Source organism: Zea mays, chromosome 8 (assembly GCF_902167145.1).
Source record: "Zea mays cultivar B73 chromosome 8, Zm-B73-REFERENCE-NAM-5.0, whole genome shotgun sequence".
NCBI lineage: Eukaryota > Viridiplantae > Streptophyta > Magnoliopsida > Poales > Poaceae > Zea > Zea mays.
The window spans coordinates 101,087,329-101,157,915 of record NC_050103.1 but is presented as its reverse complement, the minus strand read 5'-3'; the positions used below and the strand labels follow the sequence as shown (position 1 = coordinate 101,157,915).

Here is a 70,587-nt window from a genome sequence, read left to right as displayed (position 1 = left end):
AACGGACTTACCTCCTTTGTTGAGGTCGGTGTGTCCATCTGTCCCCATCGGAGTCTTTGCGGGCTTGGCGTCCTTCATCCCAAACCGCTTTAGCAGATCTTGCGTGTACTTCGTTTGGGAGATGAAGGTGCCGTCCTTGAGTTGCTTCACTTGGAACCCAAGGAAGTAGTTCAACTCGCCCATCATCGACATCTCGAATTTCTGCGTCATCACCCTGCTAAACTCTTCACAAGACTTTTGATTAGTAGAACCAAATATTATGTCATCGACATAAATTTGGCACACAAACAAATCACCATCACATGTCTTAGTGAAAAGAGTTGGATCGGCTTTCCCAACCTTGAACGCATTAGCAATTAAGAAATCTCTAAGGCATTCATACCATGCTCTTGGGGCTTGCTTAAGTCCATAGAGCGCCTTAGAGAGCTTACACACGTGGTCGGGGTACCGTTCATCCTCGAAGCCAGGGGGTTGCTCTACGTACACCTCCTCCTTTATAGGCCCGTTGAGGAAAGCGCTCTTCACATCCATTTGGTACAACCTGAAAGAATGGTGAGCGGCATATGCTAGCAAGATTCGAATTGACTCTAGCCTAGCCACAGGAGCAAAAGTCTCCTCAAAGTCCAAACCTGCGACTTGGGCATAACCTTTTGCCACAAGTCGAGCCTTGTTCCTCGTCACCACCCCGTGCTCGTCCTGTTTGTTGCGGAACACCCACTTGGTTCCCACAACATTTTGCTTCGGACGAGGCACCAGTGTCCAAACTTCATTGCGCTTGAAGTTGTTGAGCTCCTCCTGCATGGCCAACACCCAGTCCGGATCTAGCAAGGCCTCCTCTACCCTGAAAGGCTCAATAGAAGAGACAAAGGAGTGATGCTCACAAAAATTGACTAATCGAGATCGAGTGGTTACTCCCTTGCTAATATCTCCCAGAATTTGGTCGACGGGATGATCCCTTTGAATCATCGCTCGAACTTGGGTTGGAGGTGCCGGTTGCGCTTCTTCCTCCATCACTTGATCATCTTGTGCTCCCCCTTGATCACACGCCTCTTGTTGATGAACCTGTTCATCGTCTTGAGTTGGGGGTTGCACCATGGTTGAGGAAGAAGGTTGATCTTGCACTAAGTGTTCCTGTGGTCGCACATCACCAATCGCCATTGTTCGCATAGCGGCCGTTGGAACATCTTCTTCATCTACATCATCAAGATCAACAACTTGCTCTCTTGGAGAGCCGTTAGTCTCATCAAATACAACGTCGCTAGAGACTTCAACCAAACCCGATGATTTGTTGAAGACTCTATACGCCTTTGTATTTGAGTCATAACCTAACAAAAACCCTTCTACAGCTTTGGGAGCAAACTTAGAATTTCTACCCTTCTTTACTAGAATGTAGCACTTGCTCCCAAATACACGAAAGTAAGATACGTTGGGTTTGTTACCGGTTAGTAGCTCATACGAAGTCTTCTTGAGGAGGCGATGAAGGTAGACCCTGTTGATGGCGTGGCAAGCTGTGTTCACGGCTTCCGACCAGAAACACTCGGGGGTCTTGAATTCTCCAAGCATCGTCCTCGCCATATCGATTAGCGTCCTGTTCTTCCTCTCTACCACGCCGTTTTGCTGTGGTGTGTAGGGAGTGGAGAACTCATGCTTGATCCCTTCCTCCTCAAGGAACTCCTCCACTTGAAGGTTCTTGAACTCGGACCCGTTGTCGCTCCTTATCTTCTTCACTTTGAGCTCAAACTCATTTTGAGCTCTCCTGAGGAAGCACTTGAGGGTCCTTTGGGTTTCAGACTTATCCTGCAAAAAGAAAACCCAAGTGAAGCGGGAAAAGTCATCAACAATAACTAGACCATACTTACTCCCTCCTATGCTCAGATAGGCGACGGGTCCGAAGAGGTCCATATGCAGCAGCTCCAGGGGTCTTGAAGTGGTCATCACATTCTTGCTGTGATGTGCTCCTCCCACTTGTTTACCTGCTTGACAAGCTGCACAAGGTCTATCTTTTTCGAAATGCACGTTAGTCAAACCTATCACGTGTTCTCCCTTTAGAAGCTTGTGAAGGTTCTTCATCCCCACATGTGCCAAGCGGCGATGCCACAGCCAGCCCATGCTAGTCTTAGCTATTAAGCATGCATCTAGACCGGCCTCTTCTTTTGCAAAGTCAACTAAATAAAGTTTGCCGTCTAATACACCCTTAAAAGCTAGTGAACCATCACTTTTTCTAAAGACAGACACATCTACATTTGTAAATAGACAGTTATACCCCATGTTGCATAATTGACTAACAGATAGCAAATTATATCCCAAGGACTCAACTAAAAACACATTAGAAATTGAGTGCTCATTAGAAATTGCAATTTTACCTAACCCTTTTACCTTGCCTTGATTCCCATCACCGAATATGATTGAATCTTGGGAATCCTTATTCTTGACGTAGGAGGTGAACATCTTCTTCTCCCCCGTCATATGGTTTGTGCATCCGCTGTCGATAATCCAGCTTGAACCCCCGGATGCATAAACCTGCAAGGCAAATTTAGGCTTGGGACTTAGGTACCCAACTCTTGTTGGGTCCTACAAGGTTAGTCACAATTTCCTTAGGGACCCAAATGCAAGTTTTGTCTCCCTTGCATTTTGCCCCTAACTTCCTAGCAACTATCTTCCTATCCTTTCTACAAATAGCAAAGGAAGCATTTAAAGCACAATAAATTGTAGAAGGTTCATTTACTACTTTCCTAGGAGCATGAATAGTATTCTTTCTAGGCACATGATGAACAACATTTCTCCTAGTCATATCTCTACCATGCATATAGGAAGAACTAGAAGCAGTCATGGCATAAGAATCATAAGCATGTGAATCAAGAGCATCATAATTTCTAAACGCATTTCTAGAATTTTTCCTATCATGATACAAAAAGGCATGGTTCTTTTTAGCACTAGTAGCCATAGGGGCCTTCCCTTTCTCCTTAGCGGAAATGGGAGCCTTATGGCTTGTTAAGTTCTTGGCTTCCCTCTTGTAGCCAAGTCCATCCTTAATTGAGGGATGTCTTCCTATTGTGTAAGCATCCCTTGCAAATTTTAACTTATCAAATTCACTTTTGCTAGTCTTAAGTTGGGCATTAAGACTAGCCACTTCATTATTTAACTTTGCAATAGAAGCTATGTGTTCACTACAAGCATCAATATCAAAGTCTTTACATCTATTGCAAATAACAACATTTTCTACACAAGTTGTTGATTTACTAGCTATTTCTATCTTAGCATTCAACTCATCGTTAATGCTCTTTAATTTTGAAATTGTCTCATGGCATGAAGATAATTCACAAGTAAGCATTTCATTTCTTTTAACTTCTAGAGCATGAGATTTTTGAGCTTCTAAAAATTTATCATGCTCTTCATACAATAAATCCTCTTGTTTCTCTAAGAGTTTATCCTTCTCATTCAATGCATCAATTAATTCATTAATTTTGCCAATCGTAATTCTATCTAGACCTTTAAATAAACTAGAATAGTCTATTTCATCATCGTCACTAGAATCATCATCACTAGAAGAAGCATAAGTAGAGTTTCGAGTACTTACTTTCTTCTCCTTAGCCATGAGACACGTGTGACGCTCGTTGGGGAAGAGGGCCGATTTGTTGAAGGCGGTGACGGCGAGTCCCTCATTGTCGGAGTCGAAGGAGGAGCAATCCGAATCCCACTCCTTGCCTATATGCGCCTCGCCCTTGGCTTTCTTGTAGTGCTTCTTCTTCTCCCTTTTGTTCCCCTTTTCCTGGTCACTTTCATTATCAGGACAGTTAGCAATAAAATGACCAAGCTTACCGCATTAGAAGCATGATCGCTTCCCCTTGGTCTTAGTCTTGCTCGGCTGTCCATTGCGACCCTTTAGCACCGTCTTGAATCTCTTGATAATGAGGGCCATTTCTTCATCATTAAGACCGGCCGCCTCAATTTGCACCACCTTGCTGGGTAGCGCCTCCTTGTTCCTTGTGGCTTTGAGAGCAAAAGGTTGCGGCTCGTTGATCGGTCCATTCAAGGCGTCGTCCACATACCTTGCCTCCTTGATCATCATTCGCCCGCTGACGAATTTTCCTAGGACTTCTTCGGGCGACATTTTGGTGTACCTGGGATTCTCACGAATATTATTCACCAAATGAGGATCAAGAACGGTAAAGGACCTGAGCATTAGTCGGACGACGTCGTGGTCCGTCCATCGCGTGCTTCCGTAGCTCCTTATTTTGTTGATAAGGGTCTTGAGCCGGTTGTATGTCTGAGTTGGCTCCTCGCCCCTTATCATCGCGAACCGTCCAAGCTCGCCTTCCACCAACTCCGTTTTGGTGAGCAAGGTAACGTCATTCCCTTCATGAGAGATCTTGAGGGTGTCCCAGATCTGCTTGGCGTTATCCAAGCCGCTCACTTTGTTATATTCATCCCTGCACAATGAAGCTAGAAGAACAGTGGTAGCTTGTGCATTCTTATGGATTTGCTCATTAATGAATGAAGGGCTATCCGAGCTATCAAATTTCATTCCACTTTCCACAATCTCCCAAATGCTTGGATGGAGAGAAAATAGGTGAGTACGCATTTTGTGACTCCAAAATCCGTAGTCCTCTCCATCAAAGTGAGGAGGCTTGCCAAGTGGAATGGGGAGCAAATGAGCATTTGAGCTATATGGAATGCGCGAATAATCAAAAGAAAAGTTTGAGTTGACCGTCTTTTGTTTGTCGTGGTCGTCGTCCTTTTGGGAAGAAGAGGACTCATCGCTGTCGTAGTAGACGATCTCCTTGATGCGTCTTGTCTTCTTCTTCTTCCCATCTTTTCGCTTGTGGCCCGAGCCCGAGTCATTGGACTTGTCATCCCTTGGCTCGTTGACGAAGGACTCCTTCTCCTTGTCGTTGATCACAATTCCCTTCCCCTTAGGATCCATCTCTTCGGGCGGTTAGTCCCTTTCTTGAAGAGAACGGCTCCGATACCAATTGAGAGCACCTAGAGGGGGGGGGTGAATAGGTGATCCTGTAAAACTTAACTTATAGCCACAAAAACTTGTTAAGGGTTAGCACAATAATTGCCAAGTGGCTAAAGAGGAGATCTTGCACAATACGACAATCACAGAGAATTCAACGCAGAGAAGACACGGTGATTTATCCCGTGGTTCGGCCAAGTACACAACTTGCCTACTCCACGTTGTGGCGTCCCAACGGACGAGGGTTGCAATCAACCCCTCTCAAGCGGTCCAAAGACTCACTTGAATACCACGGTGTTTTGCCTTGCTTATCTTTATCCCACTCGCGAGGAATCTCCACAAATTGGAGTCTCTCGCCCTTACACTTAAGATTCACAAAGAAGCACGGAGTAAGGGAGGGAAGCAACACACACAAATCCACAGCGAAATGCGCACACACACGGCCAAGAATCGAGCTCAAAGACTATCTCAAAGTTCTCACAAGAACGGAGCTCGAATCACTTAGAATAACAAACGGATGCGCAAAGACTGAGTGTGGATGATCAAGAGTGCTCAAGAGTTGCTTGGTGTACTCCTCCATGCGCCAAGGGGTCCCTTTTATAGCCCCAAGGCAGCTAGGAGCCGTTGGGAACAAATCTGGAAGGCCATCTTTGCCTTCTGTCTCGTGGCGCACCGGACAGTCCGGTGCACACCGGACACTGTCCGGTGCCCGATTTGTTTCCATAAAAAGCTCATCCGACCGTTGCTTTCTGATGCAGATCTGCGCACAGTTGGCGCACCGGACAGTCCAGTGCACACCGGACAGTCCGGTGTACCTTTCCGACCGTTGGCTCGGCCACGTGTCGCGCGCCGATCGCGCGGCCGACCGTTGGCCCGGCCGACCGTTGGCTCACCGGACAGTCCGGTGCACACCGGACAGTCCGGTGAATTTTAGCCGAAGTCGCCGGAGAAAAACCCGAGAGCGGCTGGTTTGCTCCGCGCTGGTCTGGCGCACCGGACACTGTCCGGTGCACACCGGACAGTCCGGTGCCCCAGCCCGAAACAGCCTTTGGCTGTACACAGCCACTCTCCACTTCTTTTCTTTTCTTCTTCTTCCTGTTTCTAACACTTAGACAAGATATTAGTACACAAAACCAATGTACTAAGGCTTAGAAACATACCTTTACTTGTGATTTGCACTTTGTTCAACCATGGGCACATTTTCACATTTAAGCACTTGTGTTTGCACTCAATCACCAAAATACTTAGAAATGGCCCAAAGGCACATTTCCCTTTCAGGTTCGCCCCGCTGCCGGTTTCGGCGCCGTTCCCACTTTGGGCGCCCGGGGCGCCGAAGGGACGGCTTGCCCATGCGCCATCACGACGACCCGAGGATCAACCTCCTGTACAGCTGGCACGAGCGACCGCTCTTGGGAGACAGGCAGGTCGGCCCGACTCCCCGGAGTCACCTCAACTACCTCGGCCAAGGGGTCAAGTACCCCCTCAGCCTGCCCCTGCTCTTCGGACTGGGACCCTGATGTCCCGGCCCAGATACCGACGGCGCCAGCCCACTCGGGGGCTGGCTCGACAACCTCTGGCCCCGCCCCAGATCCGGGCTAAGGCCAAGGCGGGCCGCCATTTCGTCGTCCTCGTCATCATCGTCGTCGTTAGGCGTCTCCGGCGACGGCTCCCTTGGGAGCCTGTCCCTCTCCTGCCTCCAACGGCGCCTCTCCAAGGCGTCCCGAGCCCGCATCCGCTCGCGAGCCCGAGCCTTTTCCGCGTCCTTCTTCTCCTTCTTCTTCTCCGCAGCGACCCTCCACGCGGCTCGGTCCACCGCGTCCTCCGGGACCGGTGGCAGGGAAGGCTTGTAACACCCCAACTCCTGGAGGCAAACGGAAATCCCGACTGTGAGAATCGAAGGCAACCTGACACAAGATAGGAGAAGGAGCGGACACTCACCAGGGACACACACCCACGCTCGGGACGCATCAAGGGCTGGGTAAGGGCGCCGGCGTCCAGCCTCCCCACCGTGCTCGCTACCCGCCTGCGAAGGTCATCGACAGAGATGGGGACCGAGGACATCTACGAACCCTCCAAGTCGACCCCAGCATCATCTCCGAAAGCGGCAACCGCCGCTTTGCCAAGGGAAGCACCCTCCGGCGATGGATGGCGGCAACCACCCCCGCAGCGGTGAGCCCCCCCATCTCGTAACTCCTGCAAGGCCTCCAGAAGGGGCTGGAGTTTCTCCTGTTTCTCGCGCGTGGCCCCATAGCGCCAATTGCTGCCGGCAGCAGTCACCACTCGTTGAGAAAATGACTGGAGCCTTCCATCGTCATTCCGGAGGTAAAACCACCAGCGCTGCCACCCCTTGTTCGAAGACACAAGGATGGCGGGGATGTACTGCTGCGCGCGCGCCTGCCTCAACTAGAGAGTGCAGCCACCGGCCCGCACCGCCATGCAGACCTTCTTTTCCCCCGTCGTCAAGGCAAAAAGCTCCGCGGAGAAGAGATGGGTCCACAGATCCTAGTGGGGGTCAATCCCCAAAAAGCCTTCGCAAACCGCTGCGAAGATGGCCGCTTGCGCAATGGAGTTGGGGTTGAAGTTGTGCAGCTCCACCCTATAGTAATGCAGGAGCGCCCGCATGAAACGGCTTGCTGGCACTCCGAACCCCCACTCATGGAAGGAGACAAAACTCAGCACATATCCCGGCGGCGGGGTCGGGTCAGCCCCGCTCGAAGGGACAATCCACTCCGGCTGCGGGTCATCGGAGAGGGGACGAAGCAAACCATCAGCGACAAGGGCCTCCAGATCGTCCACCGTGACGATGGAGAAAGGCCACGGGTCGCGCGGCGGAACGACGATCACCCGGTCGGCCATTGCCAAACGAAGGGGGTGGTGGCGGAGCGGACAAGGTGCGCGGTTTTCTTTCTCTGGCTATTCTCTTAGGTGGCGAAAACCAAAGCAGGAGGCGAGCAGCAGAGTAAAGAACCGCCACCGGTCCCTCTTCCGGGTATATAAAGGCCCGGGCAAGACCCGTTCAACACTTCGCCCGAACCCGCCGCGAAATTCAAACTCAAAGACGAAACGGCCGTTCCTCGAACGACTCGTGCACGCACAACGGCTGCCTCGCGAACCACCCGTCCCGTCGCATTAACTTCGCGGCAGGGCAAGCGACACCTTTGGCAGGCGAAGCGGGCGACGTTTCACCTCCGCCATGATGACCGCGTCACAAAAGGTGCGCCACATCGTTTAAATTCGTATCCTTTTCTTCTTCCCCTTTCTCTCTCTTACTACAGGGACCAGGAAAGGCGATATTTTGAAAGGGATCCTTCTCCGCGAAGGAAGCGGGCCCCGGGCCCTCCTACTGATCAGGGGTTCGAAGGCTAGCCCCTCGGAAGGGTTCGATAGCCGCCCCAGAGCACTCGGGCCTCAGGCTCATTACTGATCAGAGGTTCGAAGGCTGGCCTCTCGGAAGGGTTCGACAGCCGCCTCAGAGCACTCGGGCTCCGCGCCCACTACTGATCAGGGGTTCGAAGGCTGGCCCCTTGAAGGGTTCGACAGCCGCCCCAGAGCACGCAGAGCGAGGGATGACTCTGGGTACGTCCGATACATGGCCGAGGCTCGGGCTATGCTCCCGAGGTACCCTAGGACATTTCCGAGACCAACAGGAGCGATTTTGTAACGGAATCCCATCAGAGGGAGGCATTGAGCCCTCGGACCCTATCGAACGGGACCGGGTCCGGTAAATCACCTGCAGGTACTTTTGGAGCGCGCCTCTGGGCCACTAGCCAACTCTTATCAAACGGGGCACGGGCGTCCACTCGGATCACCCGTTAGCAACTCACTAGAAACGCCATGTTCGGCGCCCTCCGAGGGCAACATGGCGCTTTCCCCCCCCCCTCCTCCTTGCGAAAAGGCGACGAAGGGGCGTATGATAAAAGCCGAGTCAGTCCTTGATCGTCCTCTCGCTCTGTGCAGAGGCTCGGGGGCTGCTCTCGCTAACCCGGCTCTGGCCAAACCGTTGACAGTGTCAATCGACCAGCCTGAAAACTCGGAACCTGACCACGCACCCGGACTACAATCAGATCGCATGAGGGAACAACCAGACCGGCCAAGGCATCACGAAAGACATTAAGACCTCAGAGGAGTCAAACCACTCCTCCGAGGCCTCGGGAGCTACACCCGGTGGGTGCGCTCGCGCGCACCCCCCAGAACAAAATGTAACCGAGAAAGGTCGGTCCCCTTGCAAAAAAAAAGTGCGACAAAGCCTCCAAGCGAGTACCAACACTCCCTTTGAGGCTCGGGGGCTACTGTCGGGTACCATAATTAGGGGTACCCCCAACACTCCTAAACTCGGCTGGTAATCGCCATCAGTGCAAGCCGCAGAGACTGATGGGCATGATCCAGGTCAAAGCTTCATCCACTCAAGGGATGCGATCTCACCTCGCCCGAGCCCAGCCTCGGGCAGGAACAATACTCCTAGACGAATCCACGCCTCGCCTGAGAACCTCCTCAAGCAAAGGGCGCACCCTCGACTCGCCCGAGGCCCAGCTCGGGCAGGCTTCGCAGTGAAGCAACCTTGGCCAGATCGCCTCGCCAACCGACCGTATTGCAGGAGCATTCAATGCGAGGATCGCTTGACACCTTATCCTGACGCGTGGTCCTCAGTCGATAGGGCCGAAGTGACCGCAGTCACTTCGCCCTTCCACGGACCGACCTGACAAGAAAGCAGCGTCGCCTGCCCCGCTCTGACTACTGTGCCACCCACCAGAGTGAGGCTGACAATAGCTAAGTCCAGCCTCAGGCGCCACAGGAAGCTCTGCCTCGCCCGACCTTGGGCCTCAGCCTCAGGAGAAGTCTCTGCCTCGCCCGACCCCAGGGCTCGGCCCCCGCCTCGGCCTCGGAAGGTGGACTCCGCCTCGCCCGACCCCAGGGCTCGGCCTCAACCTCGACCTCAGAAGGTGGTCTCCGCCTCGCCCGACCCCAGGGCCCGGCCTCAACCTCGACCTCGGAAGGTGGTCTCCGCCTCGCCCGACCCCAGGGCCCGGCCTCAACCTCGACCTCGGAAGGAATCGTGTCCACGCCCGACCCCGACCTCGGCCTCAGGAGGAGTCTCCGCCTTGCCCGACCTTGGGCTCGGACCGACCACGCCGCAGGGGGTACATCATTACCCTACCCCTAGCTAGCTCAGGCTACGGGGGAACAAGACCGGTGTCCCATCCAGGCTCGCCCCGGTAACAAGTAATGATGGCTCCCCGCGTGCGTCCATGACGATGGTGGCTCTCAGCCCCTTACGGAAGCAAGGAGATGTCAGCAAGGTCCTAACAGCCCCGACAGCAGTGCTTCTACAGGGCTCAAACGCTCCTCTGACGGCCACGACACCACGTACACAGGGCTCTAGCACCTCTCCGACAGCCACGTTGGCATGTACATAGGGTTCTGGCTCCTATCTGCCGGACACGTTAGCATATTGCTACACCCCCATTGTACACCTAGACCCTCTCCTTGCATCTATAAAAGGAAGGGCCAGGGCCCTCATACGGGAGGGTGGTCGTGCGGGACTCCCTCTCTCCCTCGCGAACGCTTGTAACCCCTACTGCAAGCGCACCCACTCTGGCGCAGGATAACACGGAGCCGAGGTTTTCTCCCCCCTTCGTGTCCCATCTCGTGCCAACCCGCCTGGGTTGGGGCACGCAGCGACAATTTACTCGTTGGTCCAGGGACCCCCCGGGGTCGATACGCCGACAGGAGGGTATGCGCGAGAGAGGTTGCGAGTTCGAATCTTATCATTCACAAAACATATAGTAGTGAAAGATGATAGGACAATGAGGTAAGGTAATAGCACAAAACATATAGTGAAAAATTATAAGTCAATTGGGTAAGGTAATAGTAGGTAGGGGTTGGAGAGTTATTCCTATAATTTAAAAAATGTTTTGCTGTTTTTTTTTTATTTTTTTGATTCTTAATTTACCGAGTGTCCGGAAAAGTATTCGGCAAATAACCCTTTGCCGATAAAATATTTGCCCGAGTGTAAATTAGTCTTTGCCTAGTGTCTTAGACACTCGGCAAAGAACGCGATTCCGGTAGTGATTATTGACAGGTTGACGTACCGGTGCCGTCAATGGTGTATACAGTTATACATTCTCGAGCGAAAGCTCTCCGATCCAGAGCAAGATTTTAGCAGCTATACGTACGTGTGCTCCTGTTCTCTTTAACACTGTTAACACACAAGAAGTGTTGCCGCTACCACGGCTGTGCCATGCATAGTGATAACAAATTAACACGTACTCCGTATATATACCACAGCGAGCAGCTAGCAGTTTAACAAACATGTTCAAAAATCATACTCAGATATCACACACATGCGTCTCAAATTAACGCGCGGTCTATCCTTCGTCCGTCTTAGACAGTCCTACAAACGCCTCATCACTGTCGGACACAGCTGCTTTATCGAGTGCCTCAAGCACTCGGCAAAGCCCTAGAAAACACTCGACGGATTTCTTTTGTCGAGTGTGACTCTCAGTAAAGAAGCTTTGGCAAACTTGTCGGTGTTTCGAGACCGGGGGGTCCCTAAGCCGACGAGTGAATGTCGCCTCGTGCCCCAGCCCAGATGGGTCGGCGTGAGGCCGAGCGCGAAAGGGGGAAGTGAGGCGGCCGGAGACCGGCGTGAGAGAGGTGGGAATCCCGCGGCCTTCGTGTTCGTCCCGCGCCCAGGTCGGGTGCGCTTGCAGTAGGGGGTTACAAGCGTCCACGCGGGAGAGGGAGCGAGCGGCCTCACGCGAGCGCCTGTCTCGTCCTCGTCCCCGCGCGGCCAACCTTCTCTAAGAGGGCCCTGGTCCTTCCTTTTATAGGCGTAAGGAGAGGATCCAGGTGTACAATGGGGGGTATAGCAGAGTGCTACGTGTCTAGCGGAGGAGAGCTAGCGCCCTAAGTACATGCCGTCGTGGCAGCCGGAGAGATTTTGGCACCCAGCTGGTGTGATGTCGTGGCCGTCAGAGGAGCGCTGGAGCCTGGCGGAGGGACAGCTGTCGGAGCTGTTGAGTCCTTGCTGACGTCCTCTTGCTTTCGTAAGGGGGCTGAGAGCCACCGTCGTAACAGAGTATGCGGGGCGCCATCATTGCCTATCTGGCGGAGCGAGCCAGATGGGACGCCGGTCTTGTTCCCCGTGGCCCGAGTCAGCTCGGGGTAGGGTGATGATGGCGCCTCCTATTGACGTGACTGGTCTGCATCCTAGGTTGGGCGATGTGGAAGCTCCTCCAAAGCCGAGGTCGAATCTGTCTTCCGTGGCCGAGGTCGAGTTCGAGCCCCTGGTTCGGGCGAGGCGGAGACCGTCGGCTGAGGCCAGGGCGGAGTCCGAGCCCTGGGGTCGGGCGAAGCGGAGTTCGTCGTCTTCTGGGGCTGTGCCCGAGTCCGAGCCCTAGGGTCGGGTGAAGCGGAGTTCGTCGTCTTCTGGGGCTGAGCCCGAGTCCGAGCCCTGGGTCGGGCGGAGCGGAGTTCGCCGTCTTCCGAGGCTTAGCCCGAGTCCGAGCCCTGGGTCGGGCAGAGCGGAGTTCGTCGTCTTCCTGGGCTTAGCCCGAGTCCGAGCCCTGGGTCGGCCGGAGCGGAGTTCGCCGTCTTCTGGGGCTTAGCCTGAGTCCGAGCCCTGGGTCGGGCGAAGCGGAGCTTCCTATGGTGCCTGCGGCCGGGCTTGACTGCCTGTCAGCCTCACTCTGTCAAGTGGCACCGCAGTTGGAGCGGCGCAGGTGGCGCTGTCTTTCTGTCAGGCCGGTCAGTGGAGCGGCGAAGTGACGGTGGTCACTTCGGCTCTGTCAGCTAGGGGGCGCAAGTCAGGATAAAGGTGTCAGGCCACCTTTGCATTAAATGCTCCTGCGATTTGGTCGGTCGGTGCGGCGATTTGGTCAGGGTTGCTTCTTGGCGAAGACAGGGCCTCGGGCGAGCCGGAAATATGTTCGCCGCTGGAGGGGGGCCTCGGGCGAGACGGAGATCCTCCGGGGTCGGCTGCCCTTGTCCGAGGCTAGGCTCGGGCGAGGTGTGATCGAGTCCCTCGAATGGACTGATCCCTGACTTAATCGCACCCATCAGGCCTTTGCAGCTTTATGCTGATGGGGGTTACCAGCTGAGAATTAGGAGCCTTGAGGGTACCCCTAATTATGGTCCCCGACAGTAGCCCCCGAGCCTCGAAGGGAGTGTTAGCACTCGCTTGGAGGCTTTCATCGCACTTTTTTGCAAGGGGACCAGCCTTTCTCGGTTGCGTTTTGTTCCGGTGGGTGCGCGCGAGCGCACCCGCCGGGTGTAGCCCCCGAGGCCTTGGAGGAGTGGTTTCACTCCTCCGAGGTCTTATTGCCTCGCGTAATGCTTCGGCTGGTCTGGTCGTTCCCTCATGCGAGCTGGCCGTAGCCCGGGTGTACGGTCGGGTCCCAAGTTCTCGGGCTGGTATGTTGACGCTGTCAACGGTTCGGCCGGAGCCGGGTTTGCGAGAGCAGCCCCCGAGCCTCTGCACAGGGCGAGATGGCGATCAGGGACATACTCGACTTTTTATATACGCCCCTGCGTCGCCTTTCCGCAAGGAGGAGGGGGGGAAAGCGCCATGTTGCCCTCGATGGGCGCCGAACATGGTGTCTCCGGTGAGCTGCAGGCGGGTAATCCGAGTGGACGTTCGTGCCCCGTTCGTTAGGGGTCGGCTAGGGGCCCAGAGGCACGCCCAAAAGTACCTGCGGGTGATCTGCCGTACCCGGTCCCCTGGCGACGGGGTCCGAGGGCTCGATGCCTCCCTCTGATGGGATTCCGTTACAAGATCGTTCCCGCTGGTCTCGGAAATGTCCTAGGGGACCTCGGGAGCGCAGCCCGAGCCTTTGTTATGTATCGAACGTACCCATGGTCATCCCTCGCTCTGTGTCTGAGGCGACTGTGAACCCTTTGGGGGCCAGCCTTCGAACCCCTGATCAGTAGTGGGCGCGGAGCCCGAGTAGCCTGAGGCGGTCGTTGAACCCTTCCGAGGGGCCGGCCTTCGAACCCCTGACCAGTAGTGGGTGTAGGGCCCACGTGATCTGAGGCGGCTGTCGAACCCTTCCGAGGGGCCAGCCTTCGAACCTCTGATCAGTAGGGAGGCTCGGAGCCTGGTTCCTTCACGGGGAAGGATCCTTTTCGGGGTATCCCCCTTTCCCGATCCCTGTTGCAAGAGAGAGAAAGAGGAAAAAAGGGAAAGGATACGAAGTCGAACGACGCGGCGTACCTTTTTTGACGCGGTCATCATGGCGAAGGCGAAGCGTCGCCCGCTTCTCCTGCTAGAGGCGCCGCCTGTCCCGCCGCGAAGTTAATGCGGCGGGGCTAGTGGTTGGCGGGGCGGCCGTTGCGCGTGCGCGAGCCGTTCGAGGAACGGAACACGGGTGCGTTGTCTTCACGCCGTGAGAGAGGGTTCTCTCGCTGCCCCCGGATGGGACGTAGGCTTGGCTGGCGACGTGACCGCTGCTCCTGTCCCCCTGCCACCGCCATTACTGCCAGCCCATTTTTGGCCGCATTGACCGTCGCGCCAGGCTGGCGCCGCTGGGTCGTGCTCTGGGTCGCCTCGAGTCACGGTATCGGTTCCGCAGTCGAGGAGGCGCGGTGGTGGTGCAAGTGGCGGTGCAGTTGCATGCACGAAGCACTCGGCGCGCCGGTTGCATGACGCGTGGGCCTGGGCCTCCATGCCAGGCGTGTTGGGAGTCGAAGAAGTGCGCCCACTTGTCGCGGTTGCATGCCGCATGCATGGCTGCCCGCCCTTTCGCCCGCTGGTCTAGGCAAAAGTGGAGAGTCGCTTGTAACCGCTGGGCGGTTGTACGCACCGCGCACGGCGATTTGGCTTCTTCTGCTCTGAGCCGGCTTGCATGACGTGTGGGACCCAGCCCCCACGCCGTAGGGGAAGACCTTGGAGCGTGTTGGAGAAGACTCAGCCCACGACGGTTGGGGACGCAAGTAGGGAGAGCCGCCTTTAAAAGGAGGGTGACCCCCTTGAAAGGCGACCATGTCTTTGTGCTCCCTTATGCATCGTGTCTTTCCACCTTCCAAGCCCCGGGATGGGGGATACCCGCTGTCTTTCCGCCTCGTCGTTGGAGGAACGCAGCTCCGTGGGAGTTGGTACCTTTCAGCCATCGTTCGGCTTCAAGGATTTTCATCACACAGCCCGGTTGCACCCCTCCGCTGGTGATCACCCAAAACGGTGACCTCCAGCCCCTGGATGGGGAGAGGCAAGTCGGGCTGTGATCTTGGTCCTGCCCTCAGCCTCGAGGGTGTTCGTCATCCTCGCTGGGGCGAGGAGCGAGGCGAGCCAGGGCTCTACCTCCCGCGCGGGCCAGCGGGCCACCTCTTCTTCCAGCTTCTGGTGGTGGCAACCATCCTCCAGCTCTGCGGAGGAGACGTCCTCCAGCCATGCCGGGGAAGGCGAACTGTTGCTGCCCAGCTAGGATGCAACATTCTGCCCTCTTCCTCGTTTTCGTGGCGAGGACGGGAGCGAGGACCTGCCGGTGCGCTTTGGAGCGGCCCGCTCTTTGGCTTTAATAGCTGGTTCGCGTCCCTTGAGCGGGAACGTGAACGAGAGCCCTCCGGCGACCGCGTCCGTCCTGGGACCATGGCTGCTGCTGCAGAGGTCGCTGGCGGGTCCCCCGGTGCTCGTCGCCCTGCAGGCTCCCCGGTGTGGAGGTTGTACATACCCACGGGGACGGAACCAGAGTTCCGTCTGTAATGGCACTTTGAATGCCAGTGTTTTTGTTCATTGTGGCTGTCGAGGCCTGAACATGTATGTAATTTTGGCACGGAGCCGTGTTTTTTCCTCATTTTCGAGCACTAAGACTCGCCTGTTGGTTGTCTGAACCGCTTCACCAAGCGTGAGTCGCCCCGTGCAAAGGTGACGAGTGAGGTATCCGTATCCCGGAGGCATAGGAGTCCCTCGGCTCGGTCGGCCTTGTTGCCCGAGGCTTCTCTTGCTCAGTTAAAGGAACCCCTCGGCCGCCCTTCGATGAGCCGAGGCCGGGGGTAGCGGTGTTAGCGCGAACAGAGGCAGAGTTGGCCCGAAAAGATGACCTGGTCGGTCGGAGCCTGGCCGGGTTGCCCGTTAGCGGGACCGACGACGGAATTGACCTGCCGAGGCCTCGGGTTGGGCTGATGTCCGCGGTGGATAGCCGGCCGAGGCCTCGGGGTGACCAGCCGAGCCGCCTGCCTGAGCCGGATTCTCGGAGAAGACCCTGGCGGCGATGGCCCGGGCGTGGCGATGACGTCGTCCTTCAGAGTGGAGATCTTCGGACCGCGTCGCCGTCCGAGGCTAGGTCGGACCTCGCCGAAGGTGTTGTCGACGCCGAGGGTGCTGCTGCTCCCTTCAAGCGTCAGGATCCGAGCCTGCAGGATCGGATTGTCTTGTAGCGTGTGTTTCCTGCGGCCACCGAGGCCAAAACACACCCTCGCCGTGTTGTAAAGCTGCGTCTCTTTTCCTCTTGTTTCGAGTATCTGGACTTTTTTGTCGGTAACAGAAACGTCTGTGCGAGCGAGAGTTGCTTCTCGCGGAAGGTGATGAGTGAGGTATCCGTATCCCGGAGGCGTAGGAGTCCCTCGGCTCGGTCGGCCTGGCCGCTTACGCGCACTCTTACCCGTCCATGGGGCTCTGTCACCGACGCAGTCGAGAAGGCTCGAAGAATCGCTTCGGCAGAAGAGCTTCCGAACGTGAAGACTTGTTCGGTCCGCGGAATCACTTATCTGAATGTGAGTTACTTATCGCAGAAGGTGATGAGTGAGGTATCCGTATCCCGGAGGCGTAGGAGTCCCTCGGCTCGGTCAGCCTTGGCTGCTTACGTGTACTCCGTCGTTTTCAGGATCCACTTTCGAAGTAGTCAAAAAGCACGAAAGACATTCTGGCAGAAAAGATCTTTTTTCGAGGAAAATTTCGACGTAGAGGGGGTTCCCCCCTTTTAGCCCCCGAGGGAGGGTCGGGCTTTGCCGAGGCGAGGCCGACCCTTGCTTGATGACTAAACTTTGCGTGGGAGCGAGGTATATGAACAACTTGAAAACATCTTAAGGGTAGAAACAACGTAGCTGTTGGATGTTCCAAGCGTTGCTGTAGACCTCGCCTTGACTGTTGGCCAGCTTGTACGTTCCGGGCTTCAGAACTTTGGCGATGATGAACGGCCCCTCCCAGGGGGGCATGAGCTTGTGCCGCCCTCGGGCGTCTTGTCACAGCCGGAGCACCAGGTCGCCCACCTGGAGGTCTCGGGACCGGACCCCTCGGGCGTGGTAGCGTCGCAGGGACTGCTGGTACCGCGCCGAGTGTAGTAAGGCCTTGTCCCGAGCCTCCTCCAGCTGGTCCAACGAGTCCTCTCGACTAGCTTGGTTGCTTTGGTCGGTGTAGGCCCTTGTCCTCGGGGAGCCGTATTCTAGGTCTGTGGGCAAGACGGCCTCGGCCCCGTAGACTAGGAAGAACGGCGTGAAGCCCGTGGCTCGGCTCGACGTTGTCCTCAGACTCCAGACCACCGAGGGGAGTTCCTTCATCCATCGCTTGCCGAACTTGTTGAGGTCGTTGTAGATCCGAGGCTTGAGCCCTTGTAGAATCATGCCGTTGGCACGCTCTACTTGCCCATTTGACATGGGGTGAGCTACGGCGGCCCAGTCCACCTGGATGTGGTGATCCTCGCAGAAGTCCAGGAACTTTCTGCCGGTGAACTGGGTGCCGTTGTCGGTGATGATGGAGTTCGGGACCCCGAAACGATGGATGATGTTGGTGAAGAACGCCACCTCCTGTTCGGACCTGATGCTGTTTAGGGGTCGGACCTCGATCCACTTGGAGAATTTGTCGATGGCGACCAACAGGTGCGTGTAGCCCCTGGGTGCCTTCTGCAAGGGGCCGACGAGGTCCAGACCCCACACAGCGAAAGGCCAGGTGATGGGTATCGTCTGCAGAGCCTGAGCGGGCAGGTGGGTCTGCCTTGCGTAGAACTGACACCCTTCGCAGGTGCGGACAATTCTAGTGGCGTCAGCCACCGCCGTCGGCCAGTAGAAGCCTTGTCGGAAAGCATTCCCGACGAGGGCTCGAGGTGCTGCGTGATGGCCGCAAGCCCCCGAGTGTATCTCTCGAAGGAGTTCCTGACCTTCGGTGATGGAGATGCATCGTTGGAGGATGCCTGAGGGGCTGCGGTGGTAGAGCTCCTTCCCACCTCCCAGCAAGACGAACGACTTGGCGCGCCGCGCCAACCGCCGAGCTTCGGCTCGGTCGAGGGGTAGCTCTCCTCGGTGGAGATATTGCAGGTACGGGGTCTGCCAGTTTTGATCAGGCGTGACCCCGCTTTGCTCCCCCTCGACGCGCAGCGTCTCGCCCTCGGGGGCCGAGGGTACCTCGGGCCGAACCGAGGGTGCCTCCGGCTGTGCCGAGGGTGCCTCGGGCTGTGCCGAGGGTGCCTCAGGCTCGGGCGTGTCGTCGATCTTGACGGAGGGTTGATGCAGATCCCGGGAGAAGACGTCCGGGGGAACCGTTGTTCGCCCCGAGGCTATTTTAGCCAGCTCATCCGCAGTCTCGTTGTAGAGCGGGGCGATGTGGTTGAGCTCGAGCCCGTAGAACTTGTCTTCCAGGCGCCGAACCTCATCGCAGTAGGCCTCCATCTTCGGGTCACGGTAGTGGGAGTTCTTCATGACTTGGTCGATGACGAGCTGCGAGTCACCGCGAGCATCGAGGCGTCGGACCACTAGCTCGATGGCGATCTGCAATCCGTTGACCAGAGCCTCATACTCGTCCACATTGTTGGACGCCGGGAAATGGAGGCGTAGCACGTAGCGTAGGTGCTTCCCGAGGGGCGAGATGAAGAGTAGGCCTGCGCCGGCTCCTGTCTTCATCAGCGACCCGTCGAAGAACATGATCCAGAGCTCCGGTTGGATCGGAGCTGTCGGTAGCTGAGTGTCGACCCATTCAGCCACGAAGTCCGCCAAGACCTGGGACTTGATGGCCTTCCGAGGAGCGAACGAGATCGTCTCGCCCATGATTTCCACCGCCCACTTTGCAATCCTACCCGAGGCCTCCCAGCACTGGATGATCTCCCCCAGGGGGAAGGATGACACCACAGTTACCGGATGAGACTCGAAGTAGTGTCGCAACTTCCGCCGTGTCAGGATCATCGCATACAGCAGCTTCTGAACTTGTGGGTAGCGGATCTTGGTTTCGGACAGTACCTCGCTGACGAAGTAGACTGGCCTCTGAACGGGCAATGCATGCCCCTCTTCTTGCCTTTCGACCACAATCGCGGCGCTAACCACCTGAGTGGTCGCGGTGACGTAGACCAAGAGGGCTTCTCCGGCAGCTGGGGGCACCAAGATAGGCACCTTCGTGAGGAGCGCCTTCAGGTTCCCGAGGGCTTCCTCGGCCTCAGGGGTCCAAGCGAAGCACTCGGCCTTCCTTAAGAGGCGGTACAGAGGTAGACCTCTTTCGCCGAGGCGTGAGATGAAGCGGCTCAGAGCCGCGAGACATCCCATGACCCTCTGTACGCCTTTCAAGTCCTTGATGGGCCCCATGTTGGTGATGGCTGCGATCTTCTCCGGGTTGGCTTCGATACCCCGCTCGGAGACGATGAACCCCAAGAGCATGCCTCGGGGCACCCCGAAGACACACTTCTCGGGATTGAGCTTGACGCCTTTCGCCTTGAGACATCGGAATGTCACTTCAAGGTCGGAAAGGAGGTCGGAGGCTTTCCTCGTCTTGACTACGATGTCATCGACGTAGGCCTCGACCGTGCGGCCAATGTGTTCGCCGAACACATGGTTCATGCACCGCTGGTATGTCACGCCCGCATTCCTTAAGCCGAACGACATGGTGACATAGCAGTACATGCCGAAGGGTGTGATGAAAGAAGTCGCGAGCTGGTCGGACTCTTTCATCCTGATTTGATGATACCCTGAGTAGGCATCGAGGAAAGATAGGGTTTCGCACCCAGCAGTGGAATCCACGATTTGATCGATGCGAGGCAGAGGGTAGGGAACCTTCGGACATGCTTTGTTCAGACCAGTGTAGTCTACACACATCCGCCATTTCTCCCTTTCTTTCTCACAAGCACAAGGTTGGCAAGCCATTCGGGATGGAATACCTCTTTGATGAACCCTGCCGCCATTAGCTTGTGGATCTCCTCGCCTATGGCTCTGCGCTTCTCCTCATCGAATCGGCGCAGAGGCTGCTTGACGGGTCGGGCACCGGCTCGGATGTCCAGCGAGTGCTCGGCGATATCCCTCGGTATGCCGGGCATGTCCGAGGGACTCCACACGAAGACGTCGGCGTTCGCGCGGAGAAAGTCGACGAGCACTGCTTCCTATTTGGGATCGAGCCCGGAGCCGATCCGGATCTGCTTGGAGGCGTCGCCGCCAGGGTCGAGGGGGACGACCTTAACCGTCTCCGCTGGCTCAAAGTTGTCGGCATGACGTTTCACGTCTGGCACCTCCTTAGAGAGGCTCTCCAGGTCGGCGATGAGGGCCTCGGACTCGGCGAGGGCCTCGGCGTACTCCACGCACTCCACGTCGCATTCGAACGCGTGTTTGTACGTGGGGCCGACGGTGATGACCCCGTTGGGGCCCGGCATCTTGAGCTTCAGGTAGGTGTAGTTGGGGACGGCCATGAACTTCGCGTAGCATGGTCTTCCCAGCATCGCGTGGTAGGTTCCTCGGAACCCGACCACCTCGAACGTCAGGGTCTCCCTTCAGAAGTTGGAGGGTGTTCCGAAGCAGACGGGAAGGTCGAGTTGTCCGAGGGGCTGGACGCGCTTCCTGGGAATGATCCCATGGAAGGGCGTAGCGCCTGCCCGGACGGAGGACAGATCGACACGCAGGAGCCCGAGGGTCTCGGCGTAGATGATGTTGAGGCTGCTGCCTCCGTCCATGAGGACCTTGGTGAGCCTGACGTCGCCGATGACGGGGTCGACGACGAGCGGGTATTTCCCCGAGCTCGGCACATGGTCGGGGTGGTCGGCTTGGTCGATGGTGATGGGCTCGTCAGACCAGTCTAGGTAGACTGGCGCCGCCACCTTCACCGAACAGACCTCCCGGCGCTCTTGCTTGCGGTGCCGAGCCGAGGCATTCGCCGCTTGCCCACCGTAGATCATGAAGCAGTCGTGGACCTCGGGGAACTCTTCTGCCTGGTGACCTTCCTTCTTGTCATCGTCGCGGGCCCTGCCACCCTCCGCGGGTGGCCCGGCCCTGTGGAAGTGGCGCCAAAGCATGACGCACTCCTCAAGGGTGTACTTGACGGGCCCCTGGTGATAGGGGCACGGCTCCTTGAGCATCTTGTCGAAGAGGTTGGCACCTCCGGGGGGTTTCCGAGGGTTTTTGTACTCGGCGGCGGCGACTAGGTCCGCGTCGGCGGTGTCGCGTTTCGCTTGCGACTTCTTCTTGCCCTTCTTCTTGGCGCCGCGCTGAGTTGACGCCTCGGGGGCATCTTCCGATGGGCGGCCCTGGGGCTGCTTATCCTTTCGGAAGATAGCCTCGACCGCCTCCTGGCCGGAGGCGAACTTGGTGGCGATGTCCATCAGCTCGCTCGCCCTGGCGGGGGTCTTGTGACCCAGCTTGCTCACCAGGTCGCGGCAGGTGGTGCCAGCAAGGAACGCGCCGATGACATCCGAGTCGGTGATGTTGGGCAGCTCGGTGCGCTGCTTCGAGAATCGCCGGATGTAGTCCCGGAGAGACTCTCCCGGCTGCTGTCGGCAGCTTCGGAGGTCCCAGGAATTCTCGGGGCGCACGTACGTGCCCTGGAAATTGCCGGCAAAAGCTTGGACTAGGTCGTCCCAGTTGGAGATCTGCCCCGGAGGCAGGTGCTCCAACCAGGCGCGGGCGGTGTCGGAGAGAAACAGGGGGAGGTTGCGGATGATGAGGTTGTCATCGTCCGTTCCACCCAGCTGGCAGGCCAGACGGTAGTCCGCGAGCCACAGTTCCGGTCTCGTCTCCCCCGAGTACTTTGTGATAGTAGTCGGGGGTCGGAACCGGGTCGGGAACGGCGCACGTCGTATGGCCCGGCTGAAGGCCTGTGGACCGGGTGGCTCGGGCGAGGGACTTCGATCCTCCCCGCTGTCGTAGCGTCCCCCACGCCTGGGGTGGTAGCCTCGGCGCACCCTCTCGTCGAGGTGGGCTCGACGGTCGCGGTGATGGTGCTCGTTGCCGAGGCGACCCGGGGCCATAGGCGCTGTGTTGCGCGTGCGCCCGGTGTAGACCGAGGCTTCCCGCATGAATCGGGAAGTCGCGGCATGAGGTTCCGAGGGGTACCCCTGCCTTCGGGAGGCGGAGCTCTCGGCCCGTCGGACCGCGGCGCCTTCCAGGAGATTCTTGAGCTCTCCCTGGATTCGCCGCCCCTCGGTGGTTGATGGCTCTGGCATCGCGCGGAGGAGCATTGCTGCTGCAGCCAGGTTCTGGCCAACCCCACTGGATGCGGGTGGTGGCCTGACCCTGACATCGTCGGTGATGCGGTGCTGGAAGCCCTGGGGTAGATGACGTATTTCTTCGGCCGGAGGTTGGGCCGCCCATGCCTGCCCGACGTCCCGGCGGATCGGCTCAAGCGCCCCTGCTCCCTCGTCGAGCCTGGCCTGCACCCACGGATTTGCTCGAGCTGTGGGTCATGGCCCCCCGCCTGAACGGGGACCACAGCTAGCTCCCATGGGATGTCAACGCGAGGCACCGACCTAGGGAGATCACCATCCTCCGGCATGCCGAGATGGTTGCCTTCGGAGGGACCCGCTAGATCGACGTGGAAACATTCGCGGCTTGGGCCGCAGTCCTCGTCGCCGAGGCTACGGCTACCATCGGAACAGTCAGAAAGGCAGTAGTCGCATGCGGTCATGAAGTCCCGCATGGCACTGGGGTTGCCAAGTCCAGAGAAATCCCAATAGAAGCTGGGCTCGTCGCCTTCCTCGGACCCAGAGGGCCCGTAGGTCGAGACGTCCGTCAGCCGGTCCCAAGGTGGCCGCATACGAAACCCCAGAGGGTTTGGACTCGCTTCTACGAGAGCGCCCGCCAAAGCGAAGCCGCTAGGCGGGTCGAGGCTGAATCCGAAAGACGTGGGATGGGAATCGGTCAGTACCTCTTGGTCGACGGGCGGTGATGAAGTCACGTCGGGGACTGACCGCACCGTTGTCTCAGGTACGAGGGTAACACCCAGCAAGCCTTCCGCGAGCGTGCTGGCGTCGTCCGTTTGCTCGGGATTGGCGTGTTGCGGGGAGACGGCGCTCGCCTTCGTCTCAAGCGTGAGGTCGATGCCCGGTGCGCCCCCCGTTGGGGTGCCGGCGCTGTCGACTCGCTCGACAGCCGACGAGGCGCTGCCTCCCGCTTGGCCTTGGTTGCCCCGCCTTCCCCTCCGTCGACGGGGAAGAAGGCGGGATGAGCTCGAAGGTTGTTCTTCCACCACGCGGGGAAGACGTCGTCGATTCCGCCGCCGGCGGGCGGGTTGTCGGCCGCCGTTGCCGCTGCCGCCCGGCGGTGGAATGAGTATCATGTCGTAGCTGCCGTCGAGGGACATGAACTCAAGACTCCCGAAACGGAGCCATGTCCCGGGTTGTAGAGGTTGCTGGAGACTGCCCATCTGGAGCTTGGCGGGAAGCTGTTCGTCAACACGCAGCAGGCCCCTACCTGGCGCGACAACTGTCGGCGTTTCGAGACCGGGGGGTCCCTAAGCCGACGAGTGAATGTCGTCGCGTGCCCCAGCCCAGATGGGTCGGCGCGAGGCCGAGCGCGAAGGGGGGAAGTGAGGCGGCCGGAGACCGGCGTGAGAGAGGTGGGAATCCCGCGACCTTCGTGTTCGTCCCGCGCCCAGGTCGGGTGCGCTTGCAGTAGGGAGTTACAAGCGTCCACGCGGGAGAGGGAGCGAGCGGCCTCACGCGAGCGCCTGTCTCGTCCTCGTCCCCGCGCGGCCAACCTTCTCTAAGAGGGCCCTGGTCCTTCCTTTTATAGGCGTAAGGAGAGGATCCAGGTGTACAATGGGGGGTATAGCAGAGTGCTACGTGTCTAGCGGAGGAGAGCTAGCGCCCTAAGTACATGCCGTCGTGGCAGCCGGAGAGATTTTGGCACCCAGCTGGTGTGATGTCGTGGCCGTCGGAGGAGCGCTGGAGCCTGGCAGAGGGACAGCTGTCGGGGCTGTTGAGTCCTTGCTGACGTCCTCTTGCTTCCGTAAGGGGGCTAAGAGCCGCCGTCGTCACAGAGTATGCGGGGCGCCATCATTGCCTATCTGGCGGAGCGAGCCAGATGGGACGCCGGTCTTGTTCCCCGTGGCCCGAGTCAGCTCGGGGTAGGGTGATGATGGCGCCTCCTGTTGAAGTGACTGGTCTGCGCCCTAGGTTGGGCGATGTGGAAGCTCCTCCGAAGCCGAGGTCGAATCTGTCTTCCGTGGCCGAGGTCGAGTCCGAGCCCCTGGTTCGGGCGAGGCGGAGACCGTCGGCTGAGGCCAGGGCGGAGTCCGAGCCCTGGGGTCGGGCGAAGCGGAGTTCGTCGTCTTCTGGGGGCTGAGCCCGAGTCTGAGCCCTGGGGTCGGGCGAAGCGGAGTTCGTCGTCTTCTGGGGCTGTGCCCGAGTCCGAGCCCTGGGGTCGGGCGAAGCGGAGTTCGTCGTCTTCTGGGGCTGAGCCCGAGTCCGAGCCCTAGGTCGGGCGGAGCGGAGTTCGCCATCTTCCGGGGCTTAGCCCGAGTCCGAGCCCTGGGTCGGGCGGAGTGGAGTTCGCTGTCTTCCGGGGCTTAGCCCGAGTCCGAGCCCTGGGTCGGGCGGAGCGGAGCTTCCTATGGTGCCCGTGGCCGGGCCTGACTGCCTGTCAGCCTCACTCTGTCAAGTGGCACCGCAGTCGGAGCGGCGCAGGCGGCGCTGTCTTTCTGTCAGGCCGGTCAGTGGAGCGGCGAAGTGACGGTGGTCACTTCGGCTATGTCGGCTGGGTGGCGCGCGTCAGGATAAAGGTGTCAGGCCACCTTTGCATTAAATGCTCCTGCGATTTGGTCGGTCGGTGCGGCTATTTGGTCAGGGTTGCTTCTTGGCGAAGACAGGGCCTCGGGCGAGCCGGAAATCTGTTCGCCGCTGGAGGGGGGCCTCGGGCGAGACGGAGATCCTCCGGGGTCGGCTGCCCTTGTCCGAGGCTAGGCTCGGGCGAGGCGTGATCGAGTCCCTCGAATGGACTGATCCCTGACTTAATCGCACCCATCAGGCCTTTGCAGCTTTATGCTGATGGGGGTTACCAGCTGAGAATTAGGAGCCTTGAGGGTACCCCTAATTATGGTCCCCGACAAAACTGTACATCGACAATGGCTTCTTTGCGAATGTACTTTTTGTCGGACACTCAGCAAATCCCTTTGCCGAGTGCAACCTGTCACTCGGCAAAGAAAATTCGTCGTCACGGCGCCAAGTGACGGTGTCGAAGACTTTGCCCGAGTGTCCTTCCTGACACTCGACAAAAGGCTCCCTCTTTGCCGAGTGCCTGCTAAACTAGAGCTCGACAAATGAGGCTCATGTGGGCCAATTTGCCAGTCCATGTGCCGAGTGTCCTCCCTGACATTCGGCAAATGCTCCCTCTTTGCCGAGTACCTGCTGGACTAGCGCTAGGTAAATAAGGCTCATGTGGGCCACTTTGCCGGTCCGTGTGCCGAGTGTCCTCCCTGACATTCGGCAAAAGGCTCCCTCTTTGCCGAGTGCCTGCTGGACTAGAGCTCGGCAAATAAGGCTCATGTGGGCCACTTTGCCAGTCCATGTGCCGAGTGTCCTCTCTGACATTCGGCAAACGCTCCCTCTTTACCAAGTACCTACTAGACTAGCGATCGGCAAAGAAGGCTCATGTGGGCCACTTTGCCAGTCCATTTGCCGACTGTCCTCCCTAGCACTCGGCAAAGGCTCTTTCTTTGTCGAGTGCCTGCTATACTAGCTCTCAGCAAAGAAGGCTCATGTGAGCCACTTTGCCAGTCCATTTGCCGAGTGCTCCAAGAGACACTCGACAAAGGCTCTCTCTTTGCGGAGTGTCTGCTGGACTAGCACACGGCAAAGAAGGCTCATGTGGGCCACTTTGACAGTCCCTTGCCGAGTGTCCTCCCTGACACTCGGCAAAGGCTCCATCTTTGCCGAGTGCATGTTGGACTAGCGCTCGACAAAGAAGGATTATGTGGGCCACTTTGCCAGTCCCTTTACCGAGTGCCCTCCCTGACACTCGACAAAGACTCCCTCTTTGCTAAGTGCCTGCTGGATTAGCTCTCGTCAAAGAAGGCTCATGTGAGCCACTTTGCCAGTCCCTTTGCCGAGTGCTCCAAGAGACACTCGACAAAGGCTCCCTTTAAATGCTAATGAAACATCAGTCCTTCTAAAGACATTTGTAAATAAACAATTTTATCCCATGTGACATAACTGGCTGACATAAAGCAAATTATAATCAAGCGATTCTATCAAAAATACATTAGAAATTGAGTGCTCAGTAGTAACTGCTATTTTACCTATCACCTTTACCTTGCCTTGGTTCCCATATGCAAAGATGATCGTGTCATGAGAATCATTATTTTAAAATGAGGCAGACATTGCAATAAACAACTCAGTATTAGCTTTTTCATTGTTTTAACTGTGTTATGTGAATGTCTGAATATGTGTGCGATGTGTTTGTGGTTTAGTGCTCGGGCCGGCTCTCGCACTACGGGCTCCCGGGCCTACCGTGCCTGGGCATGGGGTTAGGCACTAGTGCCGTGCCGGAACGACACGGCTATTAAACGGGCTAAACGGGTCGTGCCCTTATCGTTTCGTGCAGGTCCCGGACTGAGCCACTCGTTTGGCCATCTATAGGTCTAATCAAACTTATTACCACTATTACTCAAATGTGAATCTGTCGGCGTTTCGAGACCGGGGGGTCCCTGGGCTGACGAGTGAAATGTCGCTGCGTGCCCCAGCCCAGATGGGTCGGCGCGAGGCCGAGCGCGAAGGGTGGAAAAAGGCAGCCGGAGACGGGCGTGAGAGAGGTGGAAATCCCGCAGCCTTCGTGTTCGTCCCGCGCACAGGTCGGGTGCGCTTGCAGTAGGGGGTTACAAGCGTCCACGCGGGAGAGGGAGCGAGCGGCCTCACGCGAGCGCCTGTCCCGTCCTCGTCCCCGCGCGGCCAACCCTCTGTAAGAGGGCCCTGGTCCTTCCTTTTATAGGCGTAAGGAGAGGATCCAGGTGTACAATGGGGGTGTAGCAGAGTGCTAACGTGTCTAGCGGAGGAGAGCTAGCGCCCTAAGTACATGCCATCGTGGCATCCGGAGAGGTTTTGGCACCCGGTTCGTGTGGTGTCGTGGCCGTCGGAGGAGCGCTGAAGCCTGGCGGAAGGACAGCTGTCGGGGCTGTCGAGTCTTTGCTGACGTCCTCGTGCTTCCGTAAGGGGGCTGAGAGCCGCCATCGTCATAGAACGTGCGGGCGCCATCATTACTTGTCTGGCGGAGCGAGCCAGATGGGACGCCGGTCTTGTTCCCCGTAGCCTGAGTCAGCTTGGGGTAGGGAAATGATGGCGCCTCCCGTTGACGTGGTCGGTCCGCGCCCTAGGTTGGGCGATGTGGAGGCTCCTCCGAGGTCGAGGTCGAGTCTGTCTTCCGTGGCCGAGGTCGAGTCCGAGCCCCTGGGTCGGGCGAGGCGGAAACCGTCGGCTGAGGCCAGGGCTGAGTCCGAGCCCTGGGGTCGGGCGAAGCGGAGTTCGTCGTCTTCCGGGGCTGAGCCCGAGTCCGAGCCCTGGGTCGGGCGGAGCGGAGTTTGCCGTCTTCCGGGGCTGAGCCCAAGTCCGAGCCCTGGTTCGGGCGGAGCGGAGTTCGCCGTCTTCCGGGACTGAGCCCAAGTCAGAGCCCTGGGTCGGGTGGAGCGGAGTTCGCCGTCTTCCGAGGCTGAGCCCGAGTCCGAGCCCTGGGTCGGGCGAAGCGGAGCTTCCTATGGTGCCTAAGGCCGGGCCTGACTGCCTGTCGGCCTCACTCTGTCGAGTGGCACAGCAGTCGGAGCGGCGCAGGCGGCGCTGTCCTTCTGTCAGGTCGGTTAGTGGAGCGGCGAAGTGACTGCGGTCACTTCGGCTCTGTCGACTGAAGGGCGCGCGTCAAGATAAAGGTGTCAGGCCACCTTTGCATTAAATGCTCCTGCGATTTGGTCGGTTGGCGCGGCGATTTGGTTAGGGTTGCTTCTTGGCGAAGACAGGGCCTCGGGCGAGCCGGAAGTATGTTCGTCGCTGGAGGGGGGCCTCGGGCGAGACGGATATCCTCCGGGGTCGGCTGCCCTTGCCCGAGGCTGGGCTCGGGCGAGGCGTGATCGAGTCCCTCGAATGGACCGATCCCTGACTTAGTCGCACCCATCAGGCCTTTGCAGCTTTGTGCTGATGGGGGTTACCAGCTGAGAATTAGGAGCCTTGAGGGTACCCCTAATTATGGTCCCCGACAGTAGCCCCCGAGCCTCGAAGGGAATGTCAATACTCGCTTGGAGGCTTTTGTCGCACTATTTTGCAAAGGGACCAGCCTTTCTCGGTTGCGTTTTGTTCCGGTGGGTGCGCGTGAGCGCACCCACCGGGTGTAGCCCCCGAGGCCTCGGAGGAGTGGTTTGACTCCTCCGAGGTCTTAATGCCTCGCGCAATGCTTCGGCTGGTCTGGTCGTTCCCTCATGCGAGCTGGCCGTAGCCCGGGTGCACGGTCGGGTTCCAAGTTCTCGGGCTGGTATGTTGACGCTGGCAACGGTTTGGCCGGAGCCAGGTTTGTGAGAGCAGCCCCCGAGCCTCTGCACAGGGCGAGAGGACGGTCAGGGACAGACTCGACTTTTTTACATACGCCCCTGCATCGCCTTTTCGCAAGGAGGAGGGGGGGAAAGCGCCATGTTGCCCTCGGAGGGCGCCGAACATGGTGTCTCCGGTGAGCTGCTGGCGGGTAATCCGAGCGGACGTCCGTGCCCCATTTGTTAGGGGTCGGCTAGAGGCCCAGAGGCGCGCCCAAAAGTACCTGCGGGTGATCTGCCGGACCCGGTCCCCTGTCGACGGGGTCCGAGGGCTCGATGCCTCCCTCTGATGGGATTCCGTTACAAAATCGTTCCCGCTGGTCTCAGAAATGTCCTAGGGTACCTCGGGAGCGTAGCCCGAGCCTCGGTTATGTATCGAACGTACCCAGGGTCATCTCTCGCTCTATGTCTGAGGCGGCTGTGAACCCTTCGAGGGCCAACCTTCGAACCCCTGATTAGTAGTGGGCGCGGAGCCCGAGTGGCCTGAGGCGGCCGTTGAACCCTTTCGAGGGGCCGGCCTTCGAACCTCTGACCAGTAGTGGGTGTGGAGCCCACGCGCTCTGATGCGGCTGCTAAACCACTCCGAGGGGCCAGCCTTCGAACCTCTAATCAGTAGGGGGGCTTGGAGCCTGTTTCCTTCACAGAGAAGGGTCCTTTTCGGGGTATCCCCATTTCCCGGTCCCTGTTGTAAGAGAGAGAAAGAGGAAAAGGAAAAGGACACGAAATCAAATGACGTGGCGTACCTTTTTTGACGCGGTCATTATGGCGAAGGCGAAGCGTCGCTCGCTTCCCCTGCTAGAGGCGCCGCCTGTCCTGCCGCGGAGTTAATGCGACGGGGCGAGTGGTTCGCGGGGCGGCCGTTGTGCGTGCGCGAGCCGTTCGAGGAACGGAACACGGGCGTGCTGTCTTCACGCCGTGAGAGAGGGTTCTCTCACTGCCCCAGGATGGGACGTAAGCTTGGCTGACGATGTGGCCGCTGCTCCCACCCGCTTGCCACCGCCATTACTGCCGGCCCATTTTTGGCCGTATTGACCGTCGCGCCTGGCTGGCACTGCTGGGTCGTACGCATGGTTGCCTCGAGTCGCGGTACTGGTTCCGCAGTCGAGGAGGCATGGCAGTGGTGCGAGTGGCGTTGCAGTTGCTTGCACGTAGCGACCGGCGCGTCGGTTGCATGACACGTGGGCGTGGGCCCCATGCTGGGTGCGTTGGAAGTCGGAGGGGCGCGCCCACTTGGCGCGGTTGCATGCCGCCTGCATGGCTGCCCGCCCTTTCGCCTGCTGGTCTGGGCGAAAGCGGAGGAATGCTCGTAACCGCTGGGCGGTTGCATGCACCGCGCGCGGCGGTTTGGCTTCTCCTGCTCTGGGCCAGCTTGCATGACGCGTGGGACCCAGCCCCCGCGCCGTAGGGGGAGGACCTTGGAGCGTGTTGGAGAAGACTCAGCCCACGACGGCTAGGGACGCAAGTAGGGAGAGTCGCCTTTAAAAGGAGGGTGACCCCCTTGAAAGGCGACCATGTCTTTGCGCTCCCTTATGCATCGTGTCTTTCCACCTTCCGAGCCCCCGGATGGGGGACGCCCGCAGTCCTTCCGCCTTGTCGTTGGAGGAACGCAACTCCGTGGGAGTTGGTACCTTTCAGCCATCGTTCGACTTCAAGGATTTTCATCATGCAGCCCGGCTGCACCCCTCCGCCGGCGGTCACCCAAGACGGTGACCTCCAGTTCGATGGCGGGGGAAAGCAAGCCGGGCTGCGGCCTCTGCCCCTCCCTCAGCCTCAAGGATTTTCATCATCAGTGCTGGGGAGGGGAGTGTGCCGAGTTGGGGTCGGCCCCTGCGTGGGCGGTGGTCCGCTCCTTCCCTCAGTGATCGGGGGGAAGGGCGTTCGCCGTTCGTGGCGCTGGCAGCTGCCGTGTGCCCGGCTCTCGGACCCGAGTGGCTTTGGAGCCGCTCCCGGCGCTGCCTTCCGCCACGGCAGCTGGAAGAGGTTCTTCCGCCGACGAGATAGCCGGGGCCACCCACGGACCGACCTCCAACTCTACGGCCTTCTGCCCGTCCTTGCCTCACGAGTTTGGGCACGGGCGGGGGCCTCCTGGCAGCAGCATCCGCCCTGAGGTCATCGCTGCTGCTGTTCGGCCTCCCGGAGCGGGGGTTGTTGTCGTTGCTGCCAGAGCGGGCGACGGCGAGCCGTCCGTCGGTCTTCTGTTGCTCCGCAGGCCCCCCGATCGAGTGGGGTTGTTCGTACCTGCGGAGGTGGAACCGGAGTTCCGTTTGTAATGGCACATTGGATGCCGGTCTTTTGTTCATTGTGGCTGTCGGGGCCTGAACGTGTATGTATTTTTGGCGCGGAGCCGTGTTTTTTCCTCATTTTCGAGCACTAAGACTCGCTTGTTGGTTGTATGAACCGCTTCACCAAGCGTGAGTCGCCCCGTGCAAAGGTGACGAGTGAGGTATCCGTATCCCGGAGGCGTAGGAGTCCCTCGGCTCGGTCGGCCTTGCTGTCCGAGGCTTCTCTTGCTTAGTTAAAGGAACCCCTCGACCGCTCTTCGATGAGCCGAAGCCAGGGGTAGCGGTGTCAGCACGGACAGAGGCAGAGTTGGCTCGAAAAGAAGACTTGGTCGGCCGGAGCCTGGCCGGGTCGTCCGTTAGCGGGACCGACGCCGGAGTTGATCTGCCGAGGCCTCGGGCCGGGCTGATGTCTTCGGGGGATAGCTGGCCAAGGCCTCGGGGTGACCAGCCGAGCCGCCTGCTCGAGCCAGATTCTTGGAGGAGACCCAGGAGGCGATGGCCCGGGCGTGATGATGAAGTCGTCCTTCAGGGTGGAGATCCTCGGACCACATCGCCGTCGGAGGCTAGGTCGGACCTCGCCGAAGGTGTAGTCGACGCCGAGGGTGCTGCTGCTCCCTTCAACTGTCAAGATCCGAGCCTGCAGGATCGGATTATCTTGTAGTGTGCGTTTTCTGCGGCCACCGAGGCCCAAACACACCCTCGCCGTGTTGTAAAGCTGTGTTTCTTTTCCTCTTGTTTCGAGTATCTGGACTTTTTCGTCGGTAACAGAATTTGTCTGTACGAGTGAGAGTTGCTTTTCACGGAAGGTGATGAGTGAGGTATCCGTATCCCGGAGGCGTAGGAATCCCTCGGCTCGGTCGGCCTTGCTGCTTACGCGCGCTCTTGCCCGTCCATGGGGTTCTGTCACCGACGCAGTTGAGAAGGCCCGAAGAATCGCTTCGGCAGAGGAACTTTCAAGCGTGAAGACTTGTTCGATCCGCGGAATCACCTATCCGAACGCGAGTTACTTATCGCAGAAGGTGATGAGTGTGGTATCCGTATCCCGGAGGCGTAGGAGTCCCTCGGCTCGGTCAGCCTTGGCTGCTTATGTGTACTCCGTCATTTTCAGGATCCACTTTCGAAGTAGTCGAAAAGCACGAAAGACATTCTGGCAGAAAGGATATTTTTTCGAGGAAAATTTCGACGCAGAGGGGGTTCCCCCCTTTTAGCCCCCGAGGGAGGGTCGGGCTTTGCCGAGGCAAGGCTGACCCTTCCTTGATGACTAAACTTTGCGTGGGAGCGAGGTATATGAACAACTTGAAAACATCTTAAGGGTAGAAGCGACGTAGCTGTTGGATGTTCCAAGTGTTGCTGTAGACCTCGCCTTGACTGTTGGCCAGCTTGTACGTTCCGGGCTTCAGAACTTTGGCGATGACGAACGGCCCTTCCCAGGGAGGCGTGAGCTTGTGCCGCCCACGGGCGTCCTGTCGCAGCCGAAGCACCAGGTCGCCCACCTGGAGGTCTCGGGACCGGACCCCTCGGGCGTGGTAGCGTCGCAGGGACTGCTGGTACCGCGCCGAGTGTAGTAAGGCCTTGTCCCGAGCCTCTTCCAGCTGGTCCAGCGAGTCTTCTCGACTAGCTTGGTTGCTTTGGTCGGCATAGGCCCTCGTCCTCGGGGAACCGTATTCTAAGTCTGTGGGCAAGATGGCCTCGACCCCATAGACTAGAAAGGACGGCGTGAAGCCCGTGGCTCAGCTCGGCGTTGTCCTCAGGCTCCAGACCACCGAGGGGAGTTCCTTCATCCATCGCTTGCCGAACTTGTTGAGGTCGTTGTAGATCCGAGGCTTGAGTCCTTGTAGAATCATGTCGTTGGCACGCTCTACTTGCCCATTCGTCATGGGGTGAGCCATAGCGGCCCAGTCCACCCGGATGTGGTGATCCTCGCAGAAGTCCAGGAACTTTCTGCCGGTGAACTGTGTGCCGTTGTCGGTGATGATGGAGTTCAGGACCCCAAAACGGTGGATGATGTTGGTGAAGAACGCCACCGCCTGTTCGGACCTAATGCTGTTTAGGGGTCGGACCTCGATCCACTTGGAGAATTTGTCGATGGCGACCAACAGGTGCGTGTAGCCCCCGGGTGCCTTCTACAAGGGGCCGACGAGGTCCAGACCCCACACGGCAAAAGGCCAGGTGATGGGTATCGTCTGCAGAGCCTGAGCAGGCGGGTGGGTCTGCCTTGCGTAGAACTGACACCCTTCGCAGGTGCGGACAATTCTAGTGGCGTCGGCCACCGCCGTCGGCCAGTAGAAACCTTGTCGGAAGGCGTTTCCTACAAGGGCTCGAGGTGCTGCGTGATGGCCGCAAGCCCCCGAGTGTATCTCTTGTAGGAGCTCCTGGCCTTCGGCGATGGAGATGCATCGCTGGAGGATGCCTGAGGGGTTGCGGTGGTAGAGCTCCTTCCCATCTCCCAGCAAGACGAATGACTTGGCGCGCCGCGCCAACCGCCGAGCTTCGGCTCGGTCGAGGGGTAGCTCTCCTCGGTGGAGATATTGCAGGTACGGGGTCTGCCAGTTTTGATTAGGCGTGACCCCGCTTCGCTCCTCCTCGACGTGCAGTGCCTCACCCTCGGGGGCCGAGGGTACCTCGGGCTGAACCGAGGATGCCCCGGGCCGAGCTGAGGGTGCCTCGGGCCGAGCCGAGGGTGCCTCGGGCTGGGCCGAGGGTGCCTCGGGCTCGGGCGTGTCGTCGATCTTGATGGAGGGTTAATGCAGGTCTCGAGAGAAGACGTCCGGGGGAACCGTTGTTCGCCCCGAGGCTATTTTAGCCAGCTCGTCCGCAGTCTCGTTTTAGCGCCGGGCGATGTGGTTGAGCTCGAGCCCGTAGAACTTGTCTTCCAGGCGCCGAACCTCATCGCAGTCGGCCTCCATCTTCGGGTCGCGGCAGTGGGAGTTCTTCATGACTTGGTCGATGACGAGCTGCGAGTCACCGCGAGCGTCGAGGCGTCAGACCCCTAGCTCGATGGCGATCCGCAACCCGTTGACCAGAGCCTCGTACTCAACCACATTGTTGGACGCCGGAAAATGGAGGCGTAGCACGTAGCGTAGGTGCTTCCCGAGGGGCGAGATGAAGAGTAGGCCTGCGCCGGCTCCTGTCTTCATCAGCGACCCGTCGAAGAACATGGTCCAGAGTTCCGGCTGGATCGAAACTGTTGGGAGCTGGGTGTCGACCCATTCAGCCACGAAGTCCGCCAAGACTTGGGACTTGATGGCCTTCCTAGGGGCGAACGAGATTGTTTCGCCCATGATTTCCACCGCCCACTTTGCGATTCTACCCGAGGCCTCTCGGCACTGGATGATCTCCCCCAGGGGGAAGGATGACACCACAGTTACTGGATGAGACTCGAAGTAGTGTCGCAACTTCCGTCGCGTCAGGATCACCGCGTACAGCAGCTTCTGAACTTGTGGGTAGCGGATTTTGGTCTCGGACAGTACCTCGCTGATGAAGTAGACTGGCCTCTGGACGGGCAATGTATGCCCCGCTTCTCGTCTCTCAACCACAATCGCGGCGCTAACCACCTGAGTGGTCGCGGCGACGTAGATCAAGAGGGCTTCTCTGGCAGCGGGGGGCGCCAAGATGGGCGCATTCGTGAGGAGCACCTTCAGGTTCCCGAGGGCTTCCTCAGCCTCAGGGGTCCAAGTGAAGCACTCGGCCTTCCTTAAGAGGCGGTACAGAGGCATGCCTCTTTCGCCGAGGCGTGAGATGAAGCGGCTCAGAGCCGCAAGACATCCCATGACTCTCTATACGTCTTTCAAGTCCTTGATGGGCCCCATGTTGGTGATGGCTGCGATCTTCTCCGGGTTGGCTTGGATGCCCCGCTCGGAGACGATGAACCCCAAGAGCATGCCTCGGGGCACCCCGAAGACACACTTTTCGGGATTGAGCTTCACAACTTTCGCCTTGAGACATCGGAATGTCACTTCAAGGTCAGAAAGGAAGTCGGAGGCTTTCCTCGTCTTGACTACGATGTCATCGACGTAGGCCTCGACCGTCCGGCCAATGTGTTGGCCGAACACATGGTTCATGCACCGCTGGTACGTCACACCCGCATTCCTCAAGCCGAACGGCATGGTGACATAGCAGTACATGCCGAAGGGCGTGATGAAAGAAGTCGCGAGCTGGTCGGACTCCTTCATCCTGATTTGGTGATACCCTGAGTAGGCATCGAGGAAAGACAGGGTTTCGCACCCAGCAGTGGAATCCACGATTTGATCGATGCGAGGCAGAGGGTAGGGAACCTTCGGACATGCTTTGTTTAGACCAGTGTAGTCTACACACATCCGCCATTTCCCTCCTTTCTTTCTCACAAGCACAGGGTTGGCAAGCCATTCGGGATGGAATACATCTTTGATGAACCCTGCCGCCATTAGCTTGTGGATCTCCTCGCCTATGGCTCTGCGCTTTTCTTCGTCGAATCGGCGCAGAGGGTGCTTGATGGGTCGGGCTCCGGCTCGGATATCCAGCGAGTGCTCGGCGACATCCCTCGGTATGTCGGGCATGTCCGAGGGACTCCACGCGAAGATGTCGGCGTTCGCGCGGAGAAAGTCGACGAGCACTGCTTCCTATTTGGGATCAAGCTCGGAGCCGATCCGGATCTGCTTGGAGACGTCGCTGCTGGGGTCGAGGGGGACGGACTTCACCGTCTCCGCTGGCTCGAAGTTGTCGGCGTGACGCTTCACGTCTGGCACCTCCTTAGAGAGGCTCTCCAGGTCGGCGATGAGGGCCTCGGATTCGGCGAGCGCCTCGGCGTACTCCACGCACTCCACGTCGCATTCGAACGCGTGTTTGTACGTGGGGCCGACGGTGATGACCCCGTTGGGGCCCGGCATCTTGAGCTTGAGGTAGGTGTAGTTGGGGACGGCCATGAACTTCGCGTAGCATGGCCTCCCCAATACCGCGTGGTAGGTTCCTTGGAACCCGACCACCTCGAACGTGAGGGTCTCCCTTCGGAAGTTGGAGGCCGTTCTGAAACAGACGGGAAGGTCGAGTTGTCCGAGGGGCTGGACGCGCTTCCCGGGGATGATGCCGTGGAAAGGCGCAGCGCCCGCCCGGACCGAGGATAGATCAACACGCAGGAGCCCGAGGGTCTCGGCGTAGATGATGTTGAGGCTGCTGCCTCCGTCCATGAGAACCTAGGTGAGCCTGACGTCGCCGATGACGGGGTCGACAACGAGCGGGTATTTCCCCGGGCTCGGCACATGGTCGGGGTGGTCGGCTTGGTCGAAGGTGATGGGCTTGTCGGACCAGTCTAGGTAGACTGGCGCCGCCACCTTCACCGAACAGACCTCCCGACGCTCTTGCTTGCGGTGCTGAGCCGAGGCGTTCGCCGCTTGCCCACCGTAGATCATGAAGCAGTCGCGGACCTTGGGGAACTCTCCTGCCTGGTGATCTTCCTTCTTGTCGTCGTCGCGAGCCCTGCCACCCTCCGCGGGTGGCCTGGCCCTGTGGAAGTGGCACCGAAGCATAGCACACTCCTCAAGGATGTGCTTGGCGGGCCCCTGATGATAGGGGCACGGCTCCTTGAGCATCTTATCGAAGAGGTTGGCACCTCCAGGGGGTTTCCGAGGGTTCTTGTACTCGGCGGCGGCGATAAGGTCCGCGTCGGCGGCGGCGCGTTTCGCTTGCGACTTCTTCTTGCCCTTCTTCTTGGCGCCGCGCTGAGTTGACGCCTCGGGGGCATCTTCCGGTGGGCGGCCCTGGGGCTGCTTGTCCTTCCGGAAGATAGCCTCAACCGCCTCCTGGCCAGAGGCGAACTTGGTGGCGATGTCCATCAGCTCGCTCGCCCTGGTGGAGGTCTTGCGACCCAGCTTGCTCACCAGGTCGCGGCAGGTGGTGCCGGCGAGGAACGCGCCGATGACATCCGAATCGGTGATGTTGGGCAGCTCGGTGCGCTGCTTCGAGAATCGCCGGATGTAGTTCCGGAGAGACTCTCCCGGCTGCTGCCGGCAGCTTCGGAGGTCCCAGGAGTTTCCAGGGCGTACGTACGTGCCCTGGAAATTGCCGGCGAAGCTTGGACCAGGTCGTCCCAGTTGGAGATCTGCCCCGGAGGCAGGTGCTCCAACCAGGCGCGAGCGGTGTCGGAGAGGAACAGGGGGGAGGTTGCGGATGATGAGGTTGTCATCGTCCGTTCCACCCAGTTGGCAGGCCAGCCGGTAGTCCGCGAGCTACAGTTCCGGTCTCGTCTCCCCCGAGTACTTTGTGATAGTAGTCGGGGGTCGGAACCGGGTCGGGAACGGCGCCTGTCGTATGGCGCGGCTGAAAGCCTGCGGACCGGGTGGTTCGGGCGAGGGACTCCGATCCTCCCCGCTGTCGTAGCGTCCTCCACGCCTGGGGTGGTAGCCTCGGCGCACCCTCTCGTCGAGGTGGGCCCGACGGTTGCGGTGATGGTGCTCGTTGCCGAGGCGACCCGGGGCCGCAGGCGCTGTGTTGCGCGTGCGCCTGGTGTGGACCGAGGCTTCCCGCATGAATTGGGAAGTCGCGGCGCGATGTTCCGAGGGGTACCCCTGCCTTCGGGAGGCGGAGCTTTCGGCCTGTCGGACCGTGGCACCCTCCAGGAGATTCTTGAGCTCTCCCTATGTAGGAAACGGGTGACGCCTAAGAGGGGGGGTGAATTAGGACTTCTAAAACTTTTACTAAACTAGGCCACAATTAACTCCCTAGAGCAAAACCTATGCAAATAATCAAAACTAGAATGTGCAAACTAGGTTTTGTCTAAGTGTTGCTATCTCTACCGCAAAAGGCTAAGTTTCAATCTACACTAGATAAGTATGACTACAAGATTGAAACTTAAATGCTTAATATAAATGCAGAATGTAAAGAGCTAAGTAGAGAAGCAAACTCTCGTGGATGACGCCGGTATTTTTACCGAGGTATCCGGAACCACGCAAGGTCCCGACTAATCCTCGTTGGTGCCCCTACGCAAAGGGAAGCCCACGCGAGGGCCAAGCACCACGGTCGAGTAACTCCGTAGAGAGCCGCGGGCCTTCTCCACGCGCAAGTGGTGCTCCGCTTCCGGCTCCTCTCGGACGCTCCCCGCCGTCTCCACTATCGAGCTTCCGGCCGAAACGCCGCGGGCCTCGTTCCCTCCGGTACACGGTGGCGGCCGTGACACAAACGCGGTTGTCACGGTCTCGCAAGACTCTCGCCCCACTCGGTACAATTACAACGACTCACGCAAGAGCCGAGGGGTTGTGAGGTTTGTCTAAACTCACTCAACTAACTAGGATTCACCTAGAGCAAGCGCTAAAGCAGTCTAACTAACCTAAGCACTTCGCAAAGCACCTACGCTAATCACCGAGTGATTCTATTAAGCACTTGGGTGTTTGAGCTCTTGGAAATATGCACTATGTGTATTGGTATGTTGCTTGGGCTCTCACACATGAGAATGGCCGGTTGGGGTGGTATTTATAGCCTCCACACCCCAAACTAGTCGTTGGACAGAAAGCAGCAGCTTTCTGTCGTCGGGTGCACCGGACAGTCCGGTGCACCACCGGACATCTACTGTGCAGTGTCCGGTGCACGCCACGTCAGCCGACCGTTGGCGCCTGTAGCAGTCGACCGTTGGATCCGACCGTTGCCGTCTGCCCGTTGGCACACCGGACAGTCCGGTGCACACCGGACAGTCCGGTGCTACAGCCAGAGAGCGCCTGTCTGCGGCCTCTCTGCGCAGACTGTCCGGTGCCTCACCGGACAGTCCGGTGCACACCGGACACCAATGTCCGGTGCACCACCAGGCGCTGGCTGACAGCCCTCTTCTTGGATTTCTTCGCTGATTTCTTCGGGCTTCTTTGTTCTTGAGTATTGGACTCCTATGCATCTTTTTATGTCTTCTTTTGAGGTGTTGCATCCTCATTGCCTTGGTCCAATTCTCTTCGCATCCTGTGAACTACAAACACAAACACTAGAAAACTTATTAGTTCACGGATTGTGTTTGTTCATCAAACACCAAAACTCAATTAGCCAAATGGCCCGGGGTCCATTTTCCTTACACCCTAGATTCGCCGCCCCTCGGTGGTTGATGGCTCTGGCATCGCACGAAGAAGCATTGCTGCTGCTGCCAGGTTCTGGCCGACCCCACTGGAAGCGGGTGGCGGCCTCACCCTGACATCGTCGGCGATGCGGTGCTGGATACACTGGGGTAGATGGTGCACTTCTCCAGTCGAAGGTTGGCCCGCCCATTCCTGCCCGATGTCCCGGCGGACCGGCTCAAGTGTTCCTGCTCCCTCGTCGAGCCTGGCCTGCACCCCGCGGATTTGCTCGAGCTGTGGGTCATGACCCCCCGCCTGAACGAGGACCACAGCTAGCTCCCGTAGGATGTCAACGCGAGGCACAGGCCTAGGGAGATCACCGTTCTCCGGCATACCGAGATGGTTGCCTTCGGAGGGACCCCCTAGATCGACGTGGAAACATTCACGACTTGGGCCGCAGTCCTCGTCGCCGAGGCTGCAGCTACCGTCGGAACAGTCGGAAAGGCAGTAGTCGCATGCGGCCATGAAGTCCCGCATGGCACTGGGGTTACCAAGTCCAGAGAAATCCCAATAGAAGTCGGGCTCATCATCTTCCTCGGACCCCGAGGGCCCATAGGTCGAGACGACCATCAGCCGGTCCCAGGGTGACCGCATACGATACCCCAGAGGGTTTGGACTCGCCTCTACGAGAGCGTCCGCCAAAGCGAAGCCGCTTAGTGGGTCGAGGCTGAATCCAAGGGGCGTGAGATGGGAATCGGTCGGTACCTCTTGGTCCACGGGCGGTGACGAAGTCACGTCAGGGACTGACTGCACCGTCGTCTCAGGTACGAGGGTGACGCCCAGCAAGCCTTTCGCGAGCGTGCTGGCATCGTCCGTTTGCTCGGAATCGGCGTGTTGCGGGGAGACGGCGCTCGTCTTCGTCTCAAACGCGAGGTCGATGCCCGACGCGCCCCCCGTTGGGGCGCCGGCGCCGTCGACTCGCTCGACAGCCGACGAGGTGCCGCCTCCTGCTTGGCCTTGGTTGCCCCGCCTCCTCCTCCGTCGGCGGGGGAGAGGGCGGGGTGAGCTCGAATGTTGTTCTTCCACCGCGCGGGGAAGACGTCGTCGATTCTGCCGCCGGCGGGCGGGCTGTCGGCCACCATTGTCGCTGTCGCACGGCGGGGGAAGGAGTATCATGTCGTAGCTGCCGTCGAGGGACATGAACTCAAGACTCCTAAAACGGAGCACCGTCCCGGGCTGGAGAGGTTGCTGGAGACTGCCCATCTGGAGCTTGATGGGAAGCTGTTCGTCAACACGCAGCAGGCCCCTACCTGGCGCGCAAACTGTCGGCGTTTCGAGACCGGGGGGTCCCTGGGCCGATGAGTGAAATGTCGCCGCGTGCCCCAGCCCAGATGGGTCGGCGCGAGGCCGAGCGCGAAGGGGGGGAAAAGGCAGCCGGAGACGGGCGTGAGAGAGGTGGAAATCCCGCGGCCTTCGTGTTCGTCCCGCGCCCAGGTCGGGTGCGCTTGCAGTAGGGGGTTACAAGCGTCCACGCGGGAGAGGGAGCGAGCGGCCTCACGCGAGCGCCTGTCCTGTCCTTGTCCCCGCGCGGCCAACCCTCTGTAAGAGGGCCCTGGTCCTTCCTTTTATAGGCGTAAGGAGAGGATCCAGGTGTACAATGGGGGTGTAGCAGAGTGCTAACATGTCTAGCGGAGGAGAGCTAGCGCCCTAAGTACATGCCATCGTGGCATCCGAAGAGGTTTTGGCACCCGATTCGTGTGGTGTCGTGGCCGTCGGAGGAGCGCTGAAGCCTGGCGGAAGGACAGCTGTCGGGGCTGTCGAGTCTTTGCTGACGTCCTCTTGCTTCCGTAAGGGGGCTGAGAGCCGCCATCGTCATAGAGCGTGCGGGGCGCCATCATTACTTGTCTGGCGGAGCGAGCCAGATGGGACGCCGGTCTTGTTCCCCGTAGCCTGAGTCAGCTTGGGGTAGGGAAATGATGGTGCCTCCCGTTGACGTGGTCGGTCCGCGCCCTAGGTTGGGCGATGTGGAGGCTCCTCCGAGGTCGAGGTCGAGTTTGTCTTCCGTGGCCGAGGTCGAGTCCGAGCCCCTGGGTCGGGCGAGGCGGAGACCGTCGGCTGAGGCCAGGGCTGAGTCCGAGCCCTGGGGTCGGGCGAAGCGGAGTTCGTCGTCTTCCGGGGCTGAGCCCGAGTCCGAGCCCTGGGTCGGGCGGAGCGGAGTTCGCCGTCTTCCGGGGCTGAGCCCAAGTCCGAGCCCTGGGTCGGGCGGAGCGGAGTTCGCCGTCTTCCGGGACTGAGCCCAAGTCCGAGCCCTGGGTCGGGCGGAGCGGAGTTCGCCGTCTTCCGGGGCTGAGCCCGAGTCCGAGCCCTGGGTCGGGCGAAGCGGAGCTTCCTATGGTGCCTGAGGCCGGGCCTGACTGCCTGTCGGCCTCACTCTGTCGAGTGGCACAGCAGTCGGAGCGGCGCAGGCGGCGCTGTCCTTCTGTCAGGCCGGTCAATGGAGCGGCGAAGTGACTGCGGTCACTTCGGCTCTGTCGACTGAAGGGCGCGCGTCAGGATAAAGGTGTCAGGCCACCTTTGCATTAAATGCTCCTGCGATTTGGTCGGTTGGCGCGGCGATTTGGTCAGGGTTGCTTCTTGGCGAAGACAGGGCCTCGGGCGAGCCGGAAGTATGTTCGTCGCTGGAGGGGGGCCTCGGGCGAGACGGATATCCTCCGGGGTCGGCTGCCCTTGCCCGAGGCTGGGCTCGGGCGAGGCGTGATCGAGTCTCTCGAATGGACCGATCCCTGATTTAGTCGCACCCATCAGGCCTTTGCAACTTTGTGCTGATGGGGGTTACCAGCTGAGAATTAGGAGCCTTTAGGGTACCCCTAATTATGGTCCCGACAGAATCATTGTCATTTACGTTACATTTACATTTGGTGAACACCTAAATTTAAATGAAATAATAATAAAGAGTTGCTCCTGATTAATGAGCAATTTTCTGGGCAGAGGTAGAGATGGCCAAACAGGCCGCCCGGCCCGGTTCCCGCCCGGGCCCGGTGAAGCCCGACCCGTTTTGGGCTCGGCCCGTCAGGAACCGTTAGAAAATCGTGCCGGGTCGTCTAAGCCCGCGTACTCGTTTTCCTGTCCGATCTCGGCCCACAACGGGCCTAAACTGACTCGTTTAGCATGGAAAAAGCGGGTCGAAAAACGGGTTAAACGGGCCGATAAGCACGTTTTAGTGCAAAAAAGCGGGTATAACGGGCTTAGAGGTAAACCGGCCGTGCCTAGTTTACTGTCCAAGCCCGGTCCGCTTATTCGTGCCGGGCTGGCCCGGGCCCGCATACACTACACGACGGTTCACTTACAGCGACCTACGGTTGGTTGCTAAAACGGCCTTCAGCAACCTACGGTTGGTCGCTAAAAACTTTTAGCGACCCATAAGGATGGTCGCTGTAAGTGCCGTCGCTAAAGGCTTTAGCGACCGACATCTTTTTAGCGACCGACCGTCCGTTGCTAATATTATATATTTAGCGACCAACCGTGGGTTGCTGTACTATAGATTTAGCAACCAACCGTAAGTCGTCATACTATACATTTAGCAACCAACAGAAAGTCGCCCTTTTTACAGTTGCTATTAATAATAATATACATTTAATTAAGCACCACAAATCACATATTTTTATACACAAATCATAAAGACATACACAGTTAATCAGTATACCACAGTCATAGATCCATCACATAAACACAAAAGCACCACAATTATATATTCACAAAAGCATCACAATTATAATATCATTCACAACTAGATCATTTACAGATAGCTAGCTAGATCATTCACAAATACAAAATATCACCATAATATAAATATATAATATTATTATAAATATGCCTCGAGGAACTCCACAAACAAGGGGCGCTCTGCCATGAACCGTCCATGCCGCCGGATCCGCCCAGTACACCCACCGCCACCACACAGGCATCATCTGCAGCAAATTTAATCAACTCATCAGGTATACGGATTGGTTTGGTTTGATTTGGTGATTTCACCAGCTCGCTAATGGATCTAATTCATTTCTCAGCCGATTCAGATGGGGGGGTTACCTCTCACGATTATGAAGCCAGAGAAGACGTAAGATGCTGCAATTCATGAAACCCAGGAACAATGCCGATCGTAAAGTTTTGCCAATAACCCTGAGGAAAATACAGAGCATCTGTGTTTGGTTCTGGTTGTTCTCATATTATACTTGGAGTGAAGACCTGCATTTAGAAAAAAGTGAAAACAGAGCCTTACGTGCAATTTTACAGGAATCACCCGTTTCTATTACTGTCTATTCTGATGTTAAAGGTTATTGTTTAACCAGCTGTTCATAATCTCAGCTTTAGCAGGAAAATCAGAAAACAAAACATGCCAGAGCATATTGCTCAGAAGAAATGGTGGCATACCAGTGAATCGTCACCCTCACCCTCAACAGAATCTGCCAAGAGAGTAAGAATATTCGCCATATGCTTTTGCAGAAAGGACAACTGATGAATTTCTTCATTAGCTTGAGAAGGCATAAAACGGCGGCTGTTGCTGCGAACAAGCTGCAAAAAATATAAATTGAAATAATTAAAGGCATGTCAGAGATGATTTTGAAAATTATAGCCAATCTAACCATTTGAAATGGAAGATGGCAGCACAGCTAAAACTGACTAGGGCAATATATGCTACAGCCAATAACAAAGATACAACTATAGAAGTAAATGAAACCTTATTTGACAAAGCTCCCAGTGCAGCTCCTAGATTAAAAGATATTATATAGAAGATTGTATGAAGTGATTGTCTGGAAATGAAACAAGGGCTGGGCGCTAAAAAATAGTTTCTCCTGATTCACTTCCACATAGAATCACTTCTTTGGTAGAGTTTATCTTATTGAATCATAGAGAACCACTTTGTCACAAAATCACTTCTCTAGGAGAATCTCTCACTTCCCACAGAGCATTAGAATCAAGAAGAGCTCTACCGAAGTGAATCACAATTCACAAAAGATAAATTGTATCACCATGTCTCGAAATGAAAAAGGAAAGGTTGATTAACTATTTATGTTGTGGATTCGGTCTGGGTGCCGAATAGCTATAGCTGTCATTTTGACTTTTGAGTAAAAAATGCTGCTTCAAAAAAACATGAAACTGGAACCTAAAGTATAAATTGTGAATAGCTCTCTATACAAAAAAAATCAAACACTCTGCAGGCAAGGAACCTATGGGAGTTAGTGCACAGTGGGTACTATTTACAATTAGCATACAAATTTAAATGATTGTGGACATATGGATTTAAGAAATTATCAGTTCTTATATTCACCATTCAAAACAGAGAACCAGGCATACTTCAGACGATAAGATGATCTGTGCAGTGTAGTCTGAGTGACACTGTTTGTTTCATGGGGAATTCACTTGCAGCTATTTAAATCCTATGATCAGGTGTAAATCTATATGAAACAGAGAGTCTAGATTTGCTAGTGAGGAAATTGCACTGTTATAAGGGCATGGAATATGATACAATTATCAAGCAGTGGTTATTGAAGTGAAATTCAGCCAAAATCAGAAGCTCTAATATACTTATAGCATGTATGTATGCTAAGTAATTTGCAGATATATGGCAACTTAATGAAACCAAGCGACCGTATAATTGCTATACTAGGTATAGAAATCATAGACCACTATAGTTTTCAGTCATGATATCTCTTGCTGAACATGAAGTCTACAAGGGCTGGAGTTGAGTTTATGGAATTCCATTTTTAGCAGTCAAATGCCTTGGCTGGATATTTTTCTAGAGCAGCATCACATGATAACAGGGTGGCAATAGTCTCGTTGATGGGTCTGACATCACTTGTCGAAGATGTCAAAAACAGCATTTTGACAGTGCTAGGTTCCTATGGTGAGGTGTGTGCCATCGAGAATACCAACAGGCAGGCCTCCAGTATAGCACAATTTCACTGGTCAATGAACCATATTCAAGGTTTGGTTGTTCCCGGGTACAGGGGGCATAGTGCACCGTGCCACCGTCCCACGGAGATGTCGCGTCTAATTCAAATGAACGTGGAACACATTATGTTCTGCATCGACTACTAGCGCTCGCATCACAATCTTTTAAAAAACGATCACACGAACGAGATGTGTTAATCCTGACCTGGATCGGGGAGAGCGCAGAGAGGTACCCATCGAACGCGGAGGTGGACGAGGCGCTTGTAAGACTGGATATAGAGGAAGAGCAGCACGTCGCGGATGTCGGCGGCAGCACCATCCATGGCGCCGTCCCCAAGCACGGGGTCCTCGGCCGGGAGCATCGCCGCGAGCGTGCCGAGGGCGAGCGCCGCCTGCTCCTGCGGGATCTGCTGCGCCTTAGCCAGGGCCGCAGCGCGCACGCGCCCGTCAGGGACTGAGGCGGCGAGCTTCTCCTTGAGCTGGGCGAGGGTCTGCGCCAGCATGCCCTCCGGGAAGATGAGCTTAGGGATGGGCAGGAGCCCATGCTCGAACGCCTCCCGCTGCGGGCGGAGCAGCGCCGCGGGGGACGAGGTGGCGGGGGCCGGCGGCGTCGCTGGGGCCAGAGACGGAGACGGGGCCGCGTTGCTCTGCCTCCAAGGATCCCTCATTTCCCCGCGGCTCGCATCAGGCAATGGCGCATCCACCACAGGAAGGTTGGTGATGGTGATGAGCGCTATGCCGTCGGCCCCCGCCACGGCTGAGGGAGGGAGCGGCCATGGGAGAAGTGACGGCGACTACGCTTGTGGTTTGGAATGTGAAATAGGGTTTCGTTTGTCTAGTAGGCCTTTAGATGGGCTTTGGTGAGTAAATAAGAAACACAAAAATCACGTACCCCTATAGCGACCCACCATCAGTCACACACTTACCTCTATAGCGACCGACCATAAGTCGTTAAATTTCTAGACTTTTAGCGACCCACAGACCGTCGCTATAAACGCATTTAGCGACCAACCGTCGGTCCATAACTTTTAGCGACCAACCTTCGGTCCCTAATAAGGGTCGCTAAAGATCAACCGTCGTGTAGTGATAGAACCGGGCCGCGTCGGGCTCGGATCGGGCCCAAACAGCGGACTTCGTGCCGGGCTCGCGGGACTCGTGCTTATTGGACATCTATAGGCAAGGGTGACGCGCACTCAAGCATGACGCAGCTCAAAACGAGGAATTAGAGCCTCATCAACGCAGCCCTAAAATCATGTTACTCGCTTTCCATATTCTCTCGGTTATCAAATGCCTACCATTCCGCGCCACGATCGACCTGTATAAAATGGTCGTGCGCCGCCTCACTGCCTCAGTGCGTCACGGCCGCGCGACCATTCTTCACCTTGTCACTCGCAACTGGGCCGTCTCTGGATTCTTTCTCGAGTTGCTACGCGCGCGCAGAAGCTCCGATCCATGGCACTGTCGCCTAGAGGTTGCACGGTTCTCATGGCCCTGCTGCTCGTGGCCGTGGTCACTGCCCTTGCGGCGCCGGCCGTGACAGCAGCCGGCCTGGAGTGGACGCCCAGCGAGCGCCACAAAGCCCGCTCTCCGAAGGCCCCGACCGCGCTGCCTTCGGCGGCTGCGCCAGCCGGGGCGCCTCCCACCCCGGGGCTGTACCCTCCCCATGGGATGGCAGCGGCGGCGCCTGGCCCTACGCAGGGAGCGGAGGCTCCCGCCCCATCGCCTTACCACAACGACGGTGCGGCTGCTGTGCCGTTCGCGTGCTCGAGTGTGCTCCTGGTCGTCGCCGGCGTGGCCGCTGCGATAGTGGTCTGAAACTACGAATGCGGCACTGATCGATATGTGAATCATGTTGTACCGCGGCACCCAATTCCACTGGTGCTCTATCAATGTTTCATCTTTCTTTTATCATGCTCTATGCGGTGGTGATGGTGTTCTTGTGCTGCGGTGCTGGTCATAATGTAATCAATGCTCTCATTACTATCTGAACAATTTGTGTATCGCAGAAAAGGAACTACGAAATTGTTGTAAATTTATTAGAGAAATAAGTGACATGCTTCCTTCATATTTAAATAAATTAAATATTCTAATTCTGAATAAAATAATCATATAACTCAGATAAATACCATATGAAATTATAGCAGCAATGAACAGTACCAATTCTAAAACATGTAAACATGTAAAATAGCTGCACAGATCCATTTCATAATTAAACATGGTTTGCAGATGAAGAAGGCAGATTAAACAAATAAACATAATTGTTTATCTTAAACTATTGCTCTCAAAATAGCGGGTTGCTGTAATAAACAGTCCTCCAACGCTAAAAGGTGATTAGAGATCCTCGACTAACGTGACAGTCGTATCTTACCAAATAAGGGTTTTAGATCAGATGTAATAAGCCTAATAATCAAATATAAATACTGATAGAAAGGAGTTGTCTACTAAATAAATTAACAGAATTTAACACAGGTAAACAGCCTCAACAAAGAGAGATTTAATTAGGCACAAATAATATCAATGATGAAAATGATAATACACTAAAACCCAGATTGTCACGCTGTCTCACTACACCGCTATCATCATCGAGCATACAAATCCGCCCACAACAGTGCAATCACACTCAAGTATTTAATACTAGCAGATTGCACAAAATTAAACAGTAAATAAAATGAGGCAACGAATAACTCACAGCACGTAGATTGTCTACGTGGGAAGACCAGCTCAGCGAACACAAGGTTCTGTCCCAGAAAACCAATTCCGCCGTCCACGTCCGGGCCTGCACGGCGGGAGGTTGACGAAGATACTAGAGCCGCTGCCGGAACCGAGGGAGACGTCCACGGCACCAGCCCGAGAAGACGAACACCGCGCAGCAGGGAGCCTAGGCACCAGGCCACGGTGGACAATAATCAGAACAGACAGAGCACCACATAGGTGCACTGTTAAATCAATAGATCACAGGAGAATCTCGCTGCAAGAACAGCACCAACTCTACCAGCTTCCATAACTCAGAAATTGGCGAGGAACTGTTAGAAAATTATGCACTTTTAAGATTAAATTAATTTCTAAAGTAACCACTACATGAATAATAAAAAAATCATACCTAACAAATAAAAGCATGTCTATATATTAGATTAAATATATTTTAAACGCATCTAAAAGAAACAAGAGTGTTTAACTCATCATTACTCCAGCAGGTATTGTTCCAACCTGGTCAAGGATGAGTTTACGGTATAGTTGAAGTCTATAGATGTCATCGTACAGATCAGCTTGGTGAGCAATCATGTGATCACTGCCCAAAAACACGAGTTGATATGAGTGGACCTTTAAGATTTGTTCTAGAACTTAATGTTAAGCAAATGGGTCAAGCTCAATAAACTCCAATAATCCCCCACGAGCTCTCGAAGGCATAACATAATCATCTCTCCAAATATCCTCAAATGATGTTTATATACCAATTTTATGGTGGAGATTAGTCGAACATCCACTTAGACTCGAACATCCACTTAGACTCAAGCGTTATACTAACTCACAAATGTTCAATAGACTATGCATTAAATTTACAGCTTTATGCAAACTAGTTTCACTCAAGAATCTAGCTGATACTTGGTGCCCTTTAGGCTACCTCCTCAGGTAGAGCTTATATGTCATACTCTCGTGTCTCTTTCATGACCTTTTAGATAATTCTCACAACTCATAGACCACAATCAATGGTTAGCTCATATAGGTGTGTTCGTACAACAATACGTTGTAGGATGGCATCTTGCTCCCAAGTCTCCAAATATATTAAGACAAAACCCATCGTGCCTTACACACTAGAGAGTATTATATCTTCTCTCGAGTGGGTAACATAATGTATACTCTCCTAGTTACAATCATAGCTTGGTTTTTTTAATTCATGGGACCTCTGACCACAAAGGGCTAGTTGTTGCCGTGTGGGACTCAAGTGGGTCTCAAATCCATCTCCTTGGATGCACTATCTTCGTAAATGGGTATGTCAAATTTTTAGTTGTGTTTATATAGTCAACATTTATTACTATGGAGTTTATCAATTTCATGACAGACTTCAACCATCTTTTCACATGCCTTGATAATTTCATATTATCCTTTGAACTTGACAATTTTGAGATAACTTTTTGATTATCGCAGTTCAAAGGATTAAGGGAACGGGTTTTTTCCACTATAGGTAAATCCATTAAGAGCTTTGTCAGCCATTCAGCTTCCATAGTAGATGAGTCTTATGCAATAGGAACAACTTCCATGGTTGGCCTCGTCAGTATGGTCTATTTGCACGACCTTCATGAGACAGTATCTCCTCCATGAGTAAAGACATGTCTTGTTGCTGCTTTTATCACATCAGCATCATAAATCTAATTGGAATCATTATATCCCTTAAGTACCTTAGGATGCCCAGTATAGTGAAGTCCATAACTCATTCTACCACTTAGTGCATAATTCTCTCAAGCGCATGATAATGAATTAATGATCATATCTCGGATTAGCAGTAAAATAGCTCAATTTGCTAACCGCGAAAGAGATATCAAGTTCAGCAGCACTAGCTAAGTACATGAGTGAACCAATTACCTAAGAATAATATGTTAGTTGATCTCTTCATAATCCCTTACTCTTTCAAAGAATTAAACTAGGATCATATGGTATCAAAGAAGGCTTGTACTCATTGTAGCCAAAGCGGCTCAATACCTTCTCAACATAATGAGATTGCATAATAGTAAGCTCATAATCGTTTTTACTAGCTTAATGTTTAGGATAACATTAGCCTCACCCAAGTATTTCATATTTAAGTTTTGGGATATAATTGACTTCACCTCATGTATAACATCAATATCAGTCCTAAAGTTTAATATGTCATCAACATGTAGACACATAATCACTCCTTTGCCCCCACCATAGCGATAGTATACACATTTATCAGCTTCATTAACAGCAAAGCTTATCTGGGTTACAGTATTATCAAATTTTCCATGCCACTGCTTTCGTGCTTGATCCAACCCGTACAAGACTTCAAGAACTTACACACCTTGCCTTCTTTCCTATTTAATATGAATCCTTCAAGCCGATGATTCATATATATATTTCCTCATCCAAATCTCTATGAAGGAAAATCGTCTTAACATCCATTTGATGGACTAGAAGACCATATGTGACAGCCACTGATAAGATTCACACAAAGCAGATCCACACACTAGCTCAAGTGTTGCAATTCATGCCTCTATCCTTATCGTTTGTGGTCCAAGGCATAGATATTTTGGGGTATTCACCAAAATTGTTGGTGGCTATGAATATCTCTATTTTTTCATCAACAAGCTTAATAAGTGTCTAGAAGCCATAGCCATGAAAAAGAATGACAAGCACTCTACTATCAATTTCTTCAGAGCATCGTATCCCACTTTAGGTCCCAAATAGGATGATTACTAACACCAGTTCACCAATGAACTATTTGGTGATTATTGCGAAGACATGGGCATCAATCTTTGCTTTGCCTCACCACGCAATCCCTAAAACAATGGGCAAGCAAAACAAGTGAATGTTAAAATCCTCTGAGGCCTCAAGTAATAGACATATGACTACCTCAAGTAATGGCACCAGGTGGAATCAACACCTCAAGCTAGTCCTCTAGACAAATTGGACTACCACAAACCATGCCACCAAGAAAACACCATTCTTTCTAGTTTATAGGGCCAAAGTCAAGCTTCCTCTAGAAATCACTAAAGGCTCCCTAGGTCAAAGCATATGTTGATATTTTGTAGGAAATGTTATGCTCAGAAGAGATGGATTTCCTCGATGAACGATATTGACGAAATCCTCTCTAAGTAGTGGTTACTAGCATACTCTAAGCTAATATCATCTACACCATGGTAAATATCGAGCACTCATCAAAGGGAATCTCGTGCTCTAGCGCAACCCCAACTAGATTAGGATGAATAAGTTATCCCCTACCTAAGAGGGCCCCTTTCGAGTCATTGAGGCCTCTTGGCTAGGTTGCGTAAAGAGGATGGTGGCACACTGTCCAATCCATGGAATGTGGAGCATCTCTATATGTTTTACCCTTAGGGTTTTCTTAGGCCAACACAAGTAGGGCTCGTACCCCAGGTATGTTGCCAAGAGGCCAGCACTAGGTATATAGCTCCATACTTGTTACATATAAGGGGTTGTTTGGCTCCCAAGAATTGGTCTGAATTGAATCATTTTCTAAGAATTGGTGTGTTTGGCCGTCGTGGAATTGAATTGACCATTTCAACCTAATTCCAATCCCTGCAAATGTGGCCTCCTCTTAATTCAGACCCTCCACCATCAGAAAAGTCTAGAAAGGCAACTAGGATTTGATACTTCGATGCCCACACCATCTCCACCGAGGACCGCCGCCCTCATCCATCTCCCGTCTCCCCCGTCTTCCTCGCCCTCATCTACCTCGCCCTCATCGGAAAAAGCAGCTCAAGTGAGTCATCTACCTCGCCCTCATCCATCTCGCGTCTTCCTCGCCCTCTTCCCCATGTGCTGTACAGACACCGACGCACACAGGGACTGGCTCAGGTGGAGCTATGATTATCGCGCGGTTGGATCTGAGGTTGTGGAGCAGTGAGCTCTGTAGTTGACAGCCACCTCAATCTCCTCGGTGAATTAGATCTGAGGATGTGGTTGAAAGGGAAATGTGCCTTTGGGCCATTTCTAAGTATTTTGGTGATTGAGTGCAAACACAAGTGCTTAAATGTGAAAATATGCCCATGGATGAACAAAGTGCAAATCACAAGTTAAGGTATGTTTCTAAGCCTTAGTACATTGGTTTTGTGTACTAATATTCTTGTCTAAGTGTTAGAAACAGGAAGAAGAAGAGGAGTGGAGGGCTGCTTCGGGCTGGGGCACCGGACTGTCCGGTGTGCACCGGACAGTGTCCGGTGCGCCAGACCAGCGCGGAGCAAACCAGCCGCTCTCGGGTTTTTCTCCGGCGACTTCGGCTAAAATTCACCGGACTGTCCGGTGTGCACCGGACTGTCCGGTGAGCCAACGGTCGGCCGGGCCAACGGTCGGCCGCGCGATCGGCGCGCGACACGTGGCCGAGCCAACGGTCGGAATGGGGCACCGGACTGTCCGGTGTGCACCGGACATGTCCGGTGCGCCAACGGCGCCCGGATCTGCAACAGACAGCAACGGTTGGATGCGCTGTTTATGGAAATAAATCGGGCACCGGACAGTGTTCGGTGTGCACCGGACTGTCCGGTGCGCCCGACGATAGAAGGCAAGGATAGCCTTCCAGATGTGTTCTCAACGGCTCCTAGCTGCCTTAGGGCTATAAAAGGGACCCCTAGGCGCATGGAGGAGGACACCAAGCATTCCTACAACACTCCTAAGCACCAAGACATCGATCTCGCGCATTTGTTTCATTGTGATAGCATATAGAGCTCTTGTGGAGTTGTGAACTCTTTGAGTTGTGTTGCGAGCTCTTGTTGCGACTTGTGTGCGTGCTGTTGCTCTGATCTTTTGAAGTCTTGTGTGTGTTGCTCATCCCCTTCCTTACTCTGTGATTCTTTGTGAACATCAAAAGTGTAAGGGCGAGAGGCTCCAAGTTGTGGAGATTCCTCGCAAACGGGATAAGAAAAGAAAAGCATAACACTGTGGTATTCAAGTTGATCATTGGATCACTTGAGAGGAGTTGAGTGCAACTCTCGTCCGTTGGGACGCCACAACGTGGAGTAGGCGAGTATTTGTGCTTGGCCGAACCACGGGATAAACCACTGTGTCTTCTCTGTGTTTGATCTTTTGTGGTTATCGTATTGTGCAAGACTTTCTCTAGCCACTTGGCATTATTACGCTAACTCTTAACAAGTTTTTGTGGCTATAAGTTTAAGTTTTACAGGATCACCTATTCACCCCCCCCCCTCTAGGTGCTCTCAATTGGTATCGGAGCCGTTCTCTTCAAGAAAGGGACTAACCGCCCGAAGAGATGGATCCTAAGGGGAAGGGAATTGTGATCAACGACAAGGAGAAGGAGTCTTTCGTCAACGAGCCAAGGGATGACAAGTCCAACAACTCGGGCTCGGGCCACAAGCGAAAAGATGGGAAGAAGAAGAAGACAAGACGCATCAAGGAGATCGTCTACTACGACAGCGATGAGTCCTCTTCTTCCCAAAAGGACGACGACAACGACTACAGGAAGACGGTCAATTCGAACTTTTCATTTGATTATTCTCGTATTCCACATAGTTCGAATTCGCATTTGCTTTCCATTCCTCTTGGTAAACCTCCACACTTTGATGGGGAGGACTACGGATTTTGGAGTCACAAAATGCGTAGTCATTTATTCTCTCTCCATCCAAGCATATGGGAGATTGTAGAGAATGGAATGAAATTTGATAGCTCGGATAGCCCTATGTTTATCAATGAACAAATTCATAAAAATGCACAAGCTACTACTGTTCTCTTAGCATCTTTGTGCAGGGAAGAGTACAATAAGGTGAGCGGCTTGGACAATGCCAAGCAGATATGGGACACCCTCAAGATCTCTCACGAGGGGAACGACATCACCATGCTCACCAAGATGGAGTTGGTGGAGGGCGAGCTTGGACGATTCGCCATGATAAGGGGAGAAGAGCCAACTCAAACTTACAACCGGCTCAAGACCCTTATCAACAAGATAAGGAGCTACGGAAGCACGCGTTGGACGGATCACGATGTCGTCCGCCTAATGCTCAGGTCATTTACCGTTCTTGATCCTCATCTCGTGAACAATATTCGTGAGAATCCCAGGTACACGATGATGACGCCCGAAGAAGTACTTGGAAAATTCGTGAGCGGGCGGATGATGATCAAGGAGGCAAGATACGTCGACGACGCGTTGAACGGTCCACTCCACGAGTCTCAACCCATTGCTCTAAAGGCAACAAGGAGCAAGGAGTCGCTACCTAGCAAGGTGGCGCAAGTTGAGGCGGCCGGGCTCAATGATGAAGAGATGGCTCTTATCATCAAAAGATTCAAGATGGTGCTGAAGGGTCACAAGGGGCAGCCAAGCAAGAACAAGACAAAGGGGAAGCGCTCATGCTTCAAGTGCGGTAAGATTGGTCATTTTATCGCTAACTGCCCCGATAACGACAGTGACCAGGAACAGGGAAACAAGAGGGAAAAGAAGAAGAATTACAAGAAGGCCAAGGGCGAGGCGCATCTCGGCAAGGAGTGGGATTCGGATTGCTCCTCCTTCGACTCCGACAATGAGGGACTCGCCGCCACTGCCTTCAACAAATCGGCTCTCTTCCCCAACGAGCATCACACTTGCCTCATGGCAAGGGAAAAGAAGGTAATCACTCGTAATGCTAATACTTATGATTCTTCTAGTGATGATGAATCTAGTGAGGATGAAATTGATTACTCTAGTTTATTCAAGGGATTGGATAGAACTAAGATAGCTAAGATTAATGAGCTGATTGATGCCTTAAATGAAAAGGATAGAATCTTAGAGAAACAAGAAGACCTTTTATATGAAGAGCATGATAAATTTGTTAGTGCTCAAAATTCACTTGCTCTAGAAGTTAAAAGAAATGGAATACTTTCTTGTGAACTTTCTACTTGTAATGAAACCATTTCTTCTTTAAAAGGTGAAATTAATGTTTTAACTGCTAAACTAGAAGTAGCAAGTAACTCTTGTGTTGAAAATATTACAATTTGCACTAGGTGTAAGGATTTTGATGTTAATGCTTGTAGTGAACACTTAGTTTCAATTTCAAAACTAAATGATGAAGTGGCTAGTCTTAATGCTCAACTTAAGACTAGCAAAAGTGATTTTGAAAAACTAAAATTTGCTAGGGATGCCTACACGGTTGGTAGACACCCCTCAATTAAGGATGGACTTGGCTTCAAGAGGGAAGCCAAGAACTTAACAAGCCATAAGGCTCCCATTCCCGCCAAGGAGAAAGGGAAGGCCCCTATGGCTACTAGTGCTAAAAGGAACCATGCCTTTTTGTATCATGATAGAAGACAAACTAGAAATGTAAATAGAAGTTATGATGCTTTTGATTCATATGTTTATGATTCTCATGCCATGTTTGCTCCTAGTTCTTCTTATGTGTATGATAGAAATGTTACTAGGAGAAATGTTGTTCCTAAAAGAAATGTTGCAAATGTTCATAGAAAAGTAGTGAATGAACCCTCTACAATTTATTGTGCTTTGAATGCTTCCTTTGCAATTTGTAGAAAGGATAGAAAAGTAATTGCTAGGAAGTTAGGGGCAAAATGCAAAGGTGATAAAACTTGCATTTGGGTCCCTAAGGAAATTGTGACTAACCTTGTAGGACCCAACAAGAGTTGGGTACCTAAGTCCCAAGCCTAAATTTGCCTTGCAGGTTTATGCATCCGGGGGTTCAAGCTGGATTATCGACAGCGGATGCACAAACCATATGACGGGGGAGAAGAAGATGTTCACCTCCTACGTCAAGAATAAAGATTCCCAAGATTCAATTATATTCGGTGATGGGAATCAAGGCAAGGTAAAAGGTTTAGGTAAAATTGCAATTTCTAATGAGCACTCCATATCTAATGTGTTTTTAGTTGAGTCTCTTGGATATAATCTGCTATATGTGAGTCAATTATGCAATATGGGATATAACTGTCTATTTACAAATGTAGATGTGTCTGTCTTTAGAAGAAGTGATGGTTCACTAGCTTTTAAGGGTGTATTAGACGGCAAACTTTATTTAGTTGATTTTGCAAAAGAAGAGGCCGGTCTAGATGCATGCTTAATAGCTAAGACTAGCATGGGCTGGCTGTGGCATCGCCGCTTAGCACATGTGGGGATGAAGAACCTTCACAAGCTTCTAAAGGGAGAACACGTGATAGGTCTAACTAATGTTCAATTCGAAAAAGATAGACCTTGTGCAGCTTGTCAAGCAGGGAAACAGGTGGGAGGCTCTCATCACACCAAAAATGTGATGACGACATCAAGACCCTTGGAGATGCTGCATATGGACCTTTTTGGACCCGTCGCCTATCTGAGCATAGGAGGAAGTAAGTATGGTTTAGTTATTGTTGATGACTTTTCCCGCTTCACTTGGGTGTTCTTTTTGCAGGAAAAGTCCGAAACCCAAGGGACCCTCAAACGCTTCCTCAGGAGAGCTCAAAATGAGTTTGAGCTCAAAGTGAAGAAGATAAGGAGCGACAACGGATCCGAGTTCAAGAACCTTCAAGTGGAGGAGTTCCTTGAAGAGGAAGGGATCAAGCACGAGTTCTCCGCTCCCTACACACCACAGCAAAATGGTGTGGTAGAGAGGAAGAACAGGACGCTCATCGATATGGCGAGGACGATGCTAGGAGAGTTCAAGACCCCCGAGTGCTTTTGGACGGAAGCCGTTAACACTGCTTGCCACGCCATCAACAGGGTCTACCTTCATCGCCTCCTCAAGAAGACGTCGTATGAGCTATTAACCGGTAACAAACCCAATGTATCGTACTTTCGTGTATTTGGGAGTAAATGCTACATTCTAGTGAAGAAGGGTAGAAATTCTAAGTTTGCTCCCAAAGCTGTAGAAGGGTTTTTATTAGGTTATGACTCAAATACAAAGGCGTATAGAGTCTTCAACAAATCATCGGGTTTGGTTGAAGTCTCTAGCGACGTTGTATTTGATGAGACTAATGGCTCTCCAAGAGAGCAAGTTGTTGATTGTGATGATGCAGATGAAGAAGACGTTCCAACGGCCGCCATACGCACCATGGCGATTGGAGAAGTGCGGCCACAGGAACAAGATGAGCAATATCAACCCTCTTCCTCAATTATGGTGCATCCCCCGACTCAAGACGATGAACAGGTTCATCAAAAGGAGGCGTGTGATCAAGGGGGAGCACAAGATGATCACGTGATGGAGGAAGAAGCGCAACCGGCACCTCCAACCCAAGTTCGAGCGACGATCCAAAGGGATCATCCCGTCGACCAAATTCTGGGTGACATTAGCAAGGGAGTAACTACTCGGTCTCGATTAGTTAATTTTTGTGAACATTACTCTTTTGTCTCTTCTATTGAGCCTATCAGGGTAGAAGAGGCCTTGCTAGATCCGGACTGGGTGTTGGCCATGCAAGAGGAGCTAAACAACTTCAAGCGCAATGAAGTTTGGACACTGGTGCCTCGTCCCAAGCAAAATGGTGTGGGAACCAAGTGGGTGTTCCGCAACAAACAGGACGAGCACGGGGTGGTGACGAGAAACAAGGCTCGACTTGTGGCAAAAGGTTATGCCCAAGTCGCAGGTTTGGATTTCGAGGAGACTTTTGCTCCTGTGGCTAGGCTAGAATCAATTCGTATCTTGCTAGCATATGCCGCTCACCATTCTTTCAGGTTGTTCCAAATGGATGTGAAGAGCGCGTTCCTCAACGGACCAATCAAGGAGGAGGTGTACGTGGAGCAACCCCCTGGCTTTGAGGATGAACGGTACCCCGACCATGTGTGTAAGCTCTCTAAGGCGCTCTATGGACTTAAGCAAGCCCCAAGAGCATGGTATGAATGCCTTAGAGATTTCTTAATTGTTAATGCTTTCAAGGTTGGGAAAGCCGATCCAACTCTTTTTACAAAGACATGTGATGGTGATTTGTTTGTGTGCCAAATTTATGTCGACGACATAATATTTGGTTCAACTAACCAAAAGTCTTGTGAAGAGTTTAGCAGGGTGATGACGCAGAAATTCGAGATGTCGATGATGGGCGAGTTGAACTACTTCCTTGGGTTCCAAGTGAAGCAACTCAAGGACGGCACCTTCATCTCCCAAACGAAGTACACGCAAGATCTACTAAAGCGGTTTGGGATGAAGGACGCCAAGCCCGCAAAGACGCCGATGGGAACCGACGGACACACCGACCTCAACAAAGGAGGTAAGTCCGTTGATCAAAAAGCATACCGGTCAATGATAGGTTCTTTGCTTTATTTATGTGCTAGTAGACCGGACATTATGCTTAGCGTATGCATGTGTGCTAGATTTCAATCCGATCCTAAGGAGTGTCACTTAGTGGCGGTGAAGCGAATTCTTAGATATTTGGTTGCTACGCCTTGCTTCGGGCTCTGGTATCCAAAGGGGTCTACCTTTGACTTAGTTGGATACTCAGATTCCGACTATGCTGGATGTAAGGTCGATAGGAAGAGCACATCGGGGACGTGCCAATTCTTAGGAAGGTCCCTGGTGTCATGGAACTCTAAGAAACAAACCTCCGTTGCCCTATCCACCGCTGAGGCCGAGTATGTTGCCGCAGGACAGTGTTGCGCGCAACTACTTTGGATGAGGCAAACCCTCAGGGACTTTGGCTACAATCTGAGCAAAGTCCCACTCCTATGTGATAATGAGAGTGCTATCCGCATGGCGGAAAATCCTGTTGAACACAGCCGCACAAAGCACATAGACATCCGGCATCACTTTTTGAGAGACCACCAGCAAAAGGGAGATATCGAAGTGTTTCATGTTAGCACCAAGAACCAGCTAGCCGATATCTTTACCAAGCCTCTAGATGAGAAGACCTTTTGCAGGCTGCGTAGTGAGCTAAATGTCTTAGATTCGCGGAACTTGGATTGAATTGTAGCATACATGTGTTTATGCCCTTGATCATGTTCATTCTGCATTTTGTTGCTTATTGTGGTGCTCAAGTTGTACAAACACTCCCTGGACCTCACAAGTCCATTGCAAAGTGATGCACATGTTTAGGGGGAGATGTGTTACAACTTGACCCTTTGAGACTAACCATATGCTTGAGTTTGCTTGATCTAGTCTCGAAGGAGAATTGAAAGGGAAAAGGTGGACTTGGACCATGAAAGACTTCCACTGCACTCCGATGAGAGGGTAATTACTTCCAAGTTCATCTCATGAACTCTTATTGCCATTTGCTCTTAATTGAAAATTTTGGTGAGGCAATGGGGTTCCAGGGCCAAGATTGATTCTGTTTTGGTGCTTGATGCCAAAGGGGGAGAAAATAAAGGCCAAAGCAATAAATGGATCAGCTACCACTTGAGAAATTTTGAAAAAGTATAATAGAGCTTTTGGTTTGTCAAAACTCTTGTATTGTCTCTTTTGTCAAAAGTTGGCTTCTTGTGGGGAGAAATGTTGATTATGGGAAAAAGGGGGAGTTTTTGAAATCCGTGGTCAAATTTCTTTGGAATGACTCTCTTTATGCTTCAACATGTGTGTTTGACTTAGAGATAGAGATTTGAGTTTGATTTGCAAAAACAAACCAAGTGGTGGCAAAGGATGATCCATATATGCCAAAATTGAATAAAACTCAAAGTTAGTTTTTATTTGAAGTAGTTTTGCACTTGTTCCACTTGCTTTATGTTGTGTTGGCATAAATCACCAAAAAGGGGGAGATTGAAAGGGAAATGTGCCTTTGGGCCATTTCTAAGTATTTTGGTGATTGAGTGCAAACACAAGTGCTTAAATGTGAAAATATGCCCATGGATGAACAAAGTGCAAATCACAAGTTAAGGTATGTTTCTAATCCTTAGTACATTGGTTTTGTGTACTAATATTCTTGTCTAAGTGTTAGAAACAGGAAGAAGAAGAGGAGTGGAGGGCTGCTTCGGGCTGGGGCACCGGACTGTCCGGTGTGCACCGGACAGTGTCCGGTGCGCCAGACCAGCGCGGAGCAAACCAGCCGCTCTCGGGTTTTTCTCCGGCGACTTCGGCTAAAATTCACCGGACTGTCCGGTGTGCACCGGACTGTCCGGTGAGCCAACGGTCGGTCGGGCCAACGGTCGGCCGCGCGATCGGCGCGCGACACGTGGCCGAGCCAACGGTCGGAATGGGGCACCGGACTGTCCGGTGTGCACCGGACATGTCCGGTGCGCCAACGGCGCCCGGATCTGCAACAGACAGCAACGGTCGGATGCGCTGTTTATGGAAATAAATCGGGCACCGGACAGTGTCCGGTGTGCACCGGACTGTCCGGTGCGCCCGACGACAGAAGGCAAGGATAGCCTTCCAGATGTGTTCTCAACGGCTCCTAGCTGCCTTGGGGCTATAAAAGGGACCCCTAGGCGCATGGAGGAGGACACCAAGCATTCCTACAACACTCCTAAGCACCAAGACATCGATCTCGCGCATTTGTTTCATTGTGATAGCATATAGAGCTCTTGTGGAGTTGTGAACTCTTTGAGTTGTGTTGCGAGCTCTTGTTGCGACTTGTGTGCGTGCTGTTGCTCTGATCTTTTGAAGTCTTGTGTGTGTTGCTCATCCCCTTCCTTACTCTGTGATTCTTTGTGAACATCAAAAGTGTAAGGGCGAGAGGCTCCAAGTTGTGGAGATTCCTCGCAAACGGGATAAGAAAAGAAAAGCATAACACTGTGGTATTCAAGTTGATCATTGGATCACTTGAGAGGAGTTGAGTGCAACTCTCGTCCGTTGGGACGCCACAACGTGGAGTAGGCGAGTATTTGTGCTTGGCCGAACCACGGGATAAACCACTGTGTCTTCTCTGTGTTTGATCTTTTGTGGTTATCGTATTGTGCAAGACTTTCTCTAGCCACTTGGCATTATTACGCTAACTCTTAACAAGTTTTTGTGGCTATAAGTTTAAGTTTTACAGGATCACCTATTCACCCCCCCCCCCCCCCCTCTAGGTGCTCTCAGTGGTGCGGTTCGATATGTGGATTTCCAGTTCTGTTTACTGTGATTTGAGTTGTTGTGATTGCATTTGTACTTATTTGTCCATATTAGTACTTTCAATTTGTTGGATGCATACGTGATGCCATGTGAGTATCGTCATTTGTGCAAATCCATTGTTTTGAATCTGTCCAGTATGCTCGTTGATGTTCGATTACTTTGTACTGGTGCTTTGGTTCAAGAAATAAATCCATCGTGAGGCGGAATGAAGAAGCGCCGGTGCAAGAGCTCCGATTCAAGAAATTAATACATTCCCCATTCTTTGCAGTTTAGTTTATGTTTCAATTCCAAGTTTATTTGTTGATGTATCTTTGTAACAATTTTTTTGCAGAGGAATAAGGAAGCAAAAGGATATAGACATAAGGTTGTGAAGTTTTGGGATCTACTCAGCCTAGTGTACAATAAAGACCAAGCAAATGGAGAGGGTGCTAAAACAGCAGCTGAAAGATCAAAGGAAATGGCAAAAGAGAATGATACCGGAGGCAAGGATGCTCCATATTCTATATCTTCCTCGAGTAGTTTAGAAATACAAAGATCAGATGATTCATTTAACTCTGTGGTGTGATAAGTTTGACATGCTTACATCTGCATTGAAAGATGACGGTCCGAAGCTACCCTCTTCCGCCGAAGTTCTCGCCGCATTACAAGAGGTTGAGGGACTTGATGAAGACACATAACTTTAGCTTTATGACATCCTCACCTCTAATGCACGCAAGTTTGAGTCGATGATGGCACTCCCAATGGAAAGGAGGAAGAGGTGGCTTATGATGCAGCTAAGGAAGTGAAACAACTTATATGTGAATTTAGATCTCTGTGTTGAACTGATTGTGTGAACTTGTCTTTGTGAAACTTTTGTGCGTGAACTTGATGGCTATGCGAAACTGTTGTGTGCGAATTTGATGGCTTTGTGAAACTGCTATGTGAAGATTTGATGCCTTTGTAGAACTTTTATGTGTGAACTTGATGACTTTGTGAAACTGTTATTTGTGAACTTAATAGTTTCTGATAGTTGTAAATTGTTCATGTTCATTTTTAAGCAGATGCAAAGTCAAGAGATCCTTGTTTGTATTCAAATTCCGTGTGCAAAGTATCCAAACAACATCTAGAATTTAATTCTAGGAATTCAATTGATTGTACAACCAAACAAAAATAATGGAATTCAATCACTTTCTAGTAGATTGAATTCTATATAATGCATTTCTTGGAAAAGGTTTCATTTCTAGGCATCCAAACGGGGTGTAAGGGAAATCCACCATTTTGCAAGTTCTTAAACACCCCCCTCCCCCGTGCACATTACTCTTGCACCTAAAAGTGTAAACAAAACCAATGCGTTGAAGTGTTAAATGATAACCCAAGCAATGATAATATTCGATAGCTAGCACTCAAATCAAGCAATATAGCTTGAGGCCTACAGGTGTAGCCCCAAAAATGGCTAAGCCATTATATGAACCATCTCTCTCATGGTGGGTCGCCACTTTCTTGGCCTAGCCAATTATATGAACCATCTCTCTCATGGTGGGTCGCCACTTTCTTGGCCTAGCCAATCCTATCATCCATGTTATCTCTTGGTACGCCCTTGTGCTATCTTCCAGGGACCCGATGCAATTTTAGGAGAAATCTTATATACCATGTTTGGATGTAAATATTGGAGCACATAATTGGAAATTGGAACCAGCTTTCTAAAATTCTGTTGTTTGGTTAGACACGGAATTGAGATTTAGAATCAGAGACTCAATTCCCTATAATTGAACTATAACTAGAATCCCAACTTTTCAATACAGAGCATCACCCCTCGGTATTACGTGGAATTAGATCGCACGATTCCAAACTCTAATTCAGTAACATTCAAACGATACAATTGAAACTACATCTCATTTCAATACCATGGTTGATTTAGTATTGAACTCAATTCAATTCCTTGCCCTCCAATATCCAAACCGAGCATTAAGGGATTGAATTCTCTCAAATTTCAGTCTGCCAGGTTCCGACGGTGTATTATTGTGTAGTAAAACTCGTCTGTTTTAGCATAGAGACAGACAGTGCCGCTGTACCAGAAAGGCTGCTCTGCCTAGTCAAGCCTAAAGCAGTTGTTGACAGAAGCAACTATACATCAAGTGGCCTCCTTTTATTATTCATTGAATTGTCTCTCCATTTTGGCTATCTACGTTTCAGTTAACTGCTACGGCATTAATTAAGGCTAAAACATCCTAGTCGATACCCTCTGCAGCAGAACCAAAAAGGTAATCGAGCTGGAACTAACTTCCAATTTCTTCCTGTATGATCTCTCCTGCAACGTTCCTCACGCTCTCACGGAAGGCTACAAAACCTGAACCAGTTGTTAAGCCCGATCCATCAACATCTTGCTCTTCAATGAGATAGCTCTCAAACAATGTTGAATCATCTTTCCCTCCATGGATGAATGTAAGCTTGGGGGTTATACATCTGTCCTGCTTCAGTCCATTTATTGTTTTTCTCAAAAGGCCTACATGGTATGTAGAAAGAATCAGCAGCTAAAACAAGCAAGTAACATTGCTCCTATTTATGCTCTCAACAACAAACATAAGACTTTCAAGAAAATTAATGTTAAGGGTCTAATATCAAGCCAGTCACCACTACACCAAATAATATTCTTTGAGGCTTTATGCAATTCATTTTTTTAGAAGAATATATGTAGTACTCAAAACATGCACAACAAAATGTAAAACCATGTACTTACAGTCATGGGGTGGAGGAAAAGGAACTGAAGGATCAGCAGTTGAGGAATAGTAAACAATAAGGTTGGTAAATGTGTCGAGAAGAAATATTGGGCTCTCGCTCATGATTAGAGCAGCATGGCTCAGAGTGTGCCGTGGGAATGCTTGCTTGTCAGGCGAGGAATACGAGATTAAAACCGGATATATGGCTTTAGCTACAGATGATGGCTCCAGTGCACTGCAAAAAAAAGGCTCAGACTTGTGAATTTGGAGTTAGAATATTTGTTCACATTAATTGAGAACGGGAAGAGAGATCATCACAGCAGGAACGGTCTATAATTTTTTGTTCTCAAAGTGAGCAACTCGGCATGGAATGTTTTTACATTTTTTTGCATTTATTTCAGAGAATCATGAATAATATTCTAACTAAACAAGCCTTTTCTTTGGGACAAAATTAAAACAAAGCTTAATATAAGGAACATAGCTCACAGGAGAACATAGCGAAATAGAAATATGAACCTGAAAAGGCATTGTAGATATATCCTGTAATCTGGGTGCACGCCTTCCTCATGCAAGCGAAGAAGAGGACTTCTCAACAATGCAAAAACAAGCTGAGGTATCGTTTGAAGCTGTGGGCACTGTGAGAAGTCAATGTCTATGCTTGACAGCGGTCGCACATCAGAACTCAGGGCCTGATTATACCGGGCTGCAAGGAGGGATAGCCAAGCATGCACTTGATGCCTGCCTTCTCTAACCCCTTTATCCAAGGATTCTAAAATAACCTGGAAACAGTGTATGTGAGAAGATTGTGTATATCACCATATTTAGTAGTGGAAGAATACAGCTTCACTTTTTATAAAAAAAACAAGGAATCATAGTGTTTTCTTGCCTTTTATCAGAGTTTAACACTAGCTGATACGCAAACATCTAAAATCATTGACTCATCTGAGAACATTTTTTATTAAGAAATTTCTGTTGATACAACCAGTTAAAGATCAGCAAAGGAGAATCTTCCTGATCGAAGGTTCACTGGTCATTGTTCCAAAATAATCAGATGATATTTGTATCACGGAATTTCTAATACTATCAACAAATCTTGATACTTATCACCTCTAATCAATTGATATAAGCTGTTTTTCTATTTCAAGTTATTCTGGACAACTTGTAGAGAAAATAATATACCTGATTTAAACCAAAAACAAACAAAAAAATGATTACCTTATGAACAAGGATATGCAGGACAACCTCTGGATCTACACTGTCATAAATTTCGCTGATATTATTAGTTGGACGGTACTGCAATGTTCTTATTCTCAACCGTCTCTTCAGACAGAACTTGTAACTGCGACGGTACAACATTACAAGAAGAGAGATGAGCTCCAACGGTGAAACGTAAAAGACGTTAATACGATTCACTTTATGTACAGTTCTCTTGTTGAGTTGCTGTTAATATGGTAATTAGTTTGATAAGAAACCAGAAACTTAATTGTTGCAAAGTCCAAAAAGTAAATGGATAAAAAATACCAATAGTTGAAGAGAGAACGCATGCAACAGGCTAGTTGTCAATTGATTTGAGTGAATATTATTTGGATAAAAAAATTGATTTCCTTATGGATGATTTCATGAGAGGCCGCTTCTTTGCAGACTTATAAAATGTACAGATAACGATTAAAGATGTATTGAGAATATGGGTATGTCCAAGCCACAGTGGCTAAAAAATTCAAAATTTTAACAGTCCCTGATATATATAATTGCTTTATTAATGTTTTTAGCTTGATGAGTAACAGCTAACTAGAGAACATTTCTGCTTGAGCTATCTTTTCCACTGAACATGAACACATGTATATGCAAGGAATGCAAGACACTTGTTAACTATAACAAAGCAATTTATTGTCTCTATGTACCTTGCAGATGGTTGTGATCCATTGCCTGATGTTTCCTTGACAGGTTCAATCACGCTGTACTGAAAAGCAATCTGTACAACAGCAGGATCTGTGTGCCTGTAAATATAAATCACGGTAGTTAACCACCATTAACAAGTATGACACAATCTCATCAATTAATAGGATCCAGAAAACAAGGTTACCATATTGTCGGTGTTTCGAACCTCCGATTTTCAACAATTGAATTTCTATGTGCGCGTTCTGGGCTCTGGACGGTGTGCTCGGTGGGCGCAAAGTTTTTACTGGTTCAGGCAAAACGTCCCTACATCCAGTCTTCGACGGCTCACGATACCGGCACCTTTGTTGCTCAATACTCGTAGTATGGGTTACAAGCGAGCGAGAGAGGGAAGGAGAGCTCCCAAGTCTCTTATGCGTGGGTGGACCTAAAGACTATGGAACCGGAGTCCTACACTAAGCCTTGGCTCTGGCCTCCAAGTCTTTAGGTCTCGTCGAGCGTGTGTCATTATCTTCCGCCGAGTGTCCTTCCTCTGGTTTGTTGTCCTAGAGTTCTCTCAGAGTTCTCCCCCTGAGACCCACGTTCGTGACCGACCTCCTCCTTTTATAGGCCGAGGTGGGGGTCGATCGCCGGTGGCTTCCTCGAGGAGCCACTACGCTGTGTTCGGTTTTTGTCCGAATGTGCCTTAGTCACTCGGTCGTCTCAGCTCGTGCTCATTATGACGGACGGCGTTGGCAACGCAAAGCCCTGACGCCATCATTACTGCCTTTGCGCCACGCCGACCCCTGGCCTTTGTAGCCTGGGTCTCGGCGTGGCTCGTCGTGTTGTGGGCCCTATAGATAGTCTGCGCACTCAAGCCTAGTCTCAATAGGTCATGAGTGTGCCGCAGTTCGAGGGGCTCGTAGGTCATGAGTGTGTTGCAGACCGAGGGGCTTGCAGGTCATGAGTGGGAGGCAGACCGGTTCTCTACTGCGACTCTGTGTTAGGCATAGTTAATGTGGTCGGCCACTTATGGCGGGTCAGTCTTGGGCCAGGCGAGGAATCCACTTGAGTGGCTTCCATTCTGTTCACCCGACCCCGGGCTCGCTGGCTCGAGGTTTATCCGGGGCGAGCGCTTTCCAGAGTAGACGGTTCCCTTACCCTTCTACTGACCGGTAGTCCCTGGTAGTCCGGAGGTCTTTTTCGAATGCTCTCTTCTGACCGGTGGGCCCAGGTGCCCGAGGATCTTTTCCCCAACACATGACTTCATATATATACATTTGTGGAAAACTAGGGCTGCTTTTTTAAAAGAGTTGCTATTCCTTGTGAAGGTTTTCTACGGGTAAACAGCTAAACTGCACATTTGAACCATGAAATTTGCTTCTTCGAACTGCTTGTGCATGTGGCTTCATTAGTAGCGCACTAGCGCAAACTAGATTAAGAGCAGCGAGAAAATCCTGATTCTGGCATTATCTTCCTTTTAAGGGATTCCTTTAACAAATACAGCATTTAGTAACAAGTAACTGATTACAGGGTCAAGTTAAAATAATATACCTGGAGAAACCGTCGTTATGGGCAAACTCAAAGTCATATGCATAAGTGGCAAATGAATCACAGCAGATGATGTGTTGCACATTTTCATATTGAGGGTCAGGGAAGAAATGCCCATACTGTAGAAGGATGAATGCATTACAAACTGGCTATACATATATACTAGGATTAAAGTGAACATGAATAGATTAACTACTTACAGAATTGCCCGGCTCAAAATCTGAAGATGTTCTCAGCCTTAGAACACAACCAAATGCATAGGGTCGACTTAGCAATCGGTATCTGTCAGTGGGAGTTGCAGGAAAGGAAGAAAAGACCATTCATACTTATTAGGAAATTTGGCTGTTATAATTTTCTGAATAGAGCACATAAAATATTCATTCAAGCAAGCATACATGTCTTGGGGAACTGTTGAATCATCTGTACTTGCATAAAGAAATAAAGATCCACCACTTTCGATACTTAAAAACTTCAGTGAAGCCAAATCAGTGTATTCATCAGTTACAGCAAATATGTCTATGCATACTCCTGACTGAACAGCAACAGCTGCCTGTTTCAATTTTCAATAAGATCAGTACATAACAGAGAAATCAAATCGAATTTAAATTTTAGACTCATGCTTACTAGGTCTCTGTAGAAAGGTATCTGTTCAGGGAGCAACGCAAGATCAGCGTCTACCCCTTTACTAGCATATTGCTCCCCATATCTCCTGGTATCTAGCACACCAGCTCCATAATCAGGAGCACCAGACAGAAAAGCAAATACCCGAGCTGCTCTCCATATGACAAGGAACATTAAAAAATTACGCATAGAGATACTGGTTACTAGGTTGTTTGCAAAGATACAGCATCTTACGAGTTATGAAGCTAATTGCCTGAATGGCACCAGATATCTCATGAGATATGGAAAGTGTGTTCACCTACCTAAAGCAAAAGTAGAACCATATTCTGAACTTAGGTACTCAATTAAAGCAGACATGGCTGTCCCAAAACCACGTCTGCCAAGCAAAACAGTATCCTCTTCCTGCCCAGAAGCAACCCCTCTCTCCCATGAAGATGTAGGTCGCAGTGTCTCCAGGACAGCAGCAATTTGATCCTTGCATGTGTCAACCTGCCCATTAACTATCTTACCATTAGGCAATAAGTCTATGTCTAAAACTCTTTGTAATTCAGCTGATAGCTTTGTAACATACTGGAGCCAAAAAACAAAGTAGGGGCATGGCATCTTCAAGGGCAACAGGCAGACCATCTTCTTCTAAGTCCGGAGGAATAAAAACATTCTTCACGAGTGGAATCGGGCCTTGGACATCATACAACCCAATCTTGTGGCTGAATGTCATAAGCCCAAATAGGGAGCCCGGAACAAGAGCTGTTGCATGGTGAAAACCCAAATGAGGAAGGATCAAACTGAACTCACAAATAACACAGTTATTAGACGAACCAAAAAAATCAAGTTCAGAATGATCAGAATTCCATACCTTCTAGGGCCGCAAGAAGCGCACTCTTGACGAGTTCCAGGAACTCTTCAGAACCTGAAGGCATTCAGAGTTGTCAACCATCAAGTCCCAGATTACGTCATAGCACATCACACAAGATAAACAGACTATATTGCTATCTAAAAGAAAAAAAAATGTTGTGTGCACGATTAGCATTGAATGATGTGCCAAATCTAGGCAATTATTTTTCCCCTGTTTCTATTTTGTTGTCCGCTTTGAAATAGACAAAGGTGAGAATTTAGCAAGGTTCGTTCATTGTCGTGTGTTCTTTTTATTCCGAAAACCGATTATCTTTTTTCAATCTACTTGGGTTATTTGGATATGACCTAGAGTTCACATTATCACATATGAAGGTAACTTCCCACATCAAATGGACTGGGATAGAATTCCATGATCGGAATATACTGAGCAAATGGACTGGACAACTTACATGCGAGATCCACTGCGGCCACATAGACAGGCAGCGCCTGCACACCGTCTCCTCCGCCCTCTGCCTCATCCACTGCATGTATTCAACCTACAGGTCAAAATTGACCCCATATCACGCGGCGGGAAGGCAGCTGCGTGTCGTAGTACCTAGGATTTCGAGGTCTACGAAAGAGGACTTGAGCTCGGGGCACACGTCGGGACGCTGGAACCGTCGCTCGGCCTCGTCGTCGAATCCGTTGAGCGTGCCACAGAGCGCGCAGGTCCAGCCCCAGCGCTCCAGATCGCAGTGGCTGCTCAAGTACGCCCAGCAGTGCTCGCAGCGTGGGACGCGGTCCCCGCCGGCGCCGGTGGTCGGGGGTTGGCCGTGCTCGTCCGCGGCGGCGAAGGGCGTCACGGCGACGCCCCACTGGACGGCGCACGACTCCAGCGCCTCCGGCGTGGCCGGGAAGCGGGAGACCGTGGCTCGCACCGCCATGGCCGAAGCAGTGGGGACCAGCGGAGGCGCTGGAGCTGTCGGGATTCAGGAGTCGCGGCTGCAACAGTCTTCAGTTTCTGGGTTTGGGAGCAATCGAGGAAAGATAACAAGGACATAGGGCATGTATAGAGACACTAAAACGATTTTCAAAGCAAAAGAGGTAATAAATTCTATTATATATAAAATGTCTATAAATATAATCTATTAATAAATGTATTTGTATAATAGAGTTAGAAACACACTCCATCAAATGTGCCTACACACTCCATTAGAAACTGACGTAAGTGAAGGGCCACCACAAGCGGCCAGCAAACTTAAGTGTCCTGCGTGTTTTCAACACAATGAAATGGCCAGCAAGTGAAACGGTTTGGCATGTGAACTTTTTTTTATGTCACTCTGAAGTTGAACTGACCGAATAACTCAGGAGCCAGTGAGCCAGTGTTCTGATTGAAAATTTGGATGTTGCCTGGAGCAACGGATCTATGCAAGGGACGGTCTATTCTTACAAAGGTAAGTGGGTGCGGGAGCACAAGCCACAAACGTCTCCGTGATGTCTACATAGTTTTTTTACAAATAACTCCTTAAAACGCTCGAAGAGTCTCACATTAAACATTATTATACATACTCTAAAAGCTAAAATCTTCTTGTTATTTAGAATATCAAAAGTGCTAGAATATAATATAAGTGAATTGTCAAACTCCTCCCATCAGTTTAAGTTTTTGGGTTGAACTGATTGGTGCATACAACTTAATAAAAGAGATTTTAGCCTCTCCGATCCTCTCAGTATTCTTGCTTCCAAACAAATTTTCTTGTTATTCATAAAATCAAAGGGATTTATTTAGCTCCTCCGATCCTCTCTAGTATTCTTGCTCCCAAATAAGACCTCAGAGATGGATCTCGACCGTTGGATCCTCATAGATGGATCCTGACCGTTCATACACAATCAGACTCTTGTTCGTGGTTTAAAGGGGTGTTGGTCACTGCTCTAGTTTCCAAGATTCGGTTCCGAAGAACCTACGCCCCGTTGAGGTGCCCCAATATACTAGGTCTCTCTCGACCTTCTCAAGTGATCCACTGATCAAACTTGAGCCCTCAGATTCACTAGATAGACACAAAGTCTCCGCAAGGCGCTCCACAAAGTTCGGAGCCGCTTGATGGCTTTTACAATAGAGTATCACCACAAATCAAGAGCAAAAACAAAGCAACAACACCAAAAAAAGATCACTCAAACACACTCTCCCTAGGAACACCATCTCAGCTCAGATGATATGTTTGGATCTCTTAGAATGGCGTGGGTGTGTTTCACAAATGTATAAGGATGTTGCTCAACTCTAAGGGTGATTGGTGACTCAAGTAGGTTGGTTGAGGGTATTTATAGCCTTAAAACCTCCAATTAGTCATTGCTTGAAATATGCAAAATATGTTGTTTCCTTGGGTGCACCGGACCTCCAATGACAACCTCAATCAACAGGATCTGCTCTGGCTTGCCTTCGGTGGTCTCATCGGACCGCTCTGGTGCAACACTAGAGCCCGCCACATGTCTTGCCATGTCAACTAGACGTTGAAGCCAACCGT

At 52.8% G+C, this 70,587-nt stretch overlaps 3 protein-coding genes across 3 annotated transcripts; 1 reads left to right on the top strand and 2 right to left on the bottom strand.

The window, feature by feature from the left end:
* Positions 1-42,693: 42,693 nt before the first annotated feature.
* LOC103635607 (uncharacterized) lies at positions 42,694-45,700 on the bottom strand. The gene is made up of 4 exons (XM_008658019.3): positions 45,071-45,700; positions 43,345-43,485; positions 43,003-43,158; positions 42,694-42,884 (listed from the first exon to the last, which is right to left on the bottom strand). The coding sequence occupies exons 1-2, from the start codon at positions 45,531-45,533 to the stop codon at positions 43,442-43,444; spliced, it is 507 nt and encodes a 168-aa protein (XP_008656241.1). The 5' UTR covers positions 45,534-45,700; the 3' UTR covers positions 42,694-42,884; positions 43,003-43,158; positions 43,345-43,441.
* Positions 45,701-46,215: 515 nt separating this feature from the next.
* Positions 46,216-46,928, top strand: LOC100277331 (uncharacterized). The gene is given in 1 exon segment (NM_001150926.2): positions 46,216-46,928. A coding segment is annotated over 1 exon segment (363 nt). The 5' UTR covers positions 46,216-46,317; the 3' UTR covers positions 46,681-46,928.
* A 15,522-nt stretch (positions 46,929-62,450) lies between these two features.
* On the bottom strand, positions 62,451-69,096 carry LOC100384066 (uncharacterized). The gene is given in 14 exon segments (NM_001176668.1): positions 62,451-62,973; positions 63,208-63,422; positions 63,704-63,966; positions 64,403-64,526; positions 65,089-65,184; positions 66,617-66,732; positions 66,814-66,895; positions 67,009-67,163; positions 67,238-67,383; positions 67,537-67,723; positions 67,806-67,981; positions 68,091-68,144; positions 68,539-68,610; positions 68,685-69,096. Coding segments are annotated over 14 exon segments (2,241 nt in total). The 5' UTR covers positions 69,013-69,096; the 3' UTR covers positions 62,451-62,746.
* Positions 69,097-70,587: the final 1,491 nt, after the last annotated feature.

What these genes read in the sequence shown, in the direction of transcription:
- LOC103635607 (XM_008658019.3), bottom strand. Translation starts at nt 45,533, where the DNA reads ATGAGGGATCCTTGGAGGCAGAGCAACGCGGCCCCGTCTCCGTCTCTG. An exon ending in CTGCGCTCTCCCCGATCCAG is followed by an intron (nt 43,486 to 45,070) that starts GTCAGGATTAAC and finishes TATTTTTTGCAG; the next exon opens with CTTGTTCGCAGCAACAGCCG.